The 72089-nt window shown below is 37.7% G+C and overlaps 5 protein-coding genes across 5 annotated transcripts; 2 read left to right on the top strand and 3 right to left on the bottom strand.

Annotated features, from left to right (window-relative positions):
• Window positions 1-43967: 43967 nt before the first annotated feature.
• LOC127097958 (uncharacterized) lies at window positions 43968-44927 on the bottom strand. Its single transcript, XM_051036456.1, has one exon. It carries the CDS (start codon window positions 44638-44640, stop codon window positions 44128-44130), a length of 513 nt encoding a protein of 170 aa, XP_050892413.1. The 5' UTR covers window positions 44641-44927; the 3' UTR covers window positions 43968-44127.
• Window positions 44928-47184: 2257 nt separating this feature from the next.
• LOC127096328 (uncharacterized) lies at window positions 47185-48072 on the bottom strand. The gene is made up of 2 exons (XM_051034913.1): window positions 47629-48072; window positions 47185-47427 (listed from the first exon to the last, which is right to left on the bottom strand). Exons 1-2 carry the CDS (start codon window positions 48070-48072, stop codon window positions 47185-47187), a joined length of 687 nt encoding a protein of 228 aa, XP_050890870.1.
• A 283-nt stretch (window positions 48073-48355) lies between these two features.
• Window positions 48356-49393, bottom strand: LOC127097957 (uncharacterized). Its single transcript, XM_051036455.1, has one exon. The coding sequence runs from the start codon at window positions 49244-49246 to the stop codon at window positions 48734-48736; it is 513 nt and encodes a 170-aa protein (XP_050892412.1). The 5' UTR covers window positions 49247-49393; the 3' UTR covers window positions 48356-48733.
• A 7421-nt stretch (window positions 49394-56814) lies between these two features.
• LOC127097956 (uncharacterized) lies at window positions 56815-57884 on the top strand. Its single transcript, XM_051036454.1, has one exon. It carries the CDS (start codon window positions 57178-57180, stop codon window positions 57688-57690), a length of 513 nt encoding a protein of 170 aa, XP_050892411.1. The 5' UTR covers window positions 56815-57177; the 3' UTR covers window positions 57691-57884.
• Window positions 57885-69623: 11739 nt separating this feature from the next.
• LOC127097955 (uncharacterized) lies at window positions 69624-70819 on the top strand. Its single transcript, XM_051036453.1, has one exon. It carries the CDS (start codon window positions 69852-69854, stop codon window positions 70362-70364), a length of 513 nt encoding a protein of 170 aa, XP_050892410.1. The 5' UTR covers window positions 69624-69851; the 3' UTR covers window positions 70365-70819.
• Window positions 70820-72089: the final 1270 nt, after the last annotated feature.

Here is a 72089-nt window from a genome sequence, read left to right as displayed (position 1 = left end):
AATTGGGCATAACACGCATGCCCAATTCGACATGCTAATAATCCTAGCATACTTCGACTACAACATGTGAACAGACTTCAACGACATGCTAAGGTCCTGTCAAATTATCGAACCAAGAAACTACCTTCGACCATACTAGAGTTCGATACAATATCTCACAGGAAAGATCATTGGCTCCAGAATAGTAGGTGACAATTCTCTCCCTTCCATTACTAATGTCCTTTTAGTTGAAGGATTAATGCATAACCTTTTGTCCATAAGTCAATTAAGTGATAATGGTAGTGACATTATTTTCAACCAAAAGTCATGTAAATTGCCAGTTAAAAGGATGACTCGGGTCTTTTTAATTGAAAGAGGAAGAACATAATTTAAAAGATAAGACTTTCTGATTTGAAGATCAAAATGTAAAATATCGTATGTCTGTAAATGAAGAGCAATTGACGTGGCATAGAAGATTGAGCCATGTTAGCATAAGGAGGATTTCTCAATTAAGTATGCTTAATTTAGTCAGAGGCCTGCTGAATCTGAAGTTTGCTTCAGATGCTCTTTGTGAAGCATGTCAGAAAGGCAAGTTTTCTAAAACTTCTTTCAAAGATAAAGATGTTGTTTCAACCTTCAGATCAATGAAACTTCTGCATATTGACTTATTTGGATCAGTGAAAACTGCTTTTGTTAATAGTAAGAAGTATGGGCTAGTCATTGTTGATGACTATATCATATGGACATGGGTGAAATTTCTCAGATACAAGGATGAGTCATATTATGTGTTTTATACCTTCTGCTCTCCAGTGCAAAATGAGAAAGATCTCAGAATTGTAAAAGTCAGAAGTGATCATGATGGAGATTTTGAAATCAAAGATTTTGAAAAACTCTTTGATGCAAATGGATTTTCCCATGATTCTCATGCCCTATAACTCCACAATAAAATGGAGTTTTAGAGAGGAAGAATAGGGCTCTGCAAGAGATGGCCAGAACCATGATCAACGAGACTAATATGGTTAAGCACTTCTGGGTAGAGGTAGTTAACACGGCGTGTTACATTCAGAACATGATCTCTATAAGACCTATTTTCGGTAAGACTCCCTATGAGTTTTGGAAGAATATAAAGCCTAACATTTCATATTTTCATCCTTTTGGATGTTCTTGTTTTATGTTGAATACTAAGGAGAATCTGAGAAAGTTTGATTCTAAGGCACAAAAGTGCATCATGTTAGGATACCCTGAACGCTTAAAAGGCTATAAAGTATATAACATTGAGACATAAATTGTTGAAGAATCAATCCATGTTAGATTCAATGATAAACTTGACTCTAAAAAGTCAAAGCTACTTGAGAAATTTGTAGATCTGGAGAGTACATATTTAGGTTCTAAAGGTAAAACTTCAGAAGCCAAAGGTGCCGAGGCAAAAGACTCTGAAGCTCCTCAACCAGAAGCCGTTGAAGCTCAGAATCCTCTAAGGAAGCACAAACAAAGATCTTCACATTTAAAATAATTAATTTTAGGAGACAAATCTGAACCTGTCAGAACTAGATCCTCATTCAAACTGTCTGAAGAGACTCTTCTAGGTTTGGTGTCCCTGATATCGCCTACATCAATTGATGAAACGCTTTTGGACACATAATGGATTCTGGATATACAAGAGGAACTCAATCAATTCTTTAGAAATGACGTGTGAGATCTTGTACCAAGACCCTAAGGAACTTACATTATTGGAACAAAGTGGGTCTTCAGAAACAAGCTGAACGAACAAGGAAAGGTAGTAAGAATAAGGATCGACTGGTTGCATAAGGTTATAGTTAGTAATAGGAAATTGACTATACAAAAACCTTTGCACCATTTCCAGGTTAGAGTCTATTCGTCTCTTAATTTCCTTTATTGTTAATCAGAACATCATCTTATATCAAATAGATGTTAAAAGTACATTTTTGAATGGTTACATTACTGAAGAAGTGTATGTACACCAACCCCCTAGTTTTGAAAATTCTAAAAACCCATATTTTGTTTTCAAACTTAAGAAATCATTGTATGGTCTGAAACAAGCTCCTAAAGCATGGTATGAAAGACTAAGCAATTTTCTTTTAGAAAATAATTTTACCAGAAGGAAGGTTGATACAAATTTATTTTGTAAATCATTCAAAAATGATATTCTTGTTGTTCAAGTTTACGTTGATGATATCATATTTGGTTATGCGAATGCTACTTTATGCAAGGAATTTGCTAAGTCTATGCAGTCAGAGTTTAAGATGAGTCTGATGAGAGAACTCAAGTTCTTTCTGGGGATTAAGATCAATCAAAGTCCAGAAGGAACACACGTCCATCGGAGTATGCACACCAAGGAACTTTTGGAGAAGTTTGACATGTCAGAGTGCAAGATATCCAAGACTCATATGCATCCTACATGTATCCTTGAGAAGGATGAGGTAAGTGCTAAGGTAAAACAAAAGGTATACAGAGGTATGATTGACTCTCTCTTATATTTGACTGCTTCTAGATCTGACATTTTATTTAGCGTCTGCTTATATACTCGCTTCCAATCAGATCCTAGAGAATCCCACTTAATAGTTGTTAAGAGGATCTTCAGGTATCTAAAAGGTACGATTAACCTTGGTTTGTGTTATAGAAAATCTAAAGACTACAAGCTAGTGTGTTATTGTGATGCTGATTATACTGGAGATGGACTTGAAAGGAAAAGAACTTCTAGAAGCTGCCAGTTTCTAGGAGACAACCTGATCTTATGGTCCAGCAAAAGACAATCAACAATAGCACTATCAACTGTTGAAGCTTAATACATTACAGCTTCTGGATGCAACACTCAGATGCTCTGGATGAAAAGTCAGCTAGAATATTTTTGAGATATATGAGAGTAACATCCTTATAATTTATGATAATACTTCTATTATTTATTTATCTAAGAATCTCATTTTGCATTCTAGAGCAAAACATGTTGAGATAAAACATCACTTTATACGTGACTATGTTCAGAAGAGGATTTTAAATTTTAAATTTATTGATACAGACCATCAATGAGCTGCTATATTTACAAAATCCCTTATTGAAGATAGATTCATTTTCATTCTGAAAAATTTAAAAATGGACTTATGTCCAGAATGAAAAAGAAGTCTATCTCAGAATGTTAATCTCTCAGAATGGTCAAATGAGACTCTGAGATTTGTTTTTGGTTCTGAACATGTGAGTCTTATGAAGTGAGAAGGTTTCATAAGTCCAGAAGTATCCAGTCAAAATGTGTTTGGTTAAACAATCTGTCTTCTGGATATTGAACAATTTTTGCATTTAATAGCTGCCAATCAGTCTCAATTAGTGGAACAGTTTTAAGACATTTGTCTTAGAAAAATGAATTGTTTCTGATCTACTGATGTGACACATTGGGTGAATAAATCTTGGGATTAGGTAAAATCTTAACGCTTTACCCCCTTTTCATATTTTTGCACTATTCAATTTTTTTTCATGATTGCAAAACCTCTATTTAAAGCCAATTCACTCACTTCACACACTTTCACTACATCTATAACCTACACTTTCTTTCTTTAAGCTCAAAACTTTCAGCAACCCTAAAAACCCTTTGCTCTTTATCAACAATGGCTTCACAACAATCTGGTCAACAAGTTCAACAACAACAACAAGAGTAAGTCAAAGAAGGAATTCAAGAACTTACACTCTCTACTCCAGTTGATAAGTTAAAAGTTCTTTGTGAGTTAATGTTGGATTTTGATAATCTCAAAGCAAATGGGTATGATTTGACTAGAACTATTAGAACTTAGGGATGAGAATGTTACTTTTAACGTCTCAATGGACCAGTTTACATTGAGTTGGTAAAGCAATTCTGGATATTTTCCAATACTATGAATCTTCAAGTGACATCCTACGTGTTAGGTCACAAGATCACCATCTCTAAGACGCCTATTGCTAAACTTTTTGGCCATGATGGTTCGGGAATACAATGTCTTGATATTCTTGCCAAGAAAAGTAAAATGGAAGCGATTGTAGAAATTATCTTTATGGATGGAAAGACATCCTCCAATCTAGGAATCTACATCAAGATCTTAGGATCTGGTTCAAGATTATTCTTGGGTGCATTCATCACTGACTTTGTTCAAACTCCAAATTACATTAATACATATCAGAAGTACATGTTGTATTATCTGTCAAGTGGTGACAAGATGAATTTACCCTCCATTGTCTTCAAGTATCTAAGGGAAATGGTTAAGGAAACAAGAAATGGATCTAATAAGATCAGAAATTGGATACATCTGAGTAGGTTAATTTTTGACATTTCGTTTGAGAGCAAGTTGGTGCAGAAGCTTAGGGAAGCAGGAATGACTAAGGAAGTGGAATTTGAAATTGGGAAGAATTTCATTGGACATAATTTGAAGAACATGTCCTTTATTTAAACTGTTGTTAACCCTTCAGAGCTTCTAGACAAGCCTTATGTTGCTTCCAGAAGGATTGTAATGGATGACTATCCTCTCTTGTCCAAGAATGAATCTAAAGAGGTTTTGGAACTGTACATTGCTGACGGCTTGGCATCAGGTGTTGATCCTGATGTGTTATCTCATGATGAACTTCCAGATCACCCACTGATGTGTACTCTCTGAATCAAAAGAGGAAGTCTAAATGTTTTAGTGAAGGACCTTCTGGATCTTCCAGAACCCCTACCAAAGTTGCTAGGACTTCTGGACTCGAAATTTTGAGAGATACAATGAGAGCAGAAGCAGAGTCTGTCTGTTCTGAGATTGCTAGGACTTCTGAAGTGACTCCTTCTATGAATCATGACAAGTCGCCTATGACTGAGACTCATTTTTAATCTTCTAGTTATGTTCTCCTTACTTCATCTATTCCTCTATAACATTCTCTACCACCATATATTGCTTTTGGAACCATAACCATTCCTCCTTCTCGACCCTCTAGTGTTTCTGACATACTCACCACATATTTCCCATCCGTTTTTGTCACACTCCCCATACCTAACTGTCGCATCCGCGAAAAACAACCGGCGGGAAAAACAAACAAACAGAGCCGCCACCGTGCGTTATTTATCCCAAAGGAGGGAAAGGAAACGCTCGAAGTAAACCTGGAAAGGAAATGGTCTTACGACCGGAGATGCAAGGATCGGGAGTCGGTTACGCAAGGGGAAGGTATTAGCACCCCCTCACGTTCGTCGTACTCGACGGGATCCACGCTCAAAAGAATAGAATAAGGTTGCTGAATAACTGCTCAAAGAATGCACACACACTGGAATAAAACACAGATAGAAGAAAGGGGGAACGGGCTCGCTAGGATATCACATCCTATGCCTACGTATCTTATCTGGAATGAGAATCAGAGCTACCCTAGTTCGGCTAACGCACGCCGAAACAAAACACACACAAAGACGCTGAAACATCAGAGCAAACACACAACTGGAAACGGAATGCCAATCGCTGGTCTTACATCCAACTCCACAAGAGAAATAGGAAACAGATAGCCAATCGTTGGGCTTACATCTGACTCCACAAACAAACAACAAACTGGAAACCGAATGCCAATCGCTGGGCTTACATCAGACTCCAAACAAAACAAACAAACGCACACAGGAAACCGAATGCCAATCGCTGGACTTACGTCAGACTCCAAACAAAGAAACACAAACAGGAAACCGAATGCCAATCGTTGGACTTACATCAGACTTCTAACACACACAAAAAGGTTGTCAAACAGACAAGCTAACAGGGAGTCTGGAACTCGAGCCTAATAGCTATCAGGCAAACACACACAAAGAAGGAAAAGGTTGAAAAACAAAAAGGGTGCCCGGAGAGATCTCGCCCGATCTCCTGCCTACGTACCTCATCTGGTATGAGGATCAGGGCAACGTAGTTCCCCTTAACAGGGGAGAAACTTCTATCCTAACCAGAGACTGGGAAATAACAAACTAAAAGGGAGACTGACTCGAGCCTAATAGTTGTCATGTAATCCACAATAGCCCTAGGTGGAGGTTTTTAACAAGAGTTTGACTCACACAGGCAGTGAGTCAACTCAAGTCTATCTCTACGTACATTCAACTTCCTCGAAAGTTGATCATACGACTCCTACATAAAGGAGATGAGAAGCAAAACAGATAATCATCAAAAGCAATCAGCACACACTATACACAACCAAGGGGCTCAAGCAAGGTTGGACTTTAGTCAAGGGGTCATATCGACCTTGACAAACAAGCCAACTGGAAAGGGTGGTCAGACTCTTAACCTCTAACATTGAGAGTTAGGGTGAGCAGATGAAATGGAGATGAGGGTTATGCCTCATAGCTCTTAACCCGGGCCTGGGTGAGCTTGAATCAAAGAAGGTGTGGGAGTCCAGAATGTGGGACTCTATTCCACATGACTGACACAACAAGATTTTGGGTTTTTATTCAAAGTGCATCAACACATGGTGTGAGCAAGATGAAAGACACAACTGAATAGCAGGGGATGGACTGCACATCCCTTCTATCTGCCAATGCCTCTTCACTTAGGAGGTCTTTATATGTACAAGACACAAATATAAACAAGCACAAACATTGCCTCTTAAGGAGGGCTTCAGATAGGTGCCTGCCAAAATAACATGACAGGCCTTCCAGACTACATGGAGAATAGGAAGTTACCTAAGTGGTATTCCAACCACAAGCAAAGCAAAGCAACTCAAATAATGAGTTAAAGCGGCTAAAGTACCTGTAAGAAAAGCTAAACCAGTCAATATTTACATTCAGACAAATCAAACAATCAACAACAGTCAGAAAACCAATCATCAGACAACAATGGTGCAAGGCATAAGATGCAAGCAAACTAAATTGATTCACCATCCACAAGACCTACAAAACAGCAAGGTTAGTCAACCAAAATAGCTTGTATCTTAAGGGATGAGATCATATCAACCAATGTGGCTAATTGCTTGAAACCTGAAACACAAAGTCCAAAGGATGAGAACAAACCACTAGCTCAAAGGCTAGGGTCAAAGGTGGGGAAAAAAGTCAAAACAGAACTTGATATTCAACATGAAGTAACTACATTCACTCAAGAACATGTCCTAAAAGGACCAAATCAAAATCATTAAGCAAGGTCATGTAGTAAGCAAGAGAAGACAAAGATAATTTCAAAGCATTCAAATGATCATCAAGAATCAAAATTCCATATCAAAACAGAAATGACTCAAACAACTCTGGAAATCTTTATGAGCATTCAACACATCAAACACAATCACCATGCCAAAAATCAGGATTAACAGAACTCAAATGACCTAGAAATAAAATGCACAAGCAAGACATCCAATTGTGTGACACAAATTGTCACACCTAAAGTACATGTGTCCCAAACAGTGAAGGAAATAGCAAAAAATGCCAAATAAAATCACACAAATCCATCAACATGTTAAGAATCATCATGCAAAATTTCATGGCAATTGGGTTATTTTTGAGCATTTCACATTAGAAAGAATGGAGCATGGTCACAAAAGCATACATGATCAATTAGTCTAACACAATTCAAATTCCAGTCATGGTAAAATCATGAAATTCACACCAAAAAATAAAGGACAAACATGTTAACAATTAGCAAAAAGAATGGAATTATTTGGATCAAATTTCAAATTGATATGCATTTTTGAATGTTGGAAAAAAGATTGAAATAAAATGAAATAAGCATATGTCAAAATGGAGGGAAAAGGATAAAGTTGGATTTATTTGAAAAAGTGGCTTCAGAGGGATTCGAACCATGTTTCAATTTGAAATGAGGCGCTTGAAGAAATAAAATAGCAAAATGGAGCAGCAGGGGATCGAAGCGAGGGAGAGAGTGAAACGCAGAGTTTCACTAAACACGCTGGCGCTTACATCAGCGTTCAAGGGAATGCGTGGCCTAGTCAACGAAGCGAGGGCCAACAGAATTGCCACGAGGCACGCATGTGGACGTATATGTGGCAATGGAATGAATAAACCCTAGCGCCAGCCAGGTCTGTATAGACGGCGGCGGCTGCGGAGGAAAACACCGTCTTCTTCGTGAAGACGGTGGTTCAACAGTATGAACACCAGAATTTTTTTCCAAATTTCTACAAAAATGATACCAATGGAAAGCTCATGCTATGTAGGTTACGGATCAAGCATTGATTCAGTCTAATTCATCACCAATTATGCAAATCGAAACAAAGTATATTATGCATTCAAAACTTCAATCACATATATCTCAGCCAATAGTTCATCATTTTCAATTCTAAAAGCATCAACAGAATCAGCACTCAAAGATTTACACTAACATGCCAATGGATTAAAGGATTATGACATTCGAAAAATTAACCTCTTGAAGAGCAGTTTCCGAAAACGCACGATTCAAGACTTCAAATGATCCAAATAAACTCCTGAGATGATAACTTGAAGCTTTGTGCAGCAATTGAGGCTTGGCAAGTGCTAGATCCAGCTCAAATATCACTTTCCATCTTCATGTTCTTGCTTGGAGTATGCATGAATTCTGACCAAAATCAATGATCCAATGCTTGATTCTTCATCCACTACACTCAATGATCCAGAATATGGAAGAAAAATGCAAGGCTATGTGAAGAATTTTCAAGTTTTGGTTGAGAGAAAATTTTGGAGGGAAGAAGATTTTAGATCTAAAAATGGTGAAGAATCTGAAATTCTGTTAGGGTTTGCCTTATATATGCTCCACTAATCACATCCTAATTAGAATTAGTCATGAGTTAATTAGGATTAGGCAAAGATAAGGTGTTTGGCAAATTTTGAAAAGTGAGGGTGCATGGCCTAATGCATACGTGAACAGTACCAAATGGAGGCTCAAATTCACTTAAAATCTTCCAATTAACACAATGGCAATGGTGATTTGTTCCCATGATGCACCAATTTCAAATTTAGCATTTTCCCTCCAAAATAAGCATGAATATGCATATGATCATAAGATGAACTTTCATGCAATGTGATGAATGCTTTGGAAAGTTCATGTCATGAGAAGAATTTGGCAAAAAGGAGCACTCAATTTGGAGTTATGAGTCAAAAGTTATGCCCTTTTGAAGTTTCAAGCACACTTGGCAATGATTTGATCATATCTCCTCAACTATTCATCATAAATTCATGATCTTGGACTTTTTGAAAATGGGAGAGAAAGATCTTCAACTTTCATGTTGGACAAAAATTCATTTGAAGCTTCTCTGATGATGTAAGATCAAGTTGAATTTGAACCAAAATCTTTCCATTTTTGGAAACTTTCAATTACAGGTCACTTTCCATTTTTGGAAAGTTTTGATATGGCCTCAAATTCTTCAAGATATGCATTTGCAATGATGAATAAGCCTCTTTTGAACATGAATGAGATGTTGAAACTCATTTCTCCACCTCCTAGCCCCCAGTTGACTTTCTGTTGACTTTCTAGGGCCCAGATGACTTAACCATGCTCTGATCAGCCTGAGCCCCTATCACTGGAGGAAATGGCTCCAAAATGAAACCCTATCTCAAATAAGCCCAAGATAATGACCACATGATCTCCATCCAAGAAATAAACCCCATCTCCTTGAGAAACCCTGACTGGTAGAATGGCACTGATTAGGGTTGACCAGAGGTCAAAACCCTAATCCCAAGGAACCTGATCCTGAATTCTGAAACCTTTGATAAGGACAAAACCATGATGATGATGATGTACCCTTGCAAACAAGATAATGCTCAACCTTTTTGAAGGACCAAGAAAACCCTAATTGAAGAGCAACCCTCAGATGATTGATCATTGATTCAATAGGACCCTCAGGCATGAATCTCTTAACCTCTCCATCTTCTGAGAAAGACTTAGGAGGATGACTGTTAGTTGTAATTTTACGTGTCGGGTTTTTGTTATCGTATCCACAGAGATTGTAAGATATCACCGCCGTTCGATGGTTGTATTAATCTTAGCTTAAGTAACAATAGGGTTTTGGTTGGTTGTCACGTTATCTTGCATAAAAAGGTAATAAATTGCGGTAAAAGTTTTGGTTTGAATAAATGAGAAATATTGCCAAAGTTAGGGTTCGATGATCACTTTGCATGTATTTGTTCGGTCAACAATCTTATAAACTCCTTTAGATGATAAATCATTTCACAAAGTCCTCCCAATATGTTTCTCTCGAACACACATTGTGAGTTTTCCCATTTTGATCCATTGTTTCTCTCGAACACAATCTATCAAAATGACAACTTTTTGGTTCAACCTTATGGTGAACAAAATCATTCATTACTATCTCTAGCTAATAAACAAGATTGGATGAAAACCTAGGTCAAGAGTTGGTAAACATCTCTCGATTATAAACCAACACAAAGAGTTTTAAATAGAAACAAAGTTTTCATCATATATTCACCATTAAAGAGTTTACACATGAAGATCCTTACATTTACACACAAAGCTAGTAATCACCTACATCTAACCTTGACAAATGGATGACTTAGCTACTCATTTTCATGGTAGCTTGGTCGGCAAGTTTCGGAAGAAGGTTGATCAACATCCAAGTCGGATAATCGAGATTGGATGGGAATCCACCTTCTTTTTGTAGAAGATGGTTACTAGATGAAGAGAAATGAAATCTAGGGCATAAAAGATCCTAAGAACAATGCTGTAAAATATCTCTAAGAAAGTACAAAAGTGGAAAAATTAGGTAAAACTAAGGTATGGCTCTCAAAAGTGGCACTTGCTACTTATAGAGCTGTACTGGGCTGTCATGCTCGCTAGGCGAGCAGAATGGCTCGCCTAGCGAGGGTCAAATTGAGGCACAAGAGGCACCTGCGCCCAGAGACACAGTCTATCTCAGACTGTCATGTTCGCCTAGCGAACAAAACCTTCGCCTAGCGAAGGGCACGCTTCAACCTTCGCCCCAGCGAGGTTGAAAGGTTTGGCTACTGGAATGCTCGCTGGGAACTCGCTAGAGCCTCGCCTAGCGAGTGAGTGCTGGCTGCGCTTTTCATCAAAACTGAACGAACTCGCTACCACCTTCGCTAGCAGCTCGCCTAGCGAATTTATTGATATTTTACTGGAGCTTTTCGCTGGCTGCTCGCCTAGCGAGTGCTTCGCCACAGACCTCGCCTAGCGAGCAGGCTGATGAATGCTTGATTTCTTTGGTTCCTTTGCCAACTTTCTTGTGTCTTCATTTTCAATTATTTCATGCCTTCTTCCTGCACAATAACACACAAATCAAAGGTACCAAGATAGTTTATCAATGTATTGCATTTCATGTTAAAACAAAGGTGGTTTTGACAATTTAGCAAGGAGATAGAGTGAAAGATACCCTTAATTGATAGCTCAAATAAGCACTTTTGGGTATCTAACAACTCTCCCCAACTAGATTCTTGCTTGTCCTCAAGCAAAGTATGCCTCTTGAAGGACAAGAGGATTTGCTTTAAGAAAATGGTTTCTCCGAAGTTGGATAAAACGGCTCAAACACAAGTGAGTCATCATATACAGGTGTCCAACGGTTCGAATAAAATAATACACAAGAACTAAAACTTAATAGCTATGCGAAATATTTATCTATCTACAACAATATTATTCTGAATGAATCACCCTATCTCTCCTCTTCGAATAAGGAATGAAGAATTTACGCGTTTGCAACCGCGGGAATAATCTCACTCTCTAACAAACAATGAAGAAATCAAATAGATTCATACAATGTCTAACAATCATAAATGGTAATGTGGAAGCATAAAGATCACTAAGGGCTTTTCGGTTGAAGCTTGGTTAGGTTAACAAACAAGGGTCATTTCTAAGGCCATTGAAACGAAAGTGCCGATGCAAAAGAGACATTCACAGTATATTATTCACACATCTCGACTTTGTTTCATTTGTTTCTTATTTGAAACCTTCACAACTCATATTCCACAATTCAATTTTTATTTTTCACTATTTTTCTTCCAAGCAAGCATTCATTTTCATTCTTTCTATTTTTGTTCTTTTCTTTCACATCATATTTACAAAACAAATGTTTCTTTTCTATATTTTTATTTTCAATCCTTGCTCGGTTTTTCTTTTATTTTTTTCAAGAGTTGTGGTACTTACCGATTCTCCCCAACTTATTTCTTACTCACCCTAAGTGAATGCTCTTAACTTTTTACGGCAAAAGAACAATAATCAAGATTTTCCGGGTTGTAAAAAAAAGATTTTTGAAATCTCGCTTTATTTCAAGCTGAGATTCAACTGTTTAAGCTCAAAGGGGTTAACAAATACTCTCTCTGCTCACAGGTAAGTTGTTTTTGGATGTAGTTGTGTTCGATAAAAAAAAACAAGTGCCTTGATCATTTCTAATTGCTTCCACATATTCACAATAATAAAAGACAAAGCATGAATCAAATGAATCAACAAAACTTATTAGAATCCAGCATTTAAGTGTACAATGGAGGTTTCCTCACAATTTGTGGTTTTAAGTTCTAGATGAAACATTCATTCAATTATGTTGCAAAAAAAAATATTCAATTTACCAAAAAGAGTAAAGTTCCTAATGCATTCTATCATTCTAGCCGAAGGTAACCATGTACCTTAGCCTCATTCACTTGTTTATTCTTATCATTGCCATCCAAGCTCGGATGCACCTTCATTGGGTACTTCTTTGAGGAGCAACCAATCTAGAAGGTTTGCCACTTAACCAACCAAAAATTTATTAAACAAACAAAATTAAAAACATAAATAAATAACATTACTGAAAATTTAAATTGTTCATGGGGGACAAAACACCCCAACAGTACAAAACCAAACTCAAAATACAGAATCCGAAACTACAATAGAAATAAACAAAAAAATGAAAAATACAAAAACTTAACCCTCTAAGGGCTCAGAATCCTCCTCTCTACCGGCCTCAGAACCGGTAGCCTCATCATCCTCAGCATCATCATCATCATCAGCTGCAGCACCTGAAGACGCACCAGCGCCCGCCCCCTCACCATAAACAGGCCTGTCCACAGGCCAGTTGGCGTTAAGCAGAAACTGCTCACGCGTCATCAAAGCATGAGCACCACTTCCCTGCAGCTGTAACCGCTGCATAGAGTCGTGCATATCTATCATGGCTCTCTGGGATGCCGCCATCCATTCAAAACTATAATCACACACAGCCCGCAGGTAAGGATCTAGTCCAGGAGTAGAAGTACCAGGACCATCAGTAGCCCGAGTACTCTCTGTAGTTGCACTGCCTCTGGCATTCTTCGCTCTACAATATTTTGCCACGTACCGGGTCATCGATAGGTGGCGGGATCCTTACCTGACCCCGAGACGGTAGTTTCACCTTTGCCTGCATGCACAAACTCATGATCAAGCACGGGAAAGCTAGGGGACAATTCACACGAGCCCCCGACTTTAGCCCGCTTTCAATCACGGACTTAAGCTCATTAGCGATGATCCTCGCCACATCGATATGGACGTTGGTGAGGATAGAATGGACCAAATGTGCCACTGGGATCGGCACTGTAGAGGTGTGGGACTTTGGCTGGATGTTCGTCAGCACCAACAACAGTATCAGTTGAGCCATGGGAGTCATGTCCTCCCTGTGATACCTCATTGGAACCCCAGATGGGTTCAGCTCAACAGATTTCCCCCTTAATAGCAGGGCGGCAGAAATGGCTGGAACATCCCGGTGAAGCCGTAGGTCAGTATGGTATGCGTCCCTCTCTTCAGCTCCCAGCTGGAGCGGTTCCCCAAGGACTCGGTTGATGGCATCCCGATCAAAAGCAATTGGACGCCCGACCACTCTAGATATCCAAGTAAAAGGCTCGTCGTCATCAGGCAGTGCGTTTGCATAAAATTCACGCACCGTTGCTATGTCATAATGCTCCAGGGGATTAATCAACCGATCCCATCTCTTTGTGTCAATCAACCCGACAAAAGTTCTGTTCGTGCCCAGAGGGTTGATGAGGAATCGCTTCTCCGGAAGAATTTTCCGTTTCTCCAGAGAAATGTACCTGGCGGCCTGCTTCGGGCCGACAAAATTGTCGTTATCAAACTGGATAGGTACAGAACGGGAAGTGTTTCCTCCCTTTCTTTTCTTTGACGCTCCAGACCTTGATTCCATCTGCAAAATATAAAAAGGAACAAGACATACCAAACAGATTAGACAACAAAACCAAAATGTAAAGAACTGTCATGCTCGCTGCTGCTTCGCCTAGCGAAGTGGCAGCGAACGCTCGCCCCTGGTTCGCCTAGCGAGTGCTAGCGAACCTTACGGGTTTTTGGGGTTTTCAGCATGTTCAAAGAATATTTCCCAAAACCCATACTCTAATGGTTCCAACATCAGAACCTAATGATTTAACAATTAAATAACCGTTCTATGCTATTGGGGATTACATATTTACATTCAAAACCTAAAATCCCCAATTCCAAAACCTAAAATCCCAATTTGCAAAACCGAAAATCCCACATGCAAACCCAAGGTTTCCCATACCACAACTCATCCTAATTGACATTCAAATTGGAAATATAAAGTTCAAACAAAAAGAAAATGTAGTAGGGCAAACCTTAGTTACAGTGATTTGATTGAAATGAAGTGAGCAGGGTTTGCAATGGACCGAATAGAGATGGAGTGTTAGTGAGAGTGATGCAAATGAGAGAGTGTGGAGAGCTCTGTAAAAAAATTTCTCAGCAGGGTTGCAAAACAGCAAAGTTGTGTTAGGGCAAAAATGAGTGCCCTGCTGAGATTTTAAATAAGTGTTGTCATGCAGTGCTCGCTGCTGATTCACCTAGCGAGCAGCTAGCGAATCAGCTCGCTACTGCCTCGCCTAGCGAGCAGCTAGCGAGCATGACAGCAAATGCTTTTTCAAAAGCAGCAATTTCATGTTCATCCAGCATGGTTAGCACTAGGAAACCCAACACAACACAACACAAAAAACAGTAAATACTTACAATGTTGGGGTGCCTCCCAACTAGCGCTTGTTTAACGTCGGCTAAGCTCGACGGTGTGATGCTCATAGAGGAGCATCAAGCGGTATAAACTTTCACGGTCCAACTATCTTTCTTGTCCATGTCTTCGATGACAATAGCCCCGTACTCCTTCACCTCTTTCACCCGAAATGGCCCGGACCATTTTGATTTCAACTTCCCGGGAAACAATTTCAACCTGGAGTTGAATAATAGGACCAATTGTCCGGGCACAAATTCTTTGTTACGGAGCTTCTTGTCGTGATACTTTTTTGCCTTTTCTTTGTACAACCAACTTGAGTGGTATGCGGCATTGCGCATCTCTTCCAACTCAAGTAGTTGCACCTTCCTTTTGTCACCGGCCAACTCATTTTCAAAATTTAAAATTTTTAGGGCCCACAAGGCCTTGTGCTCCAATTCAACCGACAAATGGCAAGTTTTACCAAACACCAATTGAAAGGGAGTTAGGCCAATTGGAGCTTTAAAGGTCGTACGGTAGGCCCATAATGCTTCGTCCAATTTTTGGGACCACTCCTTTTTTGAATTAGACACGGTTTTTTCGAGGATTCTCTTAATCTCACGATTAGAGACCTCAGCTTGCCCGTTAGCCTGTGGGTGATACGGAGTTGTCACCCTATGCGATACACCGTAATGCTTTAAAATAGTTTCCAAAGGTGCATTACAAAAGTGTGACCCTCCGTCACTTATCAACACTCTGGGGGTTCCGAAACGGGAAAATATGTTTTTCTTCAAAAAAATTATCACCGTTTTCGCATCCGCCCGAGGTGAGGCAATCGCCTCAACCCACTTAGAGACATAATCGACTGCGACAAGCATGTACTCGTTCCCATAAGAGGGTGGGAATGGTCCTACGAAATCTATGCCCCAACAATCGAATACTTCGACTTCTTGTATATTTTGGAGAGGCATCTCATCTCTCTTACCAATTCCACCGCTTCTTTGACAACTATCATAACTTTGCGCATGGGTGTGTGCGTCTTTGAAAATAGTGGGCCAATAAAATCCCGATTGGAGGATTTTAGTGGCCGTTCTAACCCCATTATAGTGTCCGCCGTAAGGCGAGTTGTGACAATGCCAAAGGATGCTCTGCGCTTCATCGCCAGTAACGCATCTCCTTAATAGGTTATCACTACCCAACTTAAACAAGTATGGGTCATCCCAAACATAATACTTCGCATCCGAAAGGAACTTCCTTTTTTGGTTCGAAGTTAGGTCGGAAGGCACAAAACCACTAGCCTTGTGGTTCGCAAAGTCTGCAAACCACGGCCTAACTTGAACTTTAAACAGTTTTTCATCAGGAAATTCTTCCCGGATTTCCTTCTCAGACGCTGTAACCTCCACATTCACTAAGCGGGATAAATGGTCCGCCACCAAATTTTCCGACCCCTTCTTGTCTTTTATTTCCACATCAAATTCTTGTAACAAGAGGATCCAACGGATGAGCCTTTGCTTCGAATCCGGTTTGGTTAGCAGATATTTAATCGCCGCGTGGTCGGTATACACAACGACTTTAGACCCTATAAGATAAGACCGAAACTTTTCTAGCGCATACACTATTGCAAGTAGTTCTTTTTCCGTGGTGGCATAGTTTATTTGAGCCTCGTTAAGAACCTTACTCGCATAATGTATCGCATCAAAATTTTTGTCTTTTCTTTGGCCAAGTACCGCTCCAACTGCGTAGTCGCTCGCATCACACATTAGTTCAAAATTTTCATTCCAATTGGGAGCGACTATTATTGGAGCGGTAACCAATTTTTCTTTTAAAGTTTCGAAAGCTTGCAAACAATCATCGGTCAAGAGAAATACCTGGTCCTTAGCGAGCAAATTGCTCAAAGGCCTAGCCACCTTTGAGAAGTCCTTGATAAAGCGCCGATAGAACCCGGCGTGCCCCAAAAAGCTACGGATGCCCTTCACATTCACCGGAGGAGGTAATTTTTCTATCACTTCAACCTTAGCTCTATCCACTTCAAGCCCCCTTCTAGAGACTTTGTGGCCTAGCACGATCCCCTCGGTCACCATGAAGTGACACTTCTCCCAATTAAGCACCAAATTGGTCTTCACACATCTCTCCAACACCGTTTTCAAGTTCGCCAAGCATTGACTAAAAGACCCACCAAATACCGAGAAGTCATCCATGAAGACTTCCATTGTTTTCTCTATCAGATCGACAAAAATGGCTTGCACACATCGTTGGAAAGTCGTCGGTGCATTGCACAGCCCAAAGGGCATTTTTCGGTATGCGAACACTCCAAACGGACACGTGAAAGCCGTCTTCTCATGATCGGCCGGGTCAACCGTGTCGCATTACGCGAAAAACCGGCGGGAAAACAAGAACAACAGAGCCGCCACCGTGCGTTATTTATCCCAAAAGAGGGAAAGGAAACGCTCAGAGTAAACCTGGAAAAGACATGGTCTCGCGACCAAAGAGAATGGGATCGGGAGTCGGTTATGCGAAGGGAAGGTATTAGCACCCCTACGCATCCGTCGTACTCGACGGGATCCACGCACAATAGGAAGGAAAATGGTTGCTAAAACACTGCTCAAACAAACATCTACACAGGCTGAAAGAGACACAAGAAAACAAACAAGACTGACTCGGCAGGATATCGCATCCTGGGCCTACTTAGTCTATCAAGCATAGACATCAGAGTCAAAGTAGTTCGGACTGGGGAAACGACACATGCTCGCTAGGATATCGCATCCTATGCATACGTATCTCCTTGGACGAAGGAGAATCAGAGCATTCGTAGCTCGGCTAACGCACGCAAACAAACACAGACAAAGGCAAACGTGGAGCCCGAATGCCAATCACTGGACTTACATCAGCATCCGAACCAAAACACACACAAGAAGGCAAACATGGAGCCCGAATGCCAATCACTGGACTTACATCAGCATCCGAACCGAACGCACACAAAGAGTGTGGAGACACAAAGGTTAAAAAGAAAAGAAAAGGCGCCCGGAGAGATCAGCTCAATCTCCTGCCTACGTACCTCATCTGGTATGAGGATCAGGGCGACGTAGTTCCCCTACGAAGGGACACAGGACTAGCCTAACCAGATAACAGAGGGAGACACAACTAGGGAGACTACGACTCGAGCCTAGATGTTATCATGCAAAATTCATCCCTAAGTTAAGGTTTCTAGCTAACTTGCACAGGAAGCAAGCCTATCCTAAACCTAACTTGCACAGGAAGCAAGCCAAACTAAACCTAACTTGCACAGGAAGCAAGCCAAACTAAACCCAACTTGCACAGGAAGCAAGCTAAAGCAAACACACAAACACAAGTAGCACACATTATATGCAAGCAATGGGCTCAAACAAGGTTTGGTTTTAGTCGAGGGGTCATATCAACCTCAACAAACAAACCACTGTAACTGGGTAGTGTTAGCTCTTAACCCTAACATTGAGAGTTAGGGTGAAGCTGATGAAAGGTGAGTGAAGATGAGACTTCACAGCTCTTATCCCTGGCCTGGGAGAGCTTAAGACAAGAATGTGTGGGTTCAGAAAGGGGGAACCCTTCTACATATTTGACACTGACTCAACTGTACAATTGTACAAGATCTTGGGTTGGTATCTGCAATGCATCAACACAGTGGTGTGAGCAAAGCAGATGATACACAGAATAGCAGGGGATAGATTGCATATCCCTTGGGTTCTGCCGATTGCCTCTTCGCTTAGGAGGTCTTTGAATAAGTGCAAGGACAAAAGTAAACAGTCACAAACATTGCCTCTTAAGGAGGGCTTCAGACAGGTGCCTGGCCAAGTAACAGGCCAGGTCTTCCAGACTACATGAAGTAAGGAAGTTATACCTCAATGCAAATTGCTTATCAAGCAAAGCAAAGCAAAGTTCACAAGGAACTAAAAGCGACTAAAGTACCTGAAATCAGTCAAGCACAGTTAGTATACCAGACACAAAGTTAAAATAAACAGCATAAGAATCAAACAGATAACACAGTCAATCAGATGTGCACAGCACAAGCTCAAAGCAAGTGAGCTAAGCAACCTACAAAACACACAAGTTAGTTCATGATAAACAATCAAACTTAATCAACTTGTATTGATCTCTTTGAAGCATTTTGTTGCTTAACCTGAAACACCAAGCTTAAACATGAGCAACAGGACCACTAGGACAAGCCTAGGGTCAAAAGGAGATAAAAAGTTTAAAACAGCAAGGGACAAGTGCCCAAAGTCAAGACAAATCAAACAAGAAGTAAACCCAAATGGTTTCACAATCACATCATTCATCATTATCATTTCACAAACAAATTAGGTCAAAGCATGGCATATAGAACCTCAAAGAAGTCAACAGAATGACTCAACTCAAATCCAATCATAAACATTTCAAAAATTCCTCAAATAAATCATGATCAAACATCATCCACAACATGATAGGTATACCAAATTTCAGTTCATTTGGATCAAGGGAAGTAGGGAAATTAAATTCAGAAAGGCAAGGCAAGTTCAAGCATACTCATACAAAGCATCAAAACATGCACCAACTTCAATTAATCATAAAACAGAAACAACATATGATAAATGAATGGCATTAAATCCATGATGTACTTTAAGATGTTCACAATGCACATGTCAAATTTCAAGTCCATCCAATAATGTATGAGAATTTCACAAATCATATGGCATCATGTGTCACAAAAGTCAACAATTTGGTCAAACAGGGGAGAAATTATCAATCAAATAGGAAATGCTTCCAAAATTTCCAGAAAAATTCACACACATTCTAAACATGCACAAGTATGTTCATGCAAAAAAATCAGACCATTTAGAGTTCATTAGGCAAGGTAATTAAAATCATGAAGTTGGACATGCATGGTGTGACACAAATTGTCACACCCCTATTCAAAAAATCACAACTCATCAACCAGCAATGATAAATTCACAAACTCTACACCAAAAATCACCATAAACATGTCTAGTTTAAGCACAAAAAATTTGGGAGTCATTGGATAAGGTATCACCATTTCACAATCAATTTGGCATAGCATACATAAAATGGACCACATGAACCAACCCTAGCACATCTTAAAATCCACACATGCAAAAAATCTGGAAAAATCATCATAAAAAACTAGAGATCAAAGTGAGCAAATCACAAAAAACCCCATGAAATTTGGATCAAAATTGAGTGACTTATGATTTTTTAAAGATTAGCCATGCAAATGAAATAAAAATTGCAAAAGAAATGATTTAGTGAAATAAATAAAATGGCCGTGGCAATTTTGTAATTAAGCGTTCATGTTAATGAAACGCTGCGTTCAGATAAGAAGCGTGGCAGGCATTCGTTGGTTCATGGCAATGGAATAGTAAGTTTCATGCAAAACAAAAAATCCAAACACGAGCAAATGAAAATCTGGGCAATGGATGAACTAGGGTTTGCTACAGTGTCGTGTTCATCATTGGATGAACAAATTTTCCAGAAATTGGAATCAGATATACCATTCTAACCGTCTTAACATGCTCATCATGAATCTAAACCTAGTTTTCATCAGTTCGATCTAAACAGTATGAACCATGCAAAAACATTTTTAGCAACCAAACTTAAATTCAGTGTAACTCTCAAAATACTCAACCATTTTTCAAACTACAACCACCAATGAACTCAGCATGGCAAGACCTTCATGAAGCATATCATAATTTCATCAAAGGTGGGATTCGAATTTTTACCAGATTTTGAAGAGCTGTGTTGATTTGTGGTTCTTTGGCCCGGATTAGTTGAAACAGACGCGACTTCAAGTTCCAAATGATGAATGGAAGAAAGGTTTTAGCTCAACAACCTTTGAAAGAGCTCCAATCGAAATCTGCCATGGATGAGAGCTTAGTGCAACAGTAGTGGATTTGGCTTTCCAGCTGGGGTTTGATGCTTGCAATGGCCTCAACAATGTTGGTGGATGATGGAACAAACAACAGGGCACGAGCTCCTTGAAGGTTTTCAACAAAAATTCAAATGAAGAGAATGAGTGTTTTTTGAGAGAATGAGATTTTGATCTGGTTTGGCAAAGTGTGCTAGGGCTTTTCAGCAGAAAATGAAGTATATGTAGTCTGTTTAATGTTGCATAATCATGGTTAGTGGAAATGATAATGGAATTTTGCTTAATGAGGTGTTTTTTGACAATTGCTAAAACCAAACCAAATTACATGGGGTGTATGGTAATGCACGAAATTGGGCCTCAAACATACCCCAAACATGATTTCTGAACAAATGTAATTGGTACAAATCATTGGAAATGTTTAAATTGAAAGTCCATTTTTCAAGTCACTCTTTTTTAATTCATGCCACTCAAAAAAGGCCATTTTGCTTAGAAGATTTTTGGTGAATTGTGATGAAAGATTTGGATAGAGCACATCAAATATGACTTGTAGCAAAAAACCCCACCCAATTTGGCCAAATGGTTTGGAAGATATGTCACTTTGAAGTTCAAAATTTTTTGAGAATGATTTGATCATAACTTGCCAACCATAAGTGATAAATGAGTGTTCTTGGACTTTTTGGAAAGGTGAGAACAAGATCTTCAACTTTCATGTTGTACAAAATTTCATTTGAAGCTTGTATGATGAAGTAATTTTGAGGAGCAAGACTTTCCATTTTTGGCAAATTCCAATTACAGGTCAACTTTCTATTTTTGGAAATTTCTTGTCTGACTTCAAATTCTTCAATCTTGACCTTTGAAATGTTGAATGAGACTTGTATGGACATGAATGAAACCTTTTCAAACCATTTCCCACCTTGAAACCCATAAAATCAGGCACAGTTGACCACAGTTGACCATATTTGACCTTCTAGGGTTTCTGGTGGACTGCACATTGACTGATGACTTCTGGGCAACCAATCCTTGACCAAAACACTTCCAAAGGACCCCTAAGTCATGTGAACATGTTGGACCAACCCTAGGGCCTCGTCTCAATGGAAATTGCACTGGCTTGCTTGACTGACTGATCTCCTGACCAGTTTGACCTAATTCTTCTGAATGGCTTGCACTTGGGCCAATGGACAATGCAATGCTATGCAGTGGACTATGTTATGTTAATAACCTAATATGAAATGAATGTACAAAAGGTAGGGTGCAAATTTGAGGTGCTACAGCTGCCCCTATTCAATCAACTAGGAACCCGAACGGATGATAGCAACGGCTGTCAGACTTTCAGGGTAAATAGGGATTGAATACCAAGAACCGTAGAATTTGCACAATGCTGGGATATGATACAAGAAGAACCACGTCATTTACCGATGACGACTGCAAGTGACAACTTCAGAAAAGCGAAACCATTTACCGATGGTTAAAAACTGGAAACTTGATATTTACCGATATCAACTTCAGCGAGACCATTTACAGATGGCTGCTGGGAAACAACTTGATGTTAAGAGGAAGCAAGACCATTTACCGATGGTGGCTTCAGAGAAACTTTGACATTTACCGATATCAACTTCAGCAAGACCATTTACCGATGGCTATTGCAACTGGGGATTCGATATTTACCGATATCGAAGAAAACGGGGCCATTTACCGATGGCATCTCTGCTTGGGGAGGAACAAAATATATTTGTAATGGAATCAGACAAGACGTTTACTGACGACTCTTGGGGATCTTGATTTTGTTAACAAGAAAATAAAGCACGACCAGACCTTTACCGATGACTGGGATGAGACTCGATGTTTACCGACATCGAAAGATGATGTTTACCGACATCCAAAAAATGACCAGACATTTACCGATGACTGGGGAAAAATCTACTGGGAAGAGAAAAACAAATATTCGCACCCGGAAACCAGATAGGACATTTACCGATGACTCTACTGGGGATTTCTAGCTGGGGAATTATCAGACATTTACCGATGACTGGGGAAAAAACTTGATGTTTACCGACATCAGAAAGATGATGTTTACCGACATCAAACAAAGGCGACCAGACATTTACTGATGACTGGAGTGAGACTCGATGTTTACCGACACCGAAACAATGGTGTTTACCGACACCAAAAAGTGACCAGACATTTACCGGTATCACAAGAACGACATCTTAGATATGTCAAGGCAAGGCTGATCACTTGCCGGGGGTTTCACTGGGGAGAAACAGGCTTTCTGTCACCAACGAGTGAGGAAATAAACCTCTGGGGGATATCAATTTCGAATGCTGTCAAAGCAACTGTAGCGGACGTGCTGTGCCGATGTTGACTAAAATGATCCGCCTCTGCTGGGGATACAATCTGGTTGGGTTAACACATGAATGCATATGTTTGAATTTTTCTATGGCGTAATGCTCCATATGGAATGGAAATGCTACGCAGTTTTGGAGGATGCAATGATCACTACATGCAAAATGCCAAAATGATGAAAACTCCGCCGGGGAATACACATGACGACTGAGCTGGGAAACCATCAATACCACTCCGCTAGGGGAAAACAAAGCAACTGCCGGGGAGTAATAAAGCAACTTGCTACTGACAAAACCGGCAACTTTGCTGGGAATATCCCAATCAATCCACAAGTAGGATGAACTCTGCTCTGGGAAATAACTGCTCCGCTGGGGAACGACCTAACTAATCCATAGCTAGGAGAAAAGCTTCGTTCTGGGAAATAACTGCTGGAGAGTGCTCACAGGTGACGACCTGCAAAACGGAATAACAGATGCCCCCAGGGGATACATGGACAAGATACGCTCAAGTGTCCTCAACATTCAAAATGATTTTCAAATGTTTTGATCTTTCTGCACGTTATTGTTTAGCCTTCATGTTTTTATATGCAATGCTTATCAAAAATTCGGACGTTTTTGCAAACAAATCAGTAAAAATAAAAACAAGAGAGCTATTTATCTGAATAACGACTTTTATTGATTGAAAATGTGCCTGAAAAGGCGAATACATTGGGAAGCAATTCCTAGGAAGAGGTAATTGCGCACAAAAGGAAAATAAACTATCCTAATGGCAATGTGAACACGACATCCACTATTTCCCAATTCTGTTATAACTCATAGATCATCGATTTCCTCCCATTTTCCTTGCTTTCTGAGAAGACTGACTGGACCGATCACATCTTTCGAGATGGCAGACGAATGAAGCGTGATGAAGTACAGATAACTCAGACTGTAGTCTTCGCTTTAATCCCTCTTTTGGCTGGACCGCCCTTTCGGGTTTTCAATCCACCGGGATACTCTTTTTTCCTAAGCCGCCCTTGCGGGTTTTTGACTTACCGGGTGTACAAATTCTTTTCATTTTTATCCCTAATTTTTGCCCGAACCTTTTCTTTCTGTTTTTTGGTTCGCCGGGATGCCCTTTTTTGCCTGGACTCTTTTATTCTTTTTGTCCAGCGGGTCAATTTATGCGAAGTATTTTTTGACTACATCTGAGTTAACAGGGGACGGAAAATCTTCACCATCCATAGTTGTAAGCATCAAGGCTCCACCGGAGAAAACCTTCTTCACAACATATGGACCTTCGTAATTAGGAGTCCACTTGCCCCTGTTATCTGTACCGGGAGGAAGGATCCTCTTCAAAACCAGATCACCAGCTTGAAATGTCCGAGGACGCACTTTCTGATCAAAGGCTCGCTTCATCCTTCTCTGGTATAGCTGCCCGTGGCACACAGCTGCTAGCCGTCTTTCTTCGATAAGGCTTAACTCATTAAACCTTGTCCGAATCCACTCTGCTTCGTCCAGCTTGACATCCAACAATACCCTCAGAGAAGGGATCTCCACTTCAACTGGTAGGACTGCTTCCATACCATACACAAGGGAGTACGGGGTTGCCCCGGTCGACGTACGCACTGAAGTACGGTACCCATGCAAAGCGAAAGGCAGCATCTCATGCCAATCCTTGTACGTAACGACCATCTTCTGCACAATCTTCTTGATATTCTTGTTTGCCGCCTCTACAACACCATTCATCTTCGGTCTGTAAGGAGAAGAGTTGTGATGTTCAATCTTGAAATCTCTGCAAAGCTCTTTCATCATCTTGTTATTGAGATTCGAAGCATTGTCAGTGATGATTCTCTCGGGAACTCCATAACGACAGATGATTTCCTTTTTGATGAACCAGGCAACCACTTGTTTGGTGACGTTGGCAAAGGAAGCTGCTTCCACCCACTTGGTGAAGTAGTCAATCGCGACCAGGATGAAGCGATGTCCATTTGAAGCAGTAGGCTCAATCTTCCCAATCATGTCGATGCCCCACATGGCGAACGGCCAAGGCGAGTTCATGACATTCAACGGGCTTGGTGGTACATGCACTTTATCAGCATAAATCTGGCATTTATGGCACTTCCGAGCATACTTGAAGCAATCGGATTCCATAGTCATCCAGTAATAACCGGCTCTCAACAGTTTCTTTGACATTGCATGACCACCAGCATGGGTACCAAACGAACCCTCGTGCACTTCTTGCATCAACATGTCTGCTTCGTGTCTATCCACGCATCTGAGCAAGACCATGTCAAAGTTCCTCTTGTACAACACATCATCCTGATTCAAGTAAAAGCTTCTAGCTAGCCTTCTCAGGGTCTTCTTATCATTCTTTGACGCGCCTTCAGGATACTCCTGAGTCTTGAGGAAGTTCTTGATGTCATAGTACCACGGCTTCTCATCAATCGCAACAGACTCGGCTGCAAACACATACGCAGGCCTCTCGAGTCGATTTACTGCAACATATGGCACATGATTCCACCAATGAACTTTTATCATGGACGATAAAGTAGCCAGAGCACCAGCCATCTGATTCTCATCCCGGGGGACATGATACAACTTCACCTTCTTGAAGAACGTCAGTATTCTTCTGGTGTAATCTCTATACGGAATCAGATGCGGCTGGTTCATATTCCAATCTCCATTGACCTGATTGATCACTAGAGCTGAATCTCCAAATATGTCAAGAGTTCTGATCCTTAAATCAATGGCTTCTTCTATCCCCATGATACAAGCCTCATACTCAGCTTCGTTGTTGGTGACATCAAACGTCAATCTGGCAGAAAAAGGTATATGAGCACCTTTGGGATTAATGAGCACTGCCCCAACACCGTTACCGTTCATATTCACAGCCCCATCAAACATCAGTGTCCACTTGTCATCAGGATCCGGCCCTTCCTCGACAAGCGGCTCTTCGCAATCTTTCATCTTAAGATACATGATGTCTTCATCAGGGAATTCAAACATCATCGACTGATGATCATCAATTGGTTGCTCGGCAAGGTAGTCCGACAGAATACTACCTTTGATGGCTTTCTGTAACGTGTACTGAATGTCATATTCTGTTAAGATCATCTGCCATCGAGCAACGCGCCCGGTGAGAGCCGGCTTCTCAAAGATGTACTTGACTGGATCCATCTTAGAAATCAACAAAGTAGTATGGTTCAACATATACTGTCTTAGTCGGCGAGCAGCCCAGGCCAAAGCACAACAAGTTTTCTCGAGCAGTGAATATCCTGTTTCACAGTCGGTAAACTTTTTGCTAAGGTAGTATATGGCATGCTCTTTTCGACCAGACTCGTCATGCTGTCCCAATACACACCCCATCGAGTTCTCGGTAACTGACAGGTACATTATCAGCGGTCTCCCTAGAACTGGAGGTATTAGGATTTGAGGTTTCTGTAAATACTCTTTTATCTTGTCAAAAGCCTTCTGACAATCATCATTCCACTTGATTGCCTGGTTCTTTCTAAGCAGTTTGAAAATTGGTTCACACGTGGCCGTTAGGTGAGATATAAACCTTGCAATGTAGTTCAACCTCCCTAAAAACCCACGGACTTGCTTTTCCGTTTTCGGTTCAGGCATCTCTTGAATAGCTTTGACTTTAGCTGGATCAACCTCAATCCCTTTTTCACTGACAATGAAACCCAATAGCTTCCCTGATCTCACCCCAAACGTACACTTGTTCGGATTCAGCCTCAGTTTGAACTTGACCAATCTGTCAAACAACTTCTGCAAATTAACCAGGTGCTCCTCTTCCGTCTGTGACTTCGCAATCATATCATCCACGTACACTTCTATTTCTTTGTGCATCATGTCATGAAAGAGAGTCGTCATTGCCCTCTGATAGGTAGCACCGGCATTCTTCAGCCCGAATGGCATCACTTTATAGCAGAATGTGCCCCAAGGTGTAATGAATGTCGTCTTTTCCATGTCCTCTGGCGCCATCTTGATCTGATTATAGCCTGAGAAACCGTCCATGAAAGAGAATACCGAGGATTGAGCCGTATTATCCACCAATACATCGATGTGAGGTAATGGGAAATCATCTTTCGGACTCGCCCTGTTCAAATCCCGGTAGTCGACACACATTCTGACTTTGCCATCCTTCTTCGGCACAGGAACAATGTTGGCTACCCACGGCGGATAACTGGTAACAGCCAGAAAACCCGCATCCCACTGCTTCTGAACCTCTTCCTTAATCTTGACAGCCATATCGGGACTAGTTCTGCGAAGCTTCTGCTTGACCGACGGACACTCTTCTCTGAGGGGTAGTCGATGCACCACAATGTCTGTATCCAACCCAGGCATATCTTGATATGACCAGGCGAATATCTCTACATATTCTTTCAGCATCTCAATCAGCCTCCTCTTGACAGAGTCCTCTAAAGCAGCCCCAATCTTGATCTCTCTTCTGGCGTCCTCAGTACCCAGATTAACAATTTCCAACTCCTCCTGATGAGGTTGGATGACCCTTTCCTCCTGCTTCAGCAATCTGACCAATTCTGCGGGGAGTTCACAGTCTTCCTCACTCTCCTCTTCAGCTTGGTAGATGGGATTATCAAAATCATACTGAACCGTAACAGGATTGTTCACAGTGGATGCCATAAGGTCACTTCTGCATGTTTTAATGTTTTGTTTTAGAGAAGAGATTTCAATAAAGTCACAAAAAAAAAAAACATTGCCATTTTTATTATTTTGAAAAATGAAAACAAAAAAATAGAAAGACAGGGATCACAAAATTTGATTGCAAAACGTCCTTTATCTATGATAATCATTAAAACATGATGAGGCCCTACAATGAACCACTACGCCTTGGGCAGAACGTAGGGTTTTCATGCAAAATGAAAAAAACAAAGGGAAATTACTCTGTCTGAAGAGTAACTTGGACCACTTCTTCAGCCGTCCAGTTATTGATAGACTCCCCTGGGGCACACGGGCGGACCCAAATGTCTAAATCACAGTCGCTATCACAGTCTTCACCACCGGTTGCAAAGACGTCGCCATGATTCATCAGCCCAGCGCTGGTGAAGGTACTCAGACCCGTCTGTACGCTCTGCTCTGCTTGGAGAGGCTCATAACCAATGCCGAACTTGTCTTCCTTAACCGGCAAGTCTACCATCTTGCCCCAGCCCTCAGCTTTGCCGGAATCAACAACCTCCTTGGCTTGCTTGTATGAAGCAATCGAAGCACCCGACTTCCTCTGATCAGCATAGGCTACCTTCTCAAGAGCCACGGTCTCAAATGCCTGGCACAATGTTTCGTGGATCTCGCCATCTACCTCGACATACTTGAACAAGGACAGGTGACTCACCAGAATCTCTTCTTCACCACACACGGTCACAATCTGACCGTTCCAGACATACTTGAGTTTTTGGTGGAGAGTTGACGAGACTGCTCCTGCTGCGTGAATCCACGGACGCCCCAACAGACAGCTGTAGGCGGGTTGAATGTCCATGACATGAAAAATTATGTCGAAAACCTCCGGACCTATCTTCACCGGCAAGGTAACTTCACCAAACACAGAACGTTTGGATCCATCAAATGCGCGCACAATAAGGTCACTGGGAGTGAGCACGACTCCTTCAACATCAATCTTCTTCAGAATCTGCTTTGGTAGGACATTCAACGACGACCCGGTGTCTACCAACACGTGAGACAGCACTGCCCCCTTACATTCCATAGTGATATGTAAGGCTTTGTTATGATTGCGACCCTCAGGCGTTAAGTCTAGGTCAGTGAAACCTACACCATGCCTGGTGCTCACGTTGGCCAACACTCCCTCTAGTTGGTTGACGGAGATCTCTTGCGGTACGTATGCCATGTTCAGCATCTTCAGCAAGGCATCACGATGTGCCTCAGAGCACAGCAGCAAAGAGAGAATTGAAATTTTGGACGGAGTCTGGTTGAGCTGATCTACGATCTTGTAATCACTCTTCTTTATAATCTTCATAAATTCTTCCACGTCCTTTTCAAATGAACCCTCAGCCTCCTTCTGAGCCGGTTCCTCGTCAACAACAACTTGTTTGCCCTTCGCCCTAGCAGATGCCTCAGCATTAGCATCTCTCAACGGCTGAGGAGCAAACAGTCGCCTGCTTCTAGTAAAACCACCCGGACTACCAACATTATCCACAACTGGATTCACAACTGCCGGAGTTCTACTAGGTGCCACAATAGTTACCGGAGCTTGACTTGCTGGCCTTGTCTGATTATCAGCTCTTCGATTGCTGCGATAGGCATTATCATATCTCCACGGAACAACCCGACTATCAACCCTTCTGACTGGGGCAACTATTGTAGTAGGAGAACTGGCGGGAACGGGTGCAGAGATGGTCACCGGAGTACCACTTGCTGCAGGTGCACTAACAATTCTTTGGCCTCGTCCCTCAGACGGTTTAAAATAGATGGTGACAGTTGACACTGACCCATTACCTCTGACAGCCCGACTAAACTGAACACAACCTTCATCAATCAGCTTTTGAATACCAGCCTTCAACTGGTCACAACCATTAACAGCTTCAACACAACCCAAACAAACCTCATTACAGCCCGGGTAGACACCCCCTTTCAGCAGACGGCCCTTCACAACTGACAAAGAAGTCTGAACATCATCAACGTTCGCAACCAGATCTTCAGCTTCTTCCCCCTCAATATTGTTTACCCTATGCCCACCATGCTGAGGCATAGGATTGTTCACAACGTTAGGTACCGGAGCAAAGTTGATCGCCTTAGAATCGAACAAATCTTGGACTTTGTGCTGGAAAGCCCGGCATTTTTCAGTGTGGTACCCTGGTGCCCCAGAATGAAAGTCACAGCGGACGTTGGCGTCGTATCCAGGTGGCAACACTATTGGTGGAGCCATTGTACGCAGCTCAACAAACCCTAACCGGAGTAGTTCGGGCAATAGTTCGGCGTACGACATTGGCAATGGATCAAAACGTCGATCAGCCATTCTTTGTCTGGGCTGATACGGACGTTGCTGCTGTTGTTGTTGTTGCGGTCGTTGAACTCTTTGTTGTTGTTGTTGACGAGGTTGAGGTGCAGGAATGGTCACTGTAGCAACCGGACGATATTGATCTCTACTCACACTTCCTCTGTATACACTCCCTCGGTGTTGTACAGCATTGGTTTCATCTTCTCTGCGGCGAGGTGCCCCAGAGAAAGGTTTCTTTGACGATGAAGAAGAACCCACATCATGAATCTTACCGGCCTTGATCAGACTTTCAGTTCTCTCGCCACATATGACGATGTCAGAAAAACTACCGAATGGGCAGCTTCCCATCCGGTCCATAAACACACCTTGAAGAGTGCCGATGAACGTGTCTGTCAACTCCCTTTCCAGCATAGGGGGTTGAACTCTTGCAGCAAGTTCACGCCATCTCTGGGCGTACTCTTTAAAGCTCTCGTTGTTTTTCTGGCACAGACTCTGCAGCTGAGTCCGGCTAGGTGCCATATCCATGTTATGTTTGTACTGTCTGAGGAACGCTTCTCCCAAATCCCTCCAGCATCTGATCGAATCTCTTTTTAACTCCATGTACCAGTCCAAAGATGCCCCAGATAGGCTATCTTGGAAAAAGTACATCCACATCTTCTCGTCGTCAGTATACGCCGAGATCTTTCGATAGTATGCCTGCACATGGGTGCGAGGGCAAGAAGTGCCGTTGTATTTGTCGAAAGTGGGTGCTTTAAACTTGTGTGGGATTCTCAGACCTTCCACTAACCCCATATTAGTTACGTCAAAACCAAGAGAGTTTTGACACTCCATAGCACGGATCTTTTCAGCGAGGGCCTCAACTTTGCGATCTCTCTCATCAACCCTTCCCAAAATGTCTTCGTCTTCACTGAGCAGAGTGAACATATCCTCCTGTCTGTCCACAATCGGAGCTTGATTACGGGCCGGAGCACAGACTACTCTGGCATTAGCAGTCTCTGGAGCAATAGGCTGACCGTTGATTCGAATACCTCTTAACTCTTCACCTACAGCATAGTTGTTGATGGGCACAGTAGCAGCAGGGTTATCATTAATCGGGCCTCCCTCTGGTAGAGCTTGGTTGGGCGGTGGAATCACAGCTTCTTGCCTCTGAATCGATAAAGAGTGCATACAACAACCCGGAAAATGGATGGCAGTTTCCTCCTTCATCACACGTCTATTGCATTAGACACATCGCGCAAAACTTCATGCGCGAGATTAAAGACAAGGATCTGCGTAAAATAGTTGTTAACATGGGTTATGCGTTAACAGAGGCAACATTTAACTACTATCGGGGGGAAATCCGAAGAACAAATAACGACGCTTTATCATGGATAGACAACATCCCTCGGGAGAAGTGGGCAAGGGCATTTGACGGAGGGCAACACTGAGGTCACATGACAATTAACCTAGCAGAAGCAATGAACTCGGTGCTAAAAGAAACCAGAAACCTTCCAATCACTGCATTGGTCAAATCTACGTACTATCGTTTAGGATCACTATTTGGTAGAAGAGGCCATCAGTGGACAAAAATGTTAGCCTCTGGGCAGGTTTTCACTGATAACTACAACAAGGGGATGACTGAGGAAGTCATCAAAGATAACACGCACAACGTCATGCAGTTCGATCGAGAGAGATTTTATTTCATGGTCCAAGAGAAGATTAATCATAACGACGGTCGACCAACCGGAACATTCAGCGTTGATCTGAGGAAACAACACTGTGACTGTGGGAAATTTCAGGCATTTCACTTACCTTGCTCCCATGTAATCGCAGCATGTTCGAGCATACACCAAGACTATTCCATTCACATTCTAGACATCTTCAAAATTCTTAACGTCTTCAAGGTCTATCAGGAGAGTTTCCTAGGACTTCCCCATGAGGAGAATTGGCCATAATATGAAGGATTTACTCTTTGCCACGACGACTCTATGAGAAGGAGGAAGAAAGGGCGCCCAAACAGCACCAGGATTAGAATCGAGATGGACGATGTTGAGAAGGAAAAGAGAAGGTGTGGAATTTGCCGTGAAATAGGACACATGCGTAGGAAATGTCCTAATGTTGCAGGACCGTCCCAACGACCATCCAGATGATTATGTTGTTATTTTAAATATCCGTCCAGATGATTATGTTTTTTTTAATTATTAACTACTATGCACGTAATATATATAAACCATTGTATATTTCTAATGTCTTTTGGGAACAAACAATTATGAAATACATTTGATAATCAAAGGCTTATGGTTACAAAGTACGACCACATTAACTAAACAACAACAACCAACACAACTGGTAATTAAAAAACTAATAAACAACAACCAACACAAGTGGACCTTCAACTCCTTTATTAACTTCACCACTATGTGCCGAAAACATACACTGAACATCTTCATCATTTTCTATACGATCCAGGTAATACATGTACGTACCATCGGGGCTTGCATCAGTCAACATTATGTATGGACAACGATACTCTACTTTCCTCACCTTCATACGACGCCCAACCAACTGTCGGAAGCCAGTGTGGATGGCTGAAATCAGTGTTCTGAAATTCCATTGCGGATCAAGGCAAACACTCATTTTTTCACCGTGTCCATAAAATACAAGACCACAAACAGACATTCTGACCAAAAGAAAGGATTTTGTGATCTGAGTTACATTTCTACAAGTTCTGCTATTTATAGAAAATTAATACTTGAATACTCGGCCAATCATTGGCCGAGACAGTACAAACACAAAGCAATTGCTCGATCATTAAATTTTTGGTGGGAAATATATCATTCCCAAAAAATTATTGAAATTTTGGAGGGAAACATATCAATTTTATTATTAATATATAAGAAAAAAATTATTTCTATTATTAATATTCTAAAAAATAATCATTTTTATTATTAATATTTTAAAAAAAAACAATATTAGAAAATTATTATTTTATAAAAAACTATTATTATTAACATTTTATTTTAAATATTTTTAAAAAGTATTATTATTATTTTTAACAAAATCAATTATATTAATTAAATATAGAATTAATTAAAAAAACTATTTAATAATAATTAGAAAACTATTTAATAAAATTAAAAAAAAATAAAAAATAAAAAATACTTCCTTCACTAGCTCGGCCAATGAATGGCCGAGCCTACACAAGGTGTAATGGGTTTCACACGCTCGCCCAATGAATGGACGAACCCAATAAGAAAAAGGGGGCAGATTGAGATTTTTTTTTCAAAGTGGGGTAAAATGGGATATTATTTTCAGCTTTGGAGCATTTTGAGAAAAAAGTCTAAAAAAAACTTATCTCAAAAGTATTGTTCCGTTCTAGAATACTCCAAATAGGGATAATTTGAACTTTCATTTTAAGATTAACTTTACCACCAACAATGACTGATATTGGAGTAAAGACAATAAATCTTAAAGTATTCGCTATAAATAGTTGTGATCAGAATAAATTTTTTGTTAACTAAGGGTACTCGAGATATAATGTTTTGCCACAATGCTCTTTGAAGAGATAAAAAAGACAAATCAATCATTTTTAAAGACTATATTAAAAATGATAGATGTTGCTTAAAATTTTAGTTGGAATTGCAAAATACTAATAAAATATTATAATTAAAATTTATATAAAAAAATATATGTAATATATTTATATTTATATTTATATTAATCATTATCTCGTTTTTTACATAATTTTTAATGAATACACATATCAATTACTAATAAGATTAAGCATCAAAATTCTTACTTTGTAATTAATAATGATACAAAAAATGTGCAATTTCATTAAAGAAAATTCAAATAATCAATTCCCGTTAAGTTTATTATGCTTAATCTCATAACTAAATTTAAATCATCAACATCTTTCGATCAATTTGTTTTTGATAAATTTATCATATAAAAATGTAAGAAACACTACAGAAAATCCACCTCACATGTTAAAAAATGGATACTATCATGGTTAACCAACCGTTGTGAGGTTGAGTGTGGTGCTATGTATGTTGTTTTTCACCACATGCGTGTGACCGTTGTGATAAACTAGGTAGCGTGTTATATATCACAAGATTTAGAATAAATACTCGTTGTGCAATATACATATATAAAGGTGAGTTTGAAACTCACTGAATGTATGATATGTAATTAACTGATGTGCTACCTATTACTAGTACAACAGTTATTATTAATAACCATGGTGAAATACTTTGTTTTTTTTTTAATTTAATTTTATTTTTTCATATATTACAAACTTCTATTATTTTGTACCTGTATTTTATATACATATTAGGTAAATATTTTTTACATCAATGCCAAAAGTATTATTTACAAACAAATATGTATATACCATTGTCATATATTACAAACATTAAATTTAGACAAAATCATATATTTACAAACATCAAATACAAAGTCATACATTATCACTCTTTTCCTTTTCAAGTAGCACATTGAAAGTAAAAGTTCAACATTTACGGATGTCGTTTAAGTCAACCGGAAAGAAAGGTGTCTGTCGTCAAACGTCTATAAAAAAATAAAGAAAATTGAATGTCACATGATTTGAAATATAATAACAAATTTAAGCTAAAAACATATTATTGTAAACATTTCATGAAATAATATATATATATATATATATATATATATATATATATATATATATATATATATATATATAATATATATATATATATATATATATATATATATATATATATAGTGTCTGTCGTCAAACGTCTATAAAAAAATAAAGAAAATTGAATGTCACATGATTTGAAATATAATAACAAATTTAAGCTAAAAACATATTATTGTAAACATTTCATGAAATTATATATATATATATATATATATATATATATATATATATATATATATATATATATATATATATATATATATATATATATATATATATATATATATATATATATATATATATATATATATATATATATATATATAGTGTCTGTCGTCAAACGTCTATAAAAAAAATAAAGAAAATTGAATGTCACATGATTTGAAATATAATAACAAATTTAAGCTAAAAACATATTATTGTAAACATTTCATGAAATTATATATATATATATATATATATATATATATATATATATATATATATATATATATATATATATATATATATATATATATATGCGTGTGTGTACCTAAATGGTTAAACAAAAGGTCACAAGTAATCCATTTATCTTAGGCATACAAAATGTGAGCTTAATTTTAAAATTGTTCATAATAAAGTGTCGCCCCACAAGCCTGTATATTGAAAATGATTTAAAAATATTACTGTTAGTTGGGATTCCCGACAAGACCAAAAATCTCGGTAAAAGACAAAGCTACATGTACACTGATGATGTGTACCTAAGAGGAGTATTGGGTCTAAGAGATTTGTGACTTAGTATTTTTGAAATGTTACGGAAAAATTTTGACTGCGTGGAGTTTCGACAACATCGGGAGCATCGAAAAAACGGTTATTTAGGCGTGCAAATGTTACGTTCAAATATGAATAATTGCCTGAGGGTTTGTTTCTGAAGGACATGTGAAGAGAGCGTAGAGACGGGTTGCATGCAAGTCTTCACGTGACGAACACTGAAGATAGGAACGTTATGAGCTGCTGTTTTCTTACTAGTAAATATAGGAGTTCATTTATAGAATTCAGGGTGTGTTCATTTTACTACAAAAATCTCATTTAAAACTCAAAGTACCAGCGTCCAGAGAAAAGAGTCATTGTTGACAGAATATATGAAAAATGAAATACCATTTTTTATCTTCAATGCAAAGTCTTTAAAATTCATTTTACTTTGCCTTACCAGTTTTAGATTCATTTATCTGCTTTATTTCTATGCTTTCAACTTTTGTTACTTTCTTTGCTTCTTTTTTCAATTTCAACACTGTCGAAGTTACATCTTTCATACTCTCTAAGTCACTATTTCGACCAAGTTAAAAGTATGATTTTATCAAAGGAAAACTATAAAATAAGGAATTTTGACACTATGTCATAGGATTCACTAGTTGATCCTACAAGTAAACTTTTATTAAATAAAATGAAAATCATACAACATGATTATAACTTACCACCCCATTTTTACAGCCCCATATATAATATTTCTCCCAATTTGCTCTCATATTTGTTACACTATGAAAGACATATTCATTTGCCATTATGCATAAGCCATAATATATTAGATGTAGTCTTTCAAGTTAAATATTTATAACAAAAAGGTTCTTTAAACTATTAAGGGGTTGAAAATTGGAACCATGTGGGTTCTAGAACAACATTGTTTAACCTAGAAGATTCTAACAACAACAATAACAAAACCTTATTCCATTAATTGAGGTCGACTACATGAATCGAATTTCGCCATAATGTTCTATCACAGACCATGCATATATTCAAATTGTCATTTTCAAGATCTTTTTTAATAATTTCTCTTATAGTTTTTTTAGGTCTTCCTCTATCTCTAGTTGTTTGACTTCTCTTCATCAGATATACTCTCCTTATCACAAAATCTACATATCTTCTTTCTACATACTTAAATCATATAAGTCTATTTCTACCATCTTTTCTACTATAGTTGTTACCCCATCACTCTCTTTAATATTGTCATTTCGAATATCATGTCTAGACTTACCACACATCCAACGCAACATCCTAATCTCTATTATTTTTTTATATTCTCATATTGATTCTTAACCAATCATCATTTGTTCCCATAGAACATTGTAGGTCTTATCACTGTCCGATATAATTTTCTCTTTATCTTAAGTGATACATTTATGTCACATAGAACCCCTAAAGTCTTTATCAATTTCAGTCACCCAGTTTAAATTCAATATTTATATTTCTCTTTATTTCTCCATCACTTTATATTACGGATCCAAAATATTTAAATAATACGAGATATAGAATTATAAATAAAACAAAAATCAACAAGAACTTGCACTCAGTCTCCACAACTTTGTATATAATCTTTCCTCGTGTTTGGTCTCACACTCATTACATTACGATGAACAACTTCATTCTCACATCAACAAGTGAATTTAAATTTTCTTGCAGCCGTACCCTTGAATTATAAGATCTAGAATACTCATGGAGTATTTTTCAGGAATTGCTACACTTAGAAGTTCATAGGTGAAATGCTCATACAAACACAAATCCAAATAAAAATTATTTAGGTACACACTCATAAAGAAACATATTATTTAATTATTTCAAAAACATATAATACTTAATTCTTTTCTCTTACATATATTTTTCATGTTTGTGTGTCTGCCTAAATGAATTTTATTTATGCTTGTGATGAAGCAAGTGTTTCATAGTGTATATGATTTTTTTATATAAGGACAATTCTATAATAAAATATGATTATGAAAAAGAAGATGTGTCAGCTACTACATGATAATGAAAAAGTTGTATTGAGACTATGTAAACGGCCACATAAGATTGAAAAACTAAATTGTATTTTTATTATTGAATATTAGTTTTTCTCCAACAAATTAATAATTTAAATATCAGAATTTTTTATCCAACTACCCTTAATTTTTAAAAAAAAATCTAAAATAATCTTGATTTCAATTTTTTCTTCAAACTACCCAATTTTCAAGAGGAGGCGCCAGACCAATTGGCGCCATCTCCTAAAGTTAGAGAGGAGGCGCCAATTGGATTGGCTAGGGTACATGGTGCAGCCAATCCAATTGGCGCCCATGTGTTATTTTTGAGAGGATGCGCCAATTGGTCTGGCGTCTCAGTGTAAAATGCAATTTTTTTGTTATAAATAGAGGTGTTGTGTGAATTATTTTTCCACATCTCATTTCATCATTTTGCAAACATGTTTGGTATTCGTCGCTGCTATGGAAAAGTGATTTATTCGAGAGACAAACCTCAGATGTTGATGCTCTTCTATAACATCACTAGTTTCGATCAACTGAAGAGGGAACTGATTCGTTGGTTAGATAGAAAAATATCAGAAGGGGAAAAAATTAGAAGTATTGGGAGACTCGACATTATATTTGGTTGGGTGCGAATCAAAACTGATAAGGATGCTAGGGAAATGATGTTTGGACGAGATGACATCAGTTTGGTTGTTGTAATCAGTTAGAAATATTCTGTTTTAAGTTTGCTTATATTGTAGTGATGTTTGTTGTTAACCTTGTTGTAACAAAAAGTTAATGATATATAAAAATTGAAGGTTACAAAAATCCAAGGTTACAAAAAGATTATGACGCAGATATTGCTCCTCGATTGGGACAGTTATTCTTATTCTGTTCTGGTTGACGATATATACTACATATCTTATCATTTTATCAGTCGTATCCATTTCTGTTCTAATACGCGTGCTGTTTGGCCGTCCTTTTTTCTTTCTACGCATCTCGTCGTTGTGCCAAACTATGTCACCTTCATATGGAGGCAAGTATTCCTCCATTGGTAGCACTGAGAAACTTTTGTTATACATATTCATGACGGTAATGACCTTATAAACATCAGATAAATGGTTGTAAGCGTCCTGGGGAGTATGTGCGCATGCTGCAATGACATGGGAGCAAAGAATGCGGAAGGCCTGAAACTTTCCACAGTCGCACCAACTTCGATTTAGTTTGACAGCATATGATACATTTAATCTCCCCTCATTGTAGTCCATTGTTTCCTGTACGCTGAAATTTTGCCTATGACGGTCAAAGACTGTTACCGCGTGTGCGCTAGCTTTGATGCTCTCCTCTTTCATCACTTTCATGCAACACTCACTGAATATTTGCCCAGACATTAACACCGTACTCCATCTTTCACCTCTGGTTGCGAAGGAAGAAGCCAACCTATAATAGGTTGACCTGACCAAGGCGGTTATTGGTAGATTTTTGATGCCTTTGAATACGTCGTTCATGCATTCCACAAGGTTTGTTGCCATGTAGCCCCATAGACAGCCTCCGTCAAATGCCTTTGTCCACTACTTTACTAGTATGTTATCCAACCATCTTCCCGCATCTTCATTAGACCGTCTAATTTCATCATGGTAATATTGAAATGACGGTTGAGTTAGAGCATACCCAACATTCACCACTTTCTTGCGTAGGTTCTTATCTTTGATTGCACACATGAAGTTTTGTGCGACATATCTAATGCAATAGGCATGAGTAGAAGGAGGATCATGCCATCCGTTGTCATGGTTATTGTAAGCACTCTTAATGGCAACATATCTATTAGAAATCAAAAATAGATTGGCATGTGGAGCCACATGTATTCTGAGATGTCGAAGAAAGAAACCCCAACCACCAACAGTTTCACCTTCAACCAGAGCAAAGGCAATGGGAAAAACATTGTTGTTGCCGTCTTGTGTAACCGCCATAAGCAAAATACCATTGTATTTGCCATATAACCATGTTCCATCAATTTGAATAGTAGGTTTGCAGAATGCAAAACCTTTGATGCACGGGTCAAACGCCCAAAAAAGACAATGAAGGATTTTATTTCCAGCAACACAGGTTCCGTCTTGCGTAATTGCTGAGAAAGTCTCCATAATTGCAACAGTTCCTGGTACGTATGTTTTTAGTGCCCATAAAAACCATGACAATTCTTTGTATGAATCCTCCCAGTTGCCGAATACCTGTTCAACAACCTTTGCCCTCTCAATCCACGCTTTCTTGTAAGATGAAGTATAATTATATCTTATTCTGATATTAGATATTATTATACTCACCTTCACTGATGGGTCTTTGTTTACAAGCGGAAAAATGTCTTGACATATCAATGCAGCGCTTAATTTACGGTGATCTTGTTGAACGTTAGTTGCAATGCAACTGTGAGGTGAGTCTATTGAAGCTATCTCCCAAGAGTCGCTTTTATTTTTGTGAGATGTAGCCAACCGAAACTTACAAAGGATGTTACGATATTCGATGACATACCTTCTTGAATCAATGTGTTTCACTGTGAAATCAGCAGAGTTATTCATGTGAAATTTTTTGATAGCTCGCACACATTCTTCTTTAGTGCAGAACATGTCTCCCACCTTTAACTCGCCTTCTGATCGTGGATACGGGTTATAAAAAACACTGTTGGATGTTTCATCGTCATGCAGATCCATGTTTGTCATATGTTGAGGCGGATTATAGACATGACTTGGAGGTAATGGCGTTGGTTGATCATCATCTTTAATATTGTTGTTCAACATATGATCGACATGTGTCTCGGTTTCTTCTTCTTCTTCATCAATGACGTTGACTTCTACTTCTGCTTCTGGGTTGACGTCATCTGAATATTGTGAATCAAATTCATCAGATTCATCCTGATTAGTTATTTGAGATTGTTGAGATGGTATACTTGGTTGAAGGGTAATATATGACTCAATACAATTGCAACCAGAATGTTCGAGACTAACAAACATATATTCAACATCTTTATCATCCCGTACCTTTAGCGGGAAAAACTTGCATTGACTGTTCTAAAAAAAATTGGATTTTGATACGTGATCTTTGACACAATACCAGATCCTATGCAGGACTGAATTCGTTTTTTCAGATGCAAAAATTTGAATTTCTCTTGATCGTAAGTCGGATGGTATCGGTGTTTCCAAAACAAAACCCGTATAGCTCAGACTCATATGTCTCACCATTGCAGTGAACATTGACAATATATTTCAATGAAGATGACATTGTAATATTTCTTGTGTAGATGAAAATTAATTTCCCGCTACAGATGAATGTGTGTTGATTGTTGGATATAGATAGTAAGACACTTAAATAGGTAAGTGATGTGTCTAACATACAAGCAAGTCCGAAGTGATGTGTCAAACATGCAAGCAACTCAGACTCATGTGTCAAACATGCAAGAGAGAGGGGAGCCACGTGTCACACATGCAAGCCCTAGATCCAATCCAATTGGCGCTTGCTTGCAATGCTTGCACATGGACACCAGTCCAATTGGCGACACCATGTCTTGCATGAAGACCTCGTAACCAAGCATGCAGAGCCACACATGCACCAGGCTAGGTCTATATGTGTCATGCATGAGCATAGGGAGGCGCCTATTTGATTGTCGCTAGCATGTAGCAAATGCACATGGGCGCCAAATCATTTGGCTAGCACGTGCAATCACATTTTTCCAAGCTTCCACACTTTTGCATGTCACACCTTATAAATAGGAATTAGACTCTCACATTTCTCCCACACCAACACTCGCTACTTCCTCAACAACATCAAATATTTCATCTGCACCAACCTCTTTCATCTCCGACAAGATGTCTATCCTCACAATGGGCGAATCACACAGGAACAATTGCAAACATAACAACTTATGTAAGCATTTAATTCTTTTGTTATTTGTCTAGAATACCTTTTAATAACATATAAACTTAGTAACGTGATTTATTGTTTCTTTTATAGGATGTTTCAAGGTTCCGTACTCGAGTCCACGGATATGTACACATGGACCCGATGATTCAACTGTATGTCGAACTTGCCGATTTTGGATATATAAGCAAAATAATGTCTTGGTCGATGAATAATAAATTCATTCTTGCGTTATGTGAAAGATGGCGTCCCGAGACACACACATGCTGGTTTGCAACCGGTGAGTGTACCGTGACGTTAGAAGACGTCTACATGCTATTGGGACTGCCTATCGAAGGTAAAGCTGTAAATGGTAAAACTAACTATGCGAATTCAATTTGCATGGACCTATTGGATTCTGATTTGTTAGATGATAACTCAAGAGGTCAAGGTATACTCCTTTTACGCCTTAAGGCATACTATAACAACTTACATTTAGATGAGTATTCTATCGAAGAGGTTCGAATAATAAAAACTAGGTGTTACATTATGCTTTTAATTGGTTCTTGTTTATTTCCCGAAGGTAGTGATTCTAGTATGCATGTTATGTATTTACCTTTACTAAGACATTTAAATAGAATAGGAAGTTATAATTGGGGCTCAACTTGTCTGACCTATCTTTATAGCTCTTTGTGTAAAAAATCGCACAAAGACACATCTACCTTTTCTGGATGTGCTGTTTTGCTCCAAGCATGGGATTGGTCAAGACTACCGTCCCTGGCACCCGTCAACACCAACCCTTTCACATTCCCATATGCACAAAAGTAAGTTGTTTAAAATGCTATATATTTACTTACTTTACCGATTATTATCTCTAACTAATATTTTTACCTTTATGGTGCAGATGTTCGACACGTGGTATGAGTTACAACAGATGTCCTAGACACTGTATTACCTAGTATCGCAATCTCTTAGATCACCTTCGACCGACAGATGTATGGATAATAACCTAATTATTTCGTAATAATTTGTTAATTTCTTCTACCAAGTGTATAATCTAACATACATTCACATTTTAGTTTATTAGGCGTCCATACCTAAATTTGGATCATGACCATGAAATCAACGAAGAAGACGCAGCCGTATGGACTACATGCACACCGATCATAAGATTCACCACTGTGGAAATGCACAATAGTGATTGTGTGAAATTACAGTTCGGTATGCTTCAACACATCCCAGATCCCCCCAGAAAACCTAGGAGAATGATATCTACGCAAAGTTAACGACCAATGGAACTTCAACCCATGGCAAAGCTTCGCTAGATCTGAGTGTCGCAAATGGAAGCACCGCCATGACCATGTCTTAACTGACAATGTGATGTCAACTGAAGAAAAACCAAGTTGTACTTATATGGCTTGGTACAAATCGGTTGGTTTTGAGTTCATCGCCGATGATATGTACCTATACGACCTACGCCAGGAAACCTACACACCAGACGCCTCAACGTCTAACCCCCAATAACATTGTCAGACCGGCTACACACAACCCCATATCCGTCAAACTTTCCGTTCCACAAACACACAAACATACAACCCTAACTTGCCATGCACCCAACCACAATACCAAGAGCATACCCCGTACCACCACCACCAACTAGATCATCAACCAGATACCCAACTTCGCTTCGCACCCAACACATCACCCTACCAAAGCCTCCTTAGCCAAAACACTCAACGATGATTTAACACCAACCATCCCTCCTCTTACCATAGACAAGAAGCCCAAACATCTCAAAATCGAAACCTTCAACAACCCTATCTCTACCAAACACCACAACAATCTTTCCAACCTTTCCTCGACGCATCATTCACACCAATGTTTCCCTTCAATCGTCCCGGTCGCCCTCTAGCAAGTCAAACACAACCCAACTACTCTGGCATGGGTCATGAACTCAGCTATGGCGGTACACCTTCGATGCATACACAAGACTATGCTGACTTGTCTGACTATCTCAACAGACCATCTCCTGCAGTTGGTAGTGATGTTTCCGGGCCCTTAGATGCTCAAAGACCTGGGGTGAATCATCAACGTGGGTTAGGGCCACGGGTTCGGGTAGCTAAGGGATGTGGGACCGAAGGTCGGTTAGGTGATCCCGGTCATCAACATTAGACTTTTTTGTGTAAACGAGAATTAATATTAATATGAATTGGTTCGATTTCGACTTTATGTATCATGTAGACTATTTTTGAAAACAAATTACAAAACACACTGAGGTGTCAATCCAATTGACGCCTCCCTTTAATCTTTACACATATGCGCCAGTTGGATTGGCTGCACCATGTGCCCTAGCCAATCCAATTGGCGTCTGCTCTCCAAATTTAAGAGGGGATGCTAATTGGATTGACGTCTCTTCTTAAAAGTGAGATAGATTGAAATTTTTTTTTATGAAATCAGAATTATTTTTATTTTTTTTTTAAAATCTGGGTTATTTTAATAAATTTTTTTTTTAAATCTGGGTTATTTTAATAAAAATTTCTAAATATCATATCATGAATATATCGTTCAAACTTGTTCGGTCCACACATTAATTTTGTACATATCAATTATACTATAGATTGCCACACCTCCAACCTCACATAATTTTTTGAATTGTATCTTATGAATCAACCAAATTAATCTCTATCAACCCTAATTTTTTCTGTAACGAATTCTATTAACATCATCCAAGATCAATCACAGCACACTTGTATAACTAATTTTAATGGAACATTGATAATAACCTAAACCTATCATCATCTTGACCTAATTGGTTCTTCATTTATAGTCTCTAGAAAAGGTTTCTTTGATCTACAATAACTTAACCTGTAACTAAACCCTGATTCAACTCCTTCCAAACTCAACCTCCGAACACACTCCTTTTGATCATTCTCAACACCATCAACCGAACTCTCGTCCGGTTGGACACGTGTCTTTCCGGCACGTAACCGTTTTGCAGCAGAATTCGCCGCTAGAAAGAGCACCGCCATGTCAGCTCCCGTAACAACAGAGTTGAGTCTTCTCATAGGAAAAAATATATAAACACTTCCGAATTCCAGTTCTTCGTCTGCAGCGAGAGGAGAGAATCTTGTAGAAATGTGAAGAGAACGAGAATTGACTAAGAAATAGTTTGGATTCTCTAACATAAGCTCCGCAGCTTTCATGATTTCTCTGAATTGCTTCACTTCTCCAGTTGGAAGAATTACCCTAGTAGCTTTGGCGTTCCTCATCAACGGTGGAGCTAAGGTGCATGAAACGTAATTTCCCATGACGAAACCCTAATTTGATTCTGCTGGGAATGAATAGTGTTGAAAGGTGTTTGAAGTTTGGTTTGAGTGTAGGAAGGAGAATGAATGAGTGTTTATTTATATATATATATATAGGAGAATATTAGTTACGGAAGCATAATATTGGATTAGAATAGTAGTAGTACTGGAAAGTGCATAGTGTTGTATTGTTTTGTATTTTATGAAAGGAAATGAAATTGCCATGTGCGTTGGTGTGTGTGCTTGAAATGAAAAGGAAGGGTGAGACTTTGCAAATGCGCGTAGAAAGTGCAAATGCCAAATGCAAAATTAGCAACACAATTTGGGAAATTATTATTTTATTTAATTCTTATGGCTGTCACACTGAGGCTGGAATTTCGTCGTGATTGAATAAATCCAGACGCGTGTGGCCGCGTGGGACCGATCAATGTCTGCCTGTTTATACTTCAAAAAGAACAAAGTGAAAGTATTATTTTAATTAGGACAGCAAGCAAAATACTACTATAATTTATTTAAGGTTAATACATCATTTTTTAATATATTAATTTTAACTAAATTATGAGTATGTATAATATTCACAACAATATAGAAAACAAAAAGAATCATTATCTTTAATGAGAGCTTGAGTTTTACTGAATATTATGTTAAGGAATCAAATATACATATATTTGTCTTAAAATTTTACAAAAAAATATTTTAAACTTTTTTACCATGAAGACTTTTGATTGATGCAATTTTTAAATCATTTAATTTGTAAGAGATTGAGAATACTAAATGTGACTAATTCTTGTATTTAAGAAATTTTACTCATGTTCATCTATTAGTGTGCAAAATCTCTAGTGGTCTTGAGGAGTAAGCAGCATTTTTAAAATAAAAAGAAGTTTTTAAAGGTTTTTATTTGACATGCCTTATAAAGAGTCTTTGATTGATATTTTAGCTGATATTTTAGCTTGATATTCATGAGGTTTCATATTAATCTTAAACGAATGTGCTAATCATTTATGTCATATTTATTCTTCTTTATTTGTAGATATCAGGCCTATCACCTCTTGTTGTAAATTAGAGAATTTAATTTTGTAAATGCTATATTTTCTCCTGCACATTCGAGAGGATTTAACCATATTTCTACTTATAGTCTTACATGTCAAAAATATGGTATCTTGCGAGATAATTGTGCATGAAGAGAAATATCTCGCAAACAAGTGTATTTGCGGGGAGAAAAATACCTCACATTTATTAGGAGATCTTTACGAGAGATACACAAAATTTATCGATGTGTTATCCGTATCGTTTAGAAGTTCATCAGAGTTCTTGGACATTCAATGAATTAAGTGAGATTATGTGTATTGCAGGATTCTTCGGTAGGAAATCTAGATAGAGATGGATCTTACATGGAACTTTGGCTTTCCACACTTTTATCAGGCCTTTCACAATGTAACTAATAACATAAGTTCCTGCATAAAAAAATCAGACAATATTTGATAGTTGCTTTTTACAGAGAATCAATGTTTGTCCCTCCCCCACACAGATTTGTCACAAAACATTGGCTTTGATGAACCTGAAGCAAAAGCTCCTGTAATTCGCATATTGAGAAGACTATTTTCATTGAGGCTATCCTTTGCAAGCTTAATGGTCCAGTTCCAATCAGACCCGATCTCTAATCCCATATTTGCAATTTTACAGAACTGATCTACAGCAATCAAATAGATGTCTATTAAACCAATTTGACCCTCCAAAGCACCCCAACAAGCACTCTTCACATCCTTCCACCAGAGGGATTCTTTGTTATCTTTCTTAGAACTTGCAGGGATCAAGATCAAGTCATGAATGTTGCCATAAATGTATTGAAGCAAGGCAGACCATATAGCTTCACGATCTAAAAAGAGTTTCCAAATCCATTTGCTTAAGATGGGCAAGTTAAATCTTTCACAATGTTTTACTCTAAGTCCACCCTCGTGCTTTGCTCTACAAACATTGTCCCATTTGATCTAGTTGACGTTTCTTTTCAAATATGAAGATAATTCAAAATATTAAGATCATAAAATTATTTTTGATACACAACCCTAAAGATAATTCAAAATCCCTTAGAGGTGCTTTGACATTCATACGTTATCCAAAGAGCCATCACAAATAATTGCTATGTTATATGCGAATGGAAGGAGCTCAAAATATAAATCCTCGTTGAATTTGAAACAAAGGAATTCTCTTAGGGAAGTGGCATTTTGGAAAAGCCTTGCAAGACCTTCAATTACCATCAGGAAGAGGAATGGAGACAAAGGATCTCCTTGACGCAAACCCCTCTCAACCTTAAAATCAGAAGTGAGACTCTTATTCACAAGCATTGACATTGAACTAGAGAAAATCAGAGCTTCAAACCATCTAATCCAAATGTTACCAAACCCCATCCTCCTCATAATGAATCTAAGGTAATCCCAAGACATTGTGTCATAAGCCTTTTTGAAAGTCAACCTTTACAAGAGGACACTTCTTCTTAAACCTCTTAGCACCACCCATTATCTCATTCAGAACCACTATACCATTCAACATCTATCTCTGAGCCATGAAAGCAGATTGATATTTAAAGATTAAATCATATTTGACCTTTTTAAACCTAGTAGCTTGGATCTTAGCAAGAATTCTATATAAGCTATTAGTAAGACTAATGGGCATGTACTCAACAAGGGCTTGAGAGTTATCCTTCTTAGGAATCAAAGTCAAGAATGAAGCAATTATAGTTTTTGGAACCTTTGCAATCATATGGAATTCACTCACAAACCTTAAAAGGTCATCCTTTAAAAACTCCCAATAAGATTGAAGAATCTTATGTTAAAGCCATTTAGGCCGGGGCTTTTGTCCTACCTCTCCAAATTACTTCTCTTAATTCATCAAACAATAAAGGAGTCTCAAGATCATTCCTCTCTTCTAAACTCATATGATTGAAAGTTACTCCTTTCAAGATAGGTTTTCTCCAAGGATGCTTTTTAAATTTACTTTAAAAATTAAATCTGGTTTTTCTTTTATCTCCTTCACTTGGTCAAGTCTTCCCTTATCAATCTTAATACTCAATATGCAGTTCCTACTATACCTCTTCATAAATTTATAAAAGCACTTAGAGTTGGAATCCCCTTCTCTAATCCACATAAGCCTAAATTTTTGTCTAAGAATACTCTCTTTGTTGTACATTGCTTCCCAAACTTTGCTAGATGCTTTGACTCCGACTTCTTCCAAACTGCTAGAACTTGAAACCACAATATTTGCTGCTGCCTGATGGTCTAAGTAGTTGAGAGACTTTACAGCTTCTGCCACTTGTAAATTTAGGATGTCAAACACCTCTTTATTCCAACTCTTTGAATTTTCCTTCAAAACCTTCGACTTTTCTTTTAACACGAATGCAACTTTGCCCTGATTATTAGCTGCTTTCCAAATTCCTTTCATAAAAGGGTGACAAATCTTTATGATCCAACCAACAATTGAAAAATTTGAAGGTTTTGGACCATAGTTCTGTTCAGTTCCTTTAATCTAGATAGGACACTGATATGATAAGTCGCTATCTAACACATTGGCAGACAATCTTCCACCTACGGATTAGAACCCTTCCACAAAACACATATACCATTTAACACTAAATTCGTCCCCTCACTCTGCCTTGCCTAAGCCCAACAGTATAGCAAATCGATTGAACCTTAATAGCGCAGAATTATACAGAGTAGATGCAAGATTTAATATAAATAAAATCTTTTGTCACATTTCCGCATATACAGAGCATATACAATTTCTACCATTTTGCTTAGCAACCAATCTCTCACTCACTCAACACTAAGAGTTTCCCTTTGTTTTTTTTTTGTCCCTAGCATGTTGACATGACACTCATAAAATATCCCCTAATATTATCATTTTTTATCGCTTCAAGTTCTTTAGGGAATTATTTGTGATTCACTTTTTCTCCTCAATCGTTTGATTTCCTCCTTACTGGGTACTGTCTTGTTTTACTTGTAGCATTGAAATTTTCAGTTAACATTAGTTTTGGCAGGTGATTTACGTTTCTGGTCTTGTCAACTTCATCGTGTGTAGATAAGGACGCGCCGGATTAATTCCTTCATCTTGAGGTAATTGGTTCTTCATTGATAGTGTCCAGAATAGGTTTCTTTGATCTACAATAACTTAATCTATAACTAAATCCTGACTCTACTCCTTCTAAACTCAATCTCGGAACACAGTCGTTTTCATCATTATTAACACCACCACGCGAACTCTCGTCCGGTTGGACACGTGTCTTTCCGGCACGTAACCGTTTCGCAGCAGAATTTGCCGCCAGAAAGAGCACCGCCATGTCAGCCCCCGTAACGACAGAGTTGAGTCTTCTCATTGGAAAGAATATATAAACACTTCCGAATTCCAGTTCTTCGTCTGCAACAAGAGGAGAGAATCTTGTAGAAATGCGAAGAGAACGAGAATTGACTAAGAAATAGTTTGGATTCTCTAACATAAGCTCCGCAGCTTTCATGATTTCTCTAAATTGCTTGACTTCTCCGGTTGGAAGGATTACTCTTGTAGCTTTGGCGTTCCTCATCAATGGTGGTGCTAAAGTGCATGAAACGTAATTTCCCATGAAGAAACCCTAATTCGATTCCGTTGGAATGAATAGTGTTGAAGAAAGAAAAGAAGGATGTTTGTAATTTGTTTTGAGTGTTGGAAGGAGAAGGAATGAGTTTTATATATAGTTTTATGGAATATAATATTGGATTAGAATAGTAGTTATATTGAAAGTGGGTATTGTAGTATTGTTTTGTATTTTATGAAATTGAAATGAAATTGGCATGTGCGTGTGTCAGTTTGAGATTTGTTGACCGGTATGAGTGTGCTGGAAAAAAATTAGCAAGAGAAAATGGAGAGAAGGTGCAAATGCAATGTTAGTTAGTGGGAATATTATTTAGTTACTTAAATTTTATGGTTGTCACACTGATGCTGAAATTTCGTCGTCAATAAAAAAATCCAAACGCCTGTGGCCGCGTGGGACCGATCCATGTCTGCCTGTTTATACTTAAACTAGGCTAGATTACCACCAACTCCTCGCTGAATGTGAATGATATATAAATTTTAATTTTAATTTTTTTGTGTATTTTTTTTAAAAACAAATAATTAAATATATAAATAAAAAGATGTACAAGATGAAGAAGATAAAGATGAAACAAAAGAGAAGAGAAACTGTTGATAACTACAGTACTATATATACACAAATAATAATGACATGGAGACGAATTACTAAAATACTGAATTATCCTTCAACATCATCTCTTAATTTATGATTTTACTAATCAAAATTAATAATACCAATTTCATCCCTTAAGTGGAGAAATTGATCGGTCTTGACCGCTTTCGTCAGAATATCTGCCAATTGCTTATGGGTGTTACACTGCATATCTTCTAGCACTCTGTTCTGAAACCGACTTCTCAGAAAATGATATTTAGTCTCAATATGCTTGCTTCTACCATGCAGTATTGAGTTCTTGACAATATTGATTGCATACTTGTTATCAATCATCAGCTTTAGAGGCTTGATTATCTTGATCTTCAAATCTTGCAGTAAATTCAAAAGCCAAACAACATGACATGCAACCACATCACGTGCAATATATTCAGCTTCCCAGGTTGACAAAGCAACAACTGGTTGCTTCTTGGAACACCAAGAAATAAGATCTCCCAGATACTTAAACAAATATCCAGAAGTACTTCTTCTGTAAATTCTGTCTACACATCAATCAGAGTCTGAGTAACACATCAGCTCTAAATTAGCCTTTTCACCAAAAGGGAATAAAACTCCATACTTCAAAGTCCCCTTAATATGCCTCAGAATCCTGACAGTAGCTTGATAATGAGACCACTTTAGTTTACTCATGAACCTACTAACCATTTCAGTTGCATAGCAAATGTCAAGTCTGGTATTACACAATTACCTCAGAGATCCAACCAACTGCTTGAAAGTTGTGGCATATACATCATCACCTTCAGAATCAGAATAGAATTTGTAATTTTTTCTGACGGTGTGACATCAGCCTTACAATTCAGCAACTCGAATTTCTTTAGAAGCTCAAGTTCTTCTTTCATGGTCTTCAACCAAACTTTCTTCTTGAGAGCTTCTTCAATTCTCACTGGTTTAGAGTCTACTAACATGGAACACTGAACAACTTCTCCCTCAGAGTCTACTTCAGTATCTTGCAATAGGTCAAACTCTGCAAATCTTATTGGTATTTGTATGATTCTTTGTGGCATGTGGACTTGTTCAGAATCTTCTTCAGACGCTGGAACAATATCAGATGCTGAAACCCCATAAGTACAACCTTCAGAGGCATGACCACCTTCAGAGTCTGGAATATTCTCAGAGTTTGGATCTCCACCTGAGTCTGAATCACCATCAGAATTTGGATCAAAATTAGATTCACTTTCACAATTAGACTCACATTCAGAGTCAGAGTCACCTTCAAAATCATCTTCTGATTCAGATTCATCTTTAGCTTTAGAGTCATCTTTTGACTCTGACTCATTTTCAGAACCCTCAGATTCTGACTCTTCTTCAGAACCTCCAGATTCTGACTAATATTCGGAATCAGACTCGACTTCAGATTCATAGTCATCTTCTGACTCATATTCAGAGTCTCCTTTAGAATCATAAATCGCCAATTGAACGGGTTCATCGTCATCAGATTCATAAACCATCAATAACACATGTTCATCATGATAATCTCCTCTAGCTATGTTTGCTTCTTCTGACTTTATTTCCTTGTTTGACCAACAATCATTAGCAAAGTGGTCAAACCTATTGCAATAGTAGCACTGGACTTTTCTCTTGTCATACTTCTCTTTCTCCTTCTGAGCACTCTTCCTCCTTTCAGAAGTTGAGGTTTCTGACTTTTAAACACCATCTGATCTCTTCTCGACTTCTGACCAAGATTGCTTCTAATATTTATTACCAAAAGCTGCTTTTATAGCTTACTGCTCTACCTTCATTTCAAATTTTTTCTTAATCAGGCACAACTCTTGTGCCTCTAGACTGCTTTGCAACTCTTCTATTCTCATGGTGCTCAGATCCTTAGAATGTTCAATTGCTACCATAATGTAATCAAACTAAGGAGTAAGATATCTAAGTATCTTCTCAATGATACTTTTTTCAAAGAGAGTTTCTCCACACGACTTCATCTCATTTGTGATCAAAATCACTGTAGAGATGTACTCGTGTAACCTCTCATTGTTCTTCATGTTGAGATTCTCATACTACTTACGTAGAGACTAAAGCTTTACCTTCTTCACTGATGCATCACCACCTTAGCATCGTACTAGTGTGTCCCACGAAGCCTTCGTCATCGTCGAATAACGATTTTCTCAAACACATTTGCATCCACACACTAATGGATGTAGATTAACACCTTCTGATCCTTCTTCATCAGATTATGCTGAGCATTTCTCTGTGCATCTGTTGCATTTTCTGGAAGTGCAACCTGAACGTAACCGTTGTTGATGAGGTCAAGAACATCTTGAGCGCTAAACAACACATGCATCTGAATCATCCAACAATTCCAGTTCTTCCCATTGAACACTAGAAGCTTAGTACTCAGATTATCGTTTCCATTCATCCTCAACCCTGTGTAAGACACTCGGATCTCACCAAATACTAGTGTTTCCCAATCACGCAGAATCAAGAAATGTGATTCTGTTACGATTCGGATCAAAAGTTCAACATGAACTCAAGAAACAAAATCAACCACACAACGCCTCACCGTTCACTTGTGTTTCCCTGTGGATCTGAATCGTAGCTTTACATACAATTGTTGGTGCACAAGATGAAGAAGATGAAGATGGAAAAAGAGAGAGAAAATAGAATACCAAACTTCCACTATTATGCCAAAACGATTACACATAGAAAATGGTTGCGCACACACTGCACTACAATACTCAATGGATACAACTGTTGACAGCTACAATACTATATATAAACAAATAATAATACAACGTAGGAAAAATAATAAAATACTGAATTACCCTTCAACAATAACTATAAGTATCAAAAAATCCCTATATGAGAAAGTCCAAATAAAAGGGATTTTTTTAATACAAAAAATATATTACTAGGACATTACGTGAAAATATAAAAATGTCATTAGATTTCGATATGCACCTTCGGATGCATCCCAAACACACACGGCCTAGGCCAATTCTGAGCGTGACTTATTTTGATATGGAGACGCATCTTTAGAATATATATGTAGGTGCATCTCTGTAGCACACCGAAATAAAAACAAAAGCAGAAAACCAAAAAGTTGTATTTTGACAAAATAAAATTACCATTCATAACATAAAATTAACAATACATAGGTGATGTTAACATAAAATCAGACATTACATTTCAATATCCAGATGGACGCTTCAACATCTTCACAATATCTTTGACCGATCTTAAACTTTTGCTTCCATCTTGATCAGAACATTCGTTTCAAAGCGGAAAAATGTATTCCGTATAGCCTTACATCTGCAACTGTCTTGAGCTTATAGTTGTTGAACTCAATCTTGCCTTCGTTGTTAATTGAAGGTGAACAGTTTTCAAGCTTCACAATTTTTTTATTATCTCCGCAATGTAGGAGATTCTATACTTTGTATTGCAGATCTACAAAAGATATGTACTCATTGATCTTAAATTTTTGATCGGGTGTCAAACTGAAATAGGAGACATTTGTGAAATACCAGATGATGCTCATTTGCAACATTTTCTATTTGTATGAAATAAAAAATATGAGCATATATTTATAGAAGTTGAAGACAATAATGGACCTAAAAAATTCTATCTTGTAGCAGTCGAGGTTCTAGAGATGCATCTCTGGTACCACCCTATTGTCTTATTTTGGAGATGATTTTCCAAAAACTCTCCTGACCCAGACAGAAAACAAAACCCGTGTGTTTTGTTTAGCAAATGGACACTTTTTTGGCAAATATCTAAATGTACTAAAATATTTGAAATTGTATATATTACACTTCATCAATATTAATACACAATTACATAAAATTAATTGATGACGAAAATCTAAAATGAATCGAAAGATTTATCGTCGGCTAAATCTCTAAGTATGAGTGCCCCCCCCCCCCTTTTGACTCTTGTGCATTTTATTCTCATTCAATGTCGCTCAATTTGGTGAACTTTTGCATCCTTTCTACATATTGGTCAAGTTAAGTCTTGACTTTTGTTGTTGAATGAGTCGTTTACTCCACTGATGTAAGTGGTATAGGGAATCTCGATTTCAAATAAACTTGAACAAAGTACCGTGATTTTTAAAGCCACCCAGTACACATAATACAATCATTTGGATTTTGAGGTGGGGCAACCCGCAGTGGGGAAAAAGTTTTTAAAAAAATGTATCTTGTAAGATCAATACACACTATATCATCCACACTTGCTATGAGATGATCCATTTCAGGGAAACACATTCATTTTTCCTCTGGTGCTAGTCCACTAATGCAAGGAACATGAGACTCATAAATTGCATCAAAATTTTCTTTCTTTCTGTAAATTCGTGTGTATGATTCTTTATGGTTCCTCAACTCATGGATAATTTGATGGCAAACAAGTGTGTGATAATCTTATTCTTTATCGAGAAAGTCGAAATAGCTCGAAAATCGTAATTACCGTCACCCTCAACATTAACGATTTGTTCGATGTATTTGTGAATAAAAACCGACATCTTGTCAATGAATGAAGTTTTTGGTAGAGGCGGTGAAAGATATGGTATGCTAATGCAAGCTTCTTTAATCTGACAATCTCGCTGAATTCATTGTATGTTTTAGAACTCTAGTGAAATTCTTGAACGATATAGATCTCACTAACAAATTGATGAATTTTGTGAATCTCTCATAGAACTCGTGATCAAATGCTCCAATCGTCGTTACAGTCCACAATATCAAGTGAAATATTGTAATGTACTCTTGGTTTCTTTCATGCTTATGAGTTATGGAACAATATGTTCACCATTTTGAGAAACATACATGTTCAATAACACTTCATTTTCGTTACAAAATTGTTGCATCTGCCTATGGTGCTTTATTTGAGGCGAATTCTATTACCAATGCACCCCATTAGTTTTGGACCAAAGCATGACTACTATTTGGAGCAGTTGAGCTCCCTAAAGAGTAATATGCTTCTCTTGGCAACTCATCCAAGATAAGAGCTCAACAAGAGAAAAATTGTTTAAAAGAAGGGTTATTTTGGACTCTGGTGATACTTCGTGTAGGCTTTGTGATGTATCTATAAGTTTGTCTCTATTTTGTTTGTTACTTGTAATGTGGTGGGAAGCCATGGTACATGATATTTTGGTGGCTTGGAAGTTTAGTTGTCTTACTAGGGGATATTATCCCGCTCTTTAAGATATTTTTTTTATAGGGTTTGGCTAGGATCAGAGAGATGTTTACCATGATTTTCCATTTGGTAGTGTGTACTATTTAGAAATCTTAGAATGATTTTATGTTTACAAAAAACTTCTTAGCGATGCAACACATAAGATATTAATATTTCTCTAGCTTGGAAATGATATCTTGCCAGATCACCGACTTTCTTTTGTACTTTTTAAACAGGCTAGCGAACCTTTTTATTTGCTTGATCCAATATCAATTTAGAGAGTTTGGACATGTTCTCACGGGGTTGTAATTTTAAGATATTTTTTGGGGGACGTTGTCATGTTGATGATGGTTCTTCTTCCATGGCTCTAGCTCGTTTCTTATTGGTGGTGCTAAAGATCATCAGAGTTCTGTCCAGTGTATATTCTCATTTGCTTTTATTTTGTTTTGATTTCTTTTGATTGAATTTTTTGTCACATCTTATGCCAGTTGTTTAGCTCAATGTATCTTGTGATTATCCTTATGACTTGTATGTCTTATATTTCTCAAGAATAGCAATCGCCCACCAAGTCATGGTAGTGGACCGTTGGATCCCTATTTCCTAGGGAGACTTCCCTTGACTATTTTCCTGGATTACCTCTGACCACGACATGTCAGTTCCTAAGTTTCTCTATATTAGACGAGCGGGAGTGTCGCGGGCGAGGTTGTCTCCCTCGTGCGTAGTAGGATTCTATCGGCCCTTGTCAAAAATATGGTCACCGCGCCTAAGAGGGCCCTTCGCAAATATATCACTACATAGTCCCTCAAACACAAAGACTTGGTAAGGGGAGAAATGCCCAATTGACTATGCGTCAGCGGTGTCTATCTGATGAGACTCTAAGTCAAGGCGCCCAAGAAAGGTTTTAAGTTGAACCTATCTGATGAGACTTTAGGTTCCTCAGGCGAGACGTCTAGTTGAACTTCTCTAATAAGACTCTTGTAGTGTTATATTTGTAAAAGGACCTGATGAGAGTGATAACCCACCCAAAAGAAGATGACGACCATATGTCACCCTAAAGAATGTACCGCCTCATCGTCAAATCATAGAAAACATGGAATAAGACGTTGTGCACTCTTTAATTAACATGCATGTAAAAACCTTAAATAATTTTACCGTTCTCTTTAATTAACCTGCATGTAAATACCTTAAACAATTTTACTTGCAGTTCTTAATTAACATGCATGTAAAAACTTTAAATATTATTCATTTTAAAATAGAATAATTAATTTTCTGTTAAGACTATGTATAAGAATATCACATAGATGCAGATTCAAATATATAAAATTTCACTTATTTATCTTTAATAAAGTAAACTGCAACCATTAAATTATTTAAAAAAATAGAGTAAATAATATCTAAATTGAATTCATCATTGTCAAGAGTTTTAAAATACTAAGCTCAAGTAACATTGTAATTTTATTAAATTTTCAAAATTACAATGACTCAGCTTAGTTTAAGCAAAATCATCGAAATCCAAAACATGCATACTCTTGATTGTCACTTCAAAGAGAATGATTTAATAGCAATAGTACACATAAGTGTGACTCAAAAATTAAATAAAGCAAAATAAAACAAAGTGCAAAAATATATATTACAACTGAGGTGGTGGTGTGGTTATCCAGAGGCTTGTTGAAGTATAAACAGGCAGACATTGATTGGTCCCACGCGGCCACATGCGTTTGGATTTTATTCACTTACGACGAAATTTCAGCCCCTGTGTGACAGCCATAAGAATTAAGTTTTCTTTGAAAAAGCATGACAGCCATAAAATTAAATACCCAAATTGTGCTGCTAATATTGCATTTGCACCTTCTCTCTATTTTCTCTTATCATACAGTACGCGCATTTCCAAACTTTTATAATTCCTTTTCCAGCACACTCATACCGGTCAACAAATCTCAAACTGACACGCGCACATGCCAATTTCATTTCAATTTCATAAAATTCAAAACAATACTACAATACCCACTTTCAATATAACTACTATTCTAATCCAATATTATATTCCATAACTATATATAAAACACTCATTCCTTCTCCTTCCCACACTCAAAACAAATTACAAACATCCTTCTTTTCTTTCTTCAACACTATTCATTCCAACAGAATCAAATTAGGGTTTCTTCATGGGAAATTACATTTCATGCACAATAGCACCACCATTGATGAGGAACGCCAAAGCTACCAGAGTAATCCTTCCAACTGGAGAAGTGAAGCAATTTAGAGAAATCATGAAAGCTGCAGAGCTTATGTTAGAGAATCCAAACTATTTCTTAGTCAATTCTAGTTCTCTTCACATTTCTACCAGATTCTCTCCTCTCGCCGCAGACGAAGAATTGGAATTCGGAAATGTTTACATATTTTTTCCTATGAGAAGACTCAACTCTGTCGTTACGGGGGCTGACATGGCGGTGCTCTTTTTGGCGGCGAATTCTGCTGCGAAACGGCTACGTGCCGGAAAGACACGTGTCCAACCGGATGAGAGTTCGGGTGGTGGTGTTGAGAATGATGAAAACGACAGTGTTCCGAGGTTGAGTTTGGAAGGAGTGGATTCCGGATTTAGTTATAGATTAAGTTATTGCAGATCCAAGAAACCTATTTTGGACACTATCAATGAAGAACCAATTACCTCAAGATGATAGGTTTAGGTTATTATTATCAATGTTTCTTGGATGATGTTAATACAATTGGTTAGGTTAGATAGAAATTAATTGGGTTAATTCATACAATACACTTCAAAAAATTATGTGAGGTTGTAGGTGTGGCAAGCTATAGTATAATTGATATGTACAAAATTAATTTGTGGAATGAACAAGTTTGCGCGTTATATTCATCATATGATATGATATTTTATTGACAACATAAATGGGATTTATATTCAATTAATTGGATGAACAGTAAAAACACATGGCGGTTTATATTTAATATATGTAAGACTATTCAAGTGATTCAAGTGTGAATCCTTCAAAAGAATGAACTGGTTTTCTTTGGGTCCGATTCAAAGGATGAGCGTAGACCATTCCAGATTTTTTTTCTTTTCAATTTCTGTGTTTAAATGTAAAAAGTGTTTGTTACATACATATTATTTATACGTTGACTCTGAGAGTCAACAGAGAAAATATATTTCTTATAAAAAGGTTTTAATAGCGCAAATTGAGCTAGAAAGCAGAAGATTGACACAATTAAAAGTCGATAATGTGTTTACGAAAGTGAGTATTATCATTAGTTTTAAGTTTTTTTACGAAGTAAAAATTCTCGTTACAATTGTTATAGAACTTGTATAAGTTGGTTGATACGAATTATTCTGAGCAGACTAGATCGACCCCAGATAATTTAGACCGATCACGTCGACCCAAACCAACCACCATGATGGGGTCCCACTCCTTACATAATCTTCACAATGCATGAAGATTATCATCCATATGATCACGAGAGAGAGATCTCAACTGAATATGCATCCAACGCCTCGTCGCAAATTACAACTAACAAATATCTAATTCGATATTTTCTCTCTCTATTTATAGAGAAAACATGAAATTTAGGTAACACATTTTAAATTCAATTTTCATTTGACTCTTCTTCCTTTATATATATATATATATATATATATATATATATATATATATATATATATATATATATATATATATATATTTGAATGTTGGAGAACTAATCTTGTAAGCCCCTTCCCTCCACCACATCTGGAGGCCATGATCCGCTATCATCATCGTTCAAGATCATCAGTTTTTCAACTGCATCTATTTATGGTTCCCAAACGAAACAATTATGCCGTATATGATAATCTACTTTCAATTCCTACAATTTCCACAAATTCACATTCTCTCTCAAACATAATAGTTTGTAACCTCCTCCAATCAACAGAGTGAAAACATTTGCGATCAAGTACAAGGATCAAACATGTCTTGATTCGTCCAGGCATAATTTCAATTATGTTTCCTCAGATTTTCATATCCTCAATTCTTATAAAATTTTCGGGGATGACTAGATCTAAGGCTACCATATCCGTTGCAGCAAGCGAAGTTGTTGTCGTTGCTCTAGCAGCGAACAATCCACCACCTCTCCCTCCTTCGTAGGTCCTGAAATAGTTGTTCCGTTGCATCCAGATCTGGTTTTAACTTCGCAATTGACCAGATATATTCATGTTACTTTGACAAAGACTCATCTTCCATCTCTGGTTACGCAACTTGAAGCCTTACTTGGCTTAAACACTCAACAAGCGAACCTCGATGTACAAGGTGCTAACGAAATGTTGAACAACATGTTTAACATCGTTCGATAGCAAAGTTCGAACACTCTTAAACTGAGCACCACTACAAATAATGCATTTCATGAGAAAACTTTCACCTCAACCAATGAAAATCTGATGTCAAATGACCTGAAACATGTCATTTTTGTAAAGTTTAATCTTATCCCTTGGTTTTGTAGAAAACCAACATGTTATGTAGCTCAGAGTTTGAGCTTCGATTCCCAACTTCTATAAATTTATGCTTTATTTAGAACCAAAACTTCTCCATTATTTTATAAATCAGGTTATACATCGGGTTTTTAGAAAACCGATATTAAAAGTTGATTAATATTTTATTTAAATAAATTGAACACAATTTTTACCTCGATTTTATTCTCTCGATATTTCTGAAACTCAAGATGTAACTCTAAATAATATTTTACTCACTCGTGAAAATATTAAGTATCATTCACTTTTTACGGCCTAGCACTTTTCTTCAACTGAAACACCATTCTCTCCACCTAACAAACTGAAACACCATCTTCTCCAAGACCGAAAGAAGCTCGAACCTCAAACCAAAACTTTTCTAGTATGTCAAACTCTCTCCATGTTGTTGTTGATGATGAATTTGTAGTCATAGTTGTTGTTGTTGTCGTCGTCATTGTTATTGTTGTTGTTGTTGTTGTTGTTGTTACTGTTATTGTCATGGTTTTTGAGACTTAGGGTATAATGTAGTATTGTTTTTCAGGTATTTATAGTGGTTGTTAATGTTTATTGTTATTGTCACAATTTTTTAGACTTAGGGTATAATATAATGTTGTTTTTTTAGGTATTTGTAGTTGTTGTTTATTGTTATTGTTGTATTATTTTGGAATATTCATTCTTATTTTACTTTTAGAAGTTGTATGTTATTATTGATCGTAGTTAGATGAGAACCAATAGATTAAGTAAAGAGTATGAGAATGAAGTGATTCAATTTTTGGAACTTACAAAAAAACCTTCCTAACAATAATGAGATTTTTTGGTGTCCTTGTAAAATTTGTCGAAATAAGCAAAAACATCCAAGGGATGAAATATTCAATCATTGTGGTTGTGGTGGAATTATTCAAAATTACATGAAGTGGATATGGCATGGTGAAGTGACAAAAAACGACATGTCACATAGAGTTTAAGATTATGAATTTATGAATGATACTCTATAAGATATGATTTGTGATATTAGAGTAGATGCTTTTAAGAAAGCCCATGTGAAAGATAATTTGAAAAGTGACATGGAAAAATTATATCCGAGATGCAAAAAATTTACAAAATTGCCAGTCGTGGTAAGACTATTTAATCTTAAGGCAAGAGGTGGTCAGACGGATAAAAGCTTCACTGAATTGCTTGAATTGTTGCAATTGCTTCTAGAAGGTAACACATTGTCGAATTGTAGTTATGAGGCGAATAAGACATTGTGTCCAATGGGTTTGGACCATGTCAAAATACATGTATGTCGTAATGTTGTGACCTGATGTCGTCAAAAACAAACCAAAATATGAGATAAAGATTGAGTTTCTTAAACAAACATAAGAAACCCTATTAGGTTTTACAAAAGAGAGAGAAGAAGAAGAATTGGTTAAAACTATTTTACTATTCACTTTCTCAATAAGGGTTAAAGATTACAAGTAAATACCAATAACTAACCTCTCTCAATAACCTGAGAGAACTAGTCTATTTATAGACTACTAAGAGAACTTAAGCAACAAGCTAACTTAAATAATTGAGCTTAAACAAAGGCCCAATTCGACATACAAACTTAGAATACAAGTTAACATATTTTGACAACATGCTTGAATAGACTTTGACTACAATATGCACAACTCATGTTGAAACATCAAAAGCCTTAATATAAGTGTAAATTTCATATTTTTGATAGGGGAAGGATTTTCTGAACAAAGGGTCTGGTACTCGGTAGGGAACTCTTTAGAAAACAGGAGGTGAGAGCTTTTGAAGAGAAGCAAGTCAGAACTGACATCGCTCCACCAGGGCATAAGATTTGTGCCCCTGGTGGGTTCCACCGCCTAGCCCGAAATAGAAGATGATCCTCCCCTAAACGTTGAGCTTTAGCTTTTGCTAATACCAGGGCATAATTCTCTGCCACTTTTTTCTTTCCATGGATGGTCAATCCCCCAGGATGACTCTTTAGACTGTTGACACCTGGGTGTTGACTCACCAGGCGAGAACCACAATCAATATTTTTGCCTACCATTGCGTGCACCTTCAGCTAAGGGACTCGCCTGCTATTTCACTAACCCATGAAAAAGGTATCATCCTACAAAATGACCCTCGATCACTGGGATCGTCACTTGAGCGAGGGACGCTCAAAAAGGAAAGATGTTCTAAACACTTCGCCCTTTGATGAGAAAACCCTCATGCTTGAGGGACCTGTAGTGTCATATTTTGCAAGGTTCTAGCTTGGGGCGCCCCTTGCTTGACTATTGGGTCGTCTAGGCGTAATCCACTAGGGTCGCTCTTGCGGTCTATCCAACATGGAAGTTCAATGAGAGAAAGTCCTCACTGACTCCGAAAATGTAGTCGGTTAATAATATCCTTAATAAAGGAAAACGGTTGGGACCATGTTCAAGGGATAAGATGCCATAATAATATCCTTAATACCCATTGTAGCACCTCAAATTTTCCCTCCTCATTCATGCATTCACTTTAGGTCATTTAACATATATTGCATTTCATCATGTCAATCAGAATTAGCTCCAAGAAAGTGTCTTCTAAGAAGTTTGTATTCATCTGGGTATCAAGGTCAAAGTAAGGTTCCTCAAGGATTGAGATGCAATCTTGGGTTGAACGTCTTATGGATGTTATGTAGAGCTCTTGGGAGCTAAGGTTTCATTTTCAGAGATTTTCTTCAAAGGATTAAGCTTAATGGGCTCACTACAGTTCAAAATTCAACTGTGAAGTCAAAAGTCAACTGTTGGTCAACTGAGGGTCAAATGACTAGGGAATGACTTGAGATACTTCCAACATGTTCAAATGGGGCCTATTCATCATTCAAAACGTTCATCTTGAAGGGACAAAGGTCTGTTCATGAACTGTCATGCTCGCTAGGCGAGCAATCCTTCGCTAGGCGAAGCCCACGCTTCCTCCTTCGCTCCAGCGAACCTTGATGATGTTGCTACTGGAATTGCTCGCTACCTGCTCGTTGGATGCTCGCCTAGCGAGTAAGTGCTAGCTGTGTTTTTATCCGAGTCTGGGAGTGTTCGCAGGAGCCTCGCTGAGTGCTCGCATAGCGAACCCTTCGCTACCTCACTCGCCTAGCGAGCTTGCTGATATAAAAAACAAAAATAACAAAAGATCTTGGACTTGATTTTCCTTCATTTTGAGCCCACCAAGCCACAGAAAATCAGAATATAAATTCTAAAAATTCATTTGAGAAAACCCTAATTAGTGCAGCCTCCACACACACTGAAAAAACTCACTCTGACTCTCACTCTGACTCTCACACTTTTCACTTCCATCTCACACAAACCCTAACTGTTGCATTGCAAACCCTAACCGTTACATTTCAAAATCAATCAACCTCTTCAATCAGGTTTGTTCTGTCTCCATTCTTTTATGCTTTCAATGGTGTAAATTATGTAGAATGAATCATTAGGGTCGAATTTGGGAGATTGGGTTTTTAGATGTGCATGAATGTGTAGAACAATGCCTTGAATGTTTAATCACTTAGTTTCTGAAATGGGTGCCATAGGATTTAGGGTTTTCTGAAATTGGACTATTATCAAGGAAGAACCCAGAACCCGTAGGCATTCGCTAGCACTTCGCTAAGCGAACCTGTAGCGAAGCTTCGCTAAGTCTTCGCTAAGCGAAGCAGTAGCGATCATGACAGTAGTTGGTTTTTCTGTTTGCTCTCTAATCTGTTTTGTGTTTGTTGTGACATGTTTTCTATTGCATCCGTGCACTATTTACCTGACACTATTGTTGCTATGATTCTCTTATTTGGTGCAACTCTTGATTGCACCCCTTCTTGTTATTCTAACTTGTTTGTTGAGTTTTTGTGAGGGCTCACATGACTCTTGAAGAGATAGCTTGCTTGGTATTCCACTTTATTTGTGGGATACCATTTGGAGATTTATTCTGATTGCTTTGCTGACTTGTTTTCTTTGATGGTGCTAGCTAGAGAGATCTCTGAGTTTCTTATTTCTTTAGTTGCTGTTACTTCGGATTTTCATCCGTGTGGTAGATCTCTTGATCCCTTTTACATTTTTCCAGTATTTTACCGCTTTCTTAGCTGGAAGACCTCGATAGGAGGCAATGTTTTTGTGTGTTTACTTTTGTGCCCAAAGACCTCCAAGAGGAGGCACCAGTGCTAAAGACCTCCATAAAGAGGCAATTGACGGATACAATGGATTAGTAGTCAATCCCCCGTTATTCAGTGTGTCGTTCTTTATGCTCGCACTATGTGTCGATGCTTCAAAACAAAAGCCCAAGATCTTTTGTCCGGTCAGTCAGTAGAGAGGGTTCCATCTGTCTAAACCCCCCACGCTTTGTCATGAGCTCACCCTGTCCAGGGTTAAGAGCTATGAGGTCTTATCCTCATTACCCTTTTAATCTGCTCACCTTGACGTTCAATGTCAGTGGATAAGATCCCATTTGATTACCTTTCCATGGCTTGTTTGTCGAGGTTGATATGACCCCTCTTGACTAAAGCCCTACCCATGTATGTTTGAGCCCCCCTCGTTTGTGCGTGTACTTTATGCTATATGTTTTGTGTGGTGTGATCGTCTCCCCATAGGACTTCTAGGCTTCGTATAGTCTCTCGTCTGCATGTCAATTAAGATAGCACGGTTCCTTCGTCTAGGACTTCCTTTTTTGCATGAGCATTCCTAAAACACAAACAAACTCTTTGATTTTTCTTCTCCTAAGAACATGTTAACTCCTTCTACTACAGGTGAGTAAGTCTCCAAAGGTCGAGCATCCGGTAGATTGCGTAGTAACGTTGTTCATTTAAAAAACACAAAACAAACAAAAATAGGTTAGCCGAGCTACGGTGCTCTGATTCTCAATCCTTCTTGAGATACGTATGCAGCAGGGTAGGGCCTGTGCGAGCAATAACTCTTTCTTTTCCCTACTTTGATTTTCTCTCTTTCGCATCGCATATAAGACCTTTTACACACATACTTTAGACATAAATAGCAAACGTGGATCCTGTGGAGTACCACAGACGTGAATGGGTGCGATAACCTTCCCTTCACGTAACCGGCCCCCTTACTCAGTTTTCTTTGGTTCGAGACTTTGTTTTATCCGTTCCCTCTTGGTTATGCAGTACTACCTTTCCCTCCTTTTGGGATAAAAGTACATAGCTGGCGACTCTATTCTTCTTTCCGCGCCAACTCCTTTTCGCGTTTGTACTTGGATTCAGGAAATCCGGGGAGCGACACCCATCCCTTAAAGGGATGGGGGATCAAGTCATATTCATTCAATACCACCAATACTATGCATTGAGCATTTCACTCCCAACAGTCCTAACACCGACAATCTAACCGCCCGCCCACAATCTAGCAGCGCCGACCATCATCCAGACCCCTCACCTCATGTGAGTCGGTCCCCAAAGAAGCGTTAAAAACCACAATACAGGGTTACTCGTAACCGTGAGCTAGCCTCGTCATAACCGTGTAATATACCTACTAGGGACTCTAAGTCTCCCTGCCCTTGTAGGGGAACACGCACACGCCCTATACTTATTTGGACATTATAATTTTATTTGCTTTGAAGAAAGTAAAGTTACAAGTTAAAGAATAAGTAATCTTTGGCACTTCAAAAGGAAGTTCACACAATGAATATCCAAGTTGATTCAGAGTGATTAAAAGTCAAAAAAGGCTCATGCAATGAAGAAGTCCGACCTTATTTTTTATTATTGGGCAAAACCGTCTCCCCATATTGTGAGAGTTCATTTTACTAATTTTTACAACATTTGTTTTTATTTTCGGTCGTTTTACGTTCGAAATAATATCAACTATAAATTGCTCGAAAGCGTAGTCATATCATATATCATTAAACCTATCAACTAAGTTTTTTGGAGTTAAATCTAGAGATGGAAAGACGGGCCCGGCCCGTTGGGCATACCCGTTTTGTCTACACTTTAGTGCGGGGAAGGCCAAGGATTTAGGTCATCACCCTCTAATGTGCCCGCCCGCCCCGACCCAAATTTTTGTGGGCTTTTGTAGGCATAGATATTAGCATAATTTTATAAACTTTTAGACCTAAAAGGTGCAGTGCCCGCGGGCAAGTTTCGACCCGCCCACACTTTTGTGTAGGGAGGGTTAAGGTTTTAGACACATACCTCAACTATGCCCGCCCCACCCCATTTTTTGCGGGCTTTTGCGGGGCGGACATGCTTGTTTGCCACCCCTACTTAAATCCTTAACAATGATTGAGTCCATTTTACTCCTCTTATTTTCTTGCTGATGATGTTCTTCTTTTTTGTGAAGGTTTTTAACTTACAAGTAGGGTATAATTTCTGATATCTTGAATTTTTTTCCATGTTTTTTGGCCTTAAATTGAATATTGCTAAATCAAAGGTGATTTTCTCCTCTACCATCAAGAGGAGTAAAATGGATTTAATGGTCTCCATCACAGGTATCAAGTGAACTCTTACTCTATAGAAATATTTGAGTTTCCCTATGTTGCATGGTCATCTTCAACATCAGGAATTTGAGTTACTAAAGGAGAAAGTAAGTCATAGGTTAGCATCTTGACAATATAAATTTTTAAACAAGGTTGATCATTTGACTCTGGTTAAGTGTGTCCTTAAACTCCATCCCAAATTATTATATGCAAATGGCTTGGCTACCTTAACCAAGTTGTGATTTTATTGGTAGGATTTTCTTTGAATTATTTTTTAAAAAGGTAATTCAAACTTTAAGGTGCATCTTGTTGGCAGGAATAAAAGCATTAAGCCCAAAAAGTTGGGTGGTCTTGGAATCCAGAAAATAAGAGAGGTTAATACTTCTATGTGTGGATAAGCTGGTTTGGGGTCTCCACTGGGATTGTGATTCCCTATGGGTCAAGTTTTAAAGCATAAGTACATCATTGAGGAAACTTTCCTTAATATGAAAAAGAAACCGGGATCAAATACTTAGAATGCAATTACAAAATCTCTCTCTACTCTAAAAGATGAATTTGCATTTAGATTGAAGATGATAACTCCTATTTCTGGTTTTCCAATTGGTATAGGGGAGGGAAATTAGTGGAGCAAGTTCTCTATGTGGATATCCACGATATGAAATGTGAGTGAATGATGTTTACTTGGATAGGAATTGAAACATCAGTTCATTATATACTAATATTCCTCAGGTTGTTTGTAATCGCCTGAAAATGCTTCCCACTAGTTTGAATTCTCTAGTGTCTGATCAGTTAACCTAGAAACACAATTTAGATGGTATCCATACTGCTCTTGATGGTTATAACTGACTCAATAGACTTGAATTTATTTAGAATACAACATACAATAACTCTTGGAAGTGGGTGTGGTTTATTACTGCTCCAGATAAGGTGAAATTCTTCTTTTGGAAGGCTTTAAATAAGTTCCTTCCTACGAGATTAATATTGTGCCATCGTGGTATGCTCCAGACGAATCTCAGTCCTAGATGTAATCAGTTCATTGAGACAACTCTACAATGCTTGAGAGACTGTGAAATTGCTACTCACTTTTGGAAATATATTTCCTTCTTGATCCCATTATACTTCTAATGGGCTTATATGATTGAATTAGACATGGCATCAATGGCGACTCTATCTTTTTGCCTGCTTACTGGTGGTTATGGCACGCTAGGAACTAACTGTGTCTTACGAATGAAATGGTATCTTCCTATACTTTGAAACTCATCATAGTAAATTATACAAGTCTGTTAGTTTAAGCATAATATGTCTTATCACTACTATAATAACTACATTTTTATGACAACGATTTCACCTCACATATCAAAAAATCGCGGTATAATTCATGGATGTGCCATGTTTTTTTATAAAACAAATCTACAATCTATTACGTCGGTTTATTTGAAAACCAATGGGTAAACTAATTTCACATACATGCTTCGAATCCCAACAACTTTAGATTATATTTTTATTTCATTAAATGTGGCGCCTTCCGGAATATTTTATTAATAATATAAAAATAAGTCATGTTTTACCTCCGTTTTATTTTCAAACCGAGGTGAATTTGTTTCTATAAAATATTTATAGGTTATCTTGTACCATTCAGCTAAAACAACACAAACAATGAGAACCCCAACGAAGAGCCCTAAACAACGAGAATCCTAAACACAAATCATCCTTAATACAAAGATGATATGTGTTTAAGACTCTCCTTCGATTCTTGACGGAATGAAAGATCCAAAAAAAATCCTTTCACTTCTTCTTCACATATTTGATACCTCAAACATTACTACTCATGTTATACTATTGTTGTTGTTCTCGCCCTTGTTGTCCTTGTTTGTTTGTTGTTGTTGTTTTTGTTATTGTTACTGTTATTGTTGTTGTTGTTGGGACCAAAAATCCTAGAGGTTTAATCTTGTGGTTGTTATTTTTTAAGTTGTTGTCGTTGTTTATTGTTGTTGTTGTTGTTATTGTTTCTTGTTGTTGTTGTTGTTGTTGTTGTTGGGACCAAAAATCCTAGAGGTTTAATCTTGTGGTTGTTATTTTTTAAGTTGTTGTCGTTATTTATTGTTGTTGTTGTTGTTATTGTTTCTTATTGTTGTTGTTGTTGTTATTCTTGTTGTTAAGACCCAAGAGCTTAGAAGTTTAATCTTGTAGTTTAGTTGTTGTTATTGAGTTTGATATTGATATTGATATTATGTTTTTGTGATTATTTGTGCATGTCTCATCTTGTTTTGTAAAGTTGAATTTATTTTATCTAATGTCGATTATTTTTTCCAGTAACCTCTCATTGAACATATAACCTATTAAATAAATTTTGGAAATAATCATATAAAAATTATGTTGTGTTTGAAACTTATCTTACACTGATTAATGATTTTTTATCATTATGCAACTCATCATTTATCTCATACTATTTTTTTTATTAAAATCTCTTCAATACTTTTAGATTTCGGGAAACTTTCTTCAATATTTGTTCATATTTTAAAGCATCAAGTTTTATGCTTTCAAGAATTATTAGTAGAAAGGAAGTGTTGAATAAAGAACTTGAAAATATTGAAGATATATGTTCAGTTAAAGCTTAGTGAAATAAACAATTCATATTAGATTTAATAAACTCAATCGTGTTTTACCCGTCGGTTGAATGTCAAAATCGAGGTGAAAGGTGTTTTCGCCATTTAAAAATTCCAAAAGGAATCTCCCAGAAATCGAAACCACGACCTTTATACATTACCTGTCGGTTTAGTAAAAACCAAAAGGTAAAGTGATACTTTTTATGACGCTCTTTGTTATCTCGCTTGGGTAACCGAGGTTAAATCCCCTTCGCGCTCGAGGTTAAATGTATTTTTTATAGTGGAAGGCACACAAATGTAGTAATATGATTTTGAATGTTGATGACAATAGCCTCGACAATCCCAACGTCTCGGATTTTGGTGGATTGATTCGAAATAACGATGACGCTCGGGTTCACGGTTTTGCGGGTAATATTGATTATTCCAACATCCTTCATGCTGAGCCGATGACGCTATATCATGGTCTGTATATGGTCTGAGAACTTGACATCAAAGACTTGATGTGTTATTCTGACTCTAACTCTAGTATCAAACTTATTTTAGTGTCTGTTAATGTTTTACATCACTATGTCACGATTCTTCACAATATTAAAGAATTTTTCTTTATAGAATGACGAGTTCAAATATTTTATGCTATTAAGGAGGAGAACGCTTGTGCTAACTGTCAAACAAAATATGAGTAAGGAAATAATACGACATCCTGATCTTTTGCGAAGCGGCATTCTGGCCTTTTGCGAAGCCTCCTCTTAAAATTTAGTAATCTCGTAATAGGTGATGCTACTGAAATTTTATTTTTTAAATATTTTTTTTCTACTTGTACCAAAAGAGAATAAGATAATATTATAAATCAGTTGAATTCGGTATTTATTACTCAGAATTTTGTTAATATTTATCTGTCCACTTAGAATTTTGTTAATATTTATCTGTCCACTTAGAATTTGTTCATATTGCATTTGCAAATTGTGCTGCATACTAATATCACATTTGACCTTCTCCCCTTTTTCCCTTACCACTACGCGCATTATACTAGTCTCATCATTCTATTTCCAGCACAAACACCGGTCAACGAGTCTCAAACCGACACACGCACTTGCAACTTTCACTTCATTTCTTCAAATACAATAAACAACATGCACATTCACTTCAATATCGTATATACTATTCTAATTCAATATTATATTCCACTAACTATATAAATACACTTATACCTTCCTTCAACCCATTCAAACCGAAATACAAACACCTTTGTTTTCTCTCTTCAAACTACCAGCTCTAGATATATTAATTCCAACAATATCAAATTAGGGTTTTATTTTATCATATTGTGATGGGAAATTACGTTTCATGCACCTTAGCTCCACCATTGATGAGGAACGCCAAAGCTACAAGAGTAATCCTTCCAACCGGAGAAGTCAAGCAATTCAGAGAAATCATGAAAGCCGCGGAGCTTATGTTAGAGAATCCAAACTATTTCTTAGTCAATTCTCGTTCTCTTCGCATTTCTACAAGATTCTCTCCTCTTGTTGCAGACGAAGAGCTGGAACTCGGAAGTGTTTACATATTTTTTCCAATGAGAAGACTCAACTCTGTCGTTACGGGGGCTGACATGGCGGTGCTCTTTCTGGCGGCAAATTCTGCTGCGAAACGGTTACGTGCCGGAAAGACACGTGTCCAACCGGACGAGAGTTCGCGTGGTGGTGTTAATAATGATGAAAACGACAGCGTTCCGAGATTGAGTTTAGAAGGAGTGGAGTCAGGATTTAGCTATAGATTAAGTTATTGTAGATCAAAGAAACCTATTCTGGACACTATCAATGAAGAACCAATTACCTCAAGATGATAGGTTTAGGTTATTACTATCAATGTTTCTTGCAAGAGGTTAATAGAATTCGTTACAGAAAAATTTAGGTTTTGATAGAGATTAATTTGGTTGATTCATACAATAAGCTTCAAAAAATTATGGGGTTGTAGGTGTGTCAAGATATAGTATCATTAGTAGGTAAGAAATATTCATTTGTGGACTAAACAAGTTTGCGCGTTATAATCATGCTATGATATTTTATTGGCAACATGGGATGGGGTTTATATTTAGTTAATTGGATGGACAGTAAAATAACATGTACTTTCTCGTTCTTGCTTTGTCTTAAAGAAGATTTAAGTGTAAATCATTCAAAAGGATAAACTGCTTTTTTGGACGGATTCAAAAGGATTGTCTTAGACTTTGTAATAAAATTATAATAAAATAAAGAAATAGATGCTCAACAACTCCTAAGTTTTGCCTCTTACTTGTTATCAGGACTGGTCCAACACATTTTCAAGTTTAATATGAAATTTAAGATCAAATATTTTTTATATAGTAAAAATATTTTTTTTTAAATTACTATACTTTTGACTTTTTAGGATATAAAATTATCATATTACTAAAATCAATTTTATTTAACATTTGTTTCATTAATAATAAATTTTTTAAAAAATCATAATAAAAAAAACATTGTCAAAATTTCTAAAAAAATACTTAAATATCAAATCTTACATAAAAGTTTGTTTCATAAGTGTGGTTTTAAAATTAACAATCACATGATTGATATATATATATATATATATATATATATATATATATATATATATATATATATATATATATATATATATATATATATATATATATATATATATATTGTAAATGGTTGTTATTATTATATATTTTAAATAGATTTAATTATTTAATTGGCATGCAAATTATCTTAAAAAATAATTTATTAAAGATGGCCATGCTTGTTACCCTAATTCTTAAGTCTATTTCTCCTCTTTATTAATTGATTTTAGATTTACTTTGTTGGTTGGTTCTTTATATAAATTAATGGTGAATGTTCTAGCTACTAGACTAGGGGATGTTATGGATGAATTTATTTCTCCTAATCAATGTCTTTCTAAAAGATATAATATTGGTGGATGGTGTGGTGATTAAATGAAGTGATTCATCTGACTAAGAAAGCTAGAAAGTTTTGTAACATTTTAAAAGTGGATTTGAGAAGGCTTATAACTATGTAAGTTGAAATTTTCTCTTGGTCAGATTTGGATTTAGTGATGAGTGGAAGTCTTGGTTCAGAGCTTGTGTTTTTGCTGGGAATATCGCAATGTCGTTCAATGGTTGCCTAATTAAAAAAAATATTATTCAAAGAGGTCTGAAGCAAAAGGAACCCCTAACATCTTTCCTTTGGTGACGGAAGGACTAAGTGGTTTGACATGACTATTGAGTTAGGTCTTCTTACTGGTTTTAGAATATGAGTCTCCGATTTGGCTGTATTTCATCTTCAGTATGCTGATGATATCTTATCATAGCAGACCCATCTATTAAAAACCTCTCGACTATTAAAGTTATTATTAGGGGATTTGAATTAATTTTCTGGACTCACAAATGTGGATTCTGATATTACAGATTCCGCTATTGACTTTCTTCTTTGTAGACTTGAGACCATTCATTTTAAATATTTGGAGTTGTCTATTGAGGCTATCCATTGTATAGGAATCACTTCGGACCACTAGTTAATTTCTTATCTAAAAG

This window comes from Lathyrus oleraceus, chromosome 6, assembly GCF_024323335.1.
Source record: "Lathyrus oleraceus cultivar Zhongwan6 chromosome 6, CAAS_Psat_ZW6_1.0, whole genome shotgun sequence".
In the NCBI taxonomy this organism is placed as follows: Eukaryota; Viridiplantae; Streptophyta; class Magnoliopsida; order Fabales; family Fabaceae; genus Lathyrus; species Lathyrus oleraceus.
Note: the sequence above shows the minus strand (reverse complement) of the source record. Positions and strands in the feature narration are given on the sequence as shown.

Bases quoted from the DNA above. Each gene is read 5' to 3' on its own strand.
- LOC127097958 (XM_051036456.1), bottom strand. From the start codon at position 44,640: ATGGGAAATTACGTTTCATGCACCTTAGCTCCACCGTTGATGAGGAAC.
- LOC127097955 (XM_051036453.1), top strand. From the start codon at position 69,852: ATGGGAAATTACGTTTCATGCACCTTAGCTCCACCATTGATGAGGAAC.
- LOC127097957 (XM_051036455.1), bottom strand. From the start codon at position 49,246: ATGGGAAATTACGTTTCATGCACTTTAGCACCACCATTGATGAGGAAC.
- LOC127096328 (XM_051034913.1), bottom strand. From the start codon at position 48,072: ATGAAAGGAATTTGGAAAGCAGCTAATAATCAGGGCAAAGTTGCATTC. The intron at 47,428-47,628 runs GTAAATTTAAAA...GAGTTTTTAAAG, and splicing joins AACCAGATTTAATTTTTAAA to GATGACCTTTTAAGGTTTGT.
- LOC127097956 (XM_051036454.1), top strand. From the start codon at position 57,178: ATGGGAAATTACATTTCATGCACAATAGCACCACCATTGATGAGGAAC.